Below are 72,089 nucleotides of genomic sequence, written 5' to 3' on the forward strand. Positions count from 1 at the left end.
GGGATGGACATTTAAAGAAAATGGATTTGAGGGCTCGTAAGGATACAGAAAAACATGCTCTCTGATTTACAATGGGTCAACTTAAAATTTTTTGAGTTTGTGATAGGTTTATCTGGTATTGAATGCACTTTCAGTTTACAACATTTTCAACTTCGGATGGGTTTATCAGGAAGTAGCCCTTTCGTAAGTCCAGGCCCATCCGCATTAAGGTAGAAATAACAGTGATGTCTCTTTGTGTCTGAAAAGTCGTTGTTGCTATTTGTATCTGGTTTGCTACATTGCATCAAAAGGAATCACAGTATCTTATTTGTTTAAGAAAAGAAAGGGTTGCAAATTAATGCCTTTGGTTACAAAGTATGAAGCACTGGTATACTATCTTTTGCTGAAGTTTTGAAGCCTTTGAGTAGAATCTTGTTTATTAATTCATTCAGATTATTTTCAGGAAATTTTAAATTTTAAAAAGATTGTAAAAATGGGGTGGGGGATTTTACATATTAAGTTTTTATATTAAGACTAATATGAATGAAGGGAAGAAGGGAGGGAAGGGGAGAGGGAGGCAACTAGATTCGTGGGAAAAAATAACAGACTAGGAGGTCAGCAAAGGCCGCTGTGGCCTAGTGGCTGAATGTGGTGTTCTGAAGGAGGAAGGAGCTCAAGAGCAAGCAAGGCAAACTCCCTCTCCCCCTCCCTCCCTTTCTTCTTCCCTTCCTTTCATAGAAATTAAACTTTTAGTCTATAAGATGGTATATTTGGATTTGGCATATTTGAGTTTACCAAAACAAAAAAAAATTATAAAAAGTGAAAGAGGAGTAGAAGGAGGAGATCAATCCCTGCCTTTGAGGACATTATGTTTAATTAGGAAGACAAGATTAGACAGAAAATATTAAGTTTAGAACATTGAAAGATGAAATTCAGAATAAGTGCAGGTCATTTGTGTTGCTCTTGGAGAGTAATAGCTTTAAGAAGCTGGGTCTCCAGCCAGGTCTTGATGGAATTCAGATAGAGAGAAAAAGGATATTCTAGGAGAAGCAAATTGCTTTAACTGAGGGATGTCATGAATCATTCATTCATGTCATCCAGTATTTACTGAGCACCTACATGTATAATTTTTGGCATAATGCAAAAGATGGGCAAAGAGACTGGGTTTGTGGCAGGGTGAAGAAGGGATAATAATTTCTTTGGAAGGTAGGCCTTGCTTGTCCTGTGGTTTTCTCAAATGTGCCATGTTGTTGTAGCCACAACACATGTGCTGTCTCTGGCTAGAGTGCATTTGCCAATCTCTGCCTCATCCTGTGAGACTCAGCCCAGACCAGATGTCACTGCCCCTACAAAGTCCTCTTTAAGCTGAGGTTGAGCAAGATCACCCTTACAGAAAGCTAACACTGGCAATCTCTCTGCTAACTGCAACGTGAGTAGAACTGAGTTGAGAAGGCAGTGGAATCCTCTCCCCTGTTTCCCTGCATCCTTCCCATTGGGCACACACTGGCAAAAAAAAAAAAAAAAAGAAAAACAAAAAACAAGTGATGTCTGAAGATAGCATTTTAGTAAGGGAGGTACTTGTTAACCAGACAATCATAAAATGTTTATAGTTTGTAAGCAGTGCCCAGCATGAGAAGAAGCAGCTAGATTCGTGAGAAAGAATAACAGACTGGGAGGTCAGCAAAGGCCACTCTGGCATAGTGGTGTGGATGTGGTGTTCTGAAGGAGGAAGAAGCTGAAGAGCAGGCCAGAGCACGGGGTGGAGGCTTGCAAGTCTGGAGTTCAGTGAGCCTGGGGAAAGCTCGTGCAGGATAAGGAGGGAGAGAAATGCAATGCCGGACCTTGGAGAAGGCCACACAGACCGTTTGGAGGAGCTGGGAATTTATTCTGATTACACCAGGAAGCCATTGATGCATTTACAATAAATTAAAAAACAAACAAAAACAATCATTCTGGTTTCCTATGGAGAAAAACTGGAGGGGAGCCATATGGAGATGGTGCCACTCCATGAGACAGAGGACTTCTAACCATCTGGGAGGAGTTGGGAGAGATCATTTGATAGAAGAATGGTCCTCCACCAGAAGTTCTGTTTAGGAAGTGAAGTGAGGTGGGGATAAGGCTACGCAGGATTCTGAAGATACCATTTGTGTTGCTATTTTTGTAATTGAAATAATGTAGGCTGAAAAAAAGTGTTTTTACACTGTGACTATATAAAGATTACAGATGCAATGTAATTAATCTATAAAGGACATTTAAAATCAGTAAGAAAAATGCTAATATTCCAGTGGAAAAAAGAGACAATAATACCTTCAAAAAATTTACATGAGCAACATAAATGGACCAAAAAAATTTTAAATTATAAATCAAAGTAATAAAAATTAAAGCCATGAGTTTATTTTTAACCCACAAAATATCAACAATTAATTAAACAACCATGTTTATTGCTAGCAAGGGTGTGGAGTGATATAAAGCACTCATCTGATGCTGCTGGGGCGTAATTAGCAGAGCCTTTCTGGAGGGCACTTGGTAATCTGTACCAAGAGCTTTAGAAATGCTCATTCATTTTTACCTGTTGATTCTACTTCCAGAAATTGGTATCAGAATCCATGATGTAAACAAAGAGTTATGTACAAGAATAATCGTATCTACTAGCACAAACTTAGAAAAAAACCTTGTATCTATTAACAGAGGATTGCTTAATAAATTATAAGTATATGAATTGTGAACAACATGTTTACAGTGTAATATTAAACAAAAAGGGGGCACACAAGTGAATGTCCTCCCTACCAAAGCAGGCAAAGGCAGAGATGGCATTGGGAAAAGAATTAGAAAGAAATACAGCAATGTATTAACAGGTAGCTGATACTAATTTTAATTTTCTTATATATTTTTAATCATTTTTCACAATGACCATATTTTAAAAATACATTTAAAAACTCAATACATTATTATAAAGAAAAACATTTGTAAGGAATGAATAAAACCAAAAGAAAACTGCTATGGACCAAGTAAACAGAGCACTTTAATAATAGGGAGGAAATTTGCTTCCTGGCTTATTGAACCATGTGAACGAGTTCCTACATTTGCCAGGTGCTTTCTCACTTCTGGTTTCCACCAACTGGAATATGGCCCTCTCCTTGGCCTGGCTCACTCCTGCTGTCCCCATGTCTCAAGTAGCTGTGCTTCCTCCCTCTGCCCTGCCTGTCCCCCTCACTCAGCCTTCATCACATGAACTGAGAGGCTGCCATCTGCCATGTTCATGTCAGTGCCTACTTTCACAGACCTTAGAATTGAGTGGTCAGGCCGGTTTAATTGTCACACTTTGGGTTCCTTGAGGTCCAGGGACTGTCTTTCTTGCTGACATAAAGGGACGATCCCCAGGGACTGACATAAAGTTTGGGACAAAACAGGGCCTCAGTAAAAGTTTGTGAGTGAGTGAAGTGCTTGGGGAGGGGGGTTCAAGAGAGATATGCACAAAGGAAGCCATCAGAACCCTTTGAGAAGGAGTTTTGGAGAGAGTGCGGGAAATGGAACGTATTACCCAGTGCCTGGAGGCTGGTGGTGAGGAAATGGTGTGGTGGGTACAGGCCCACTCATGAACATTGGCCGTGAATGTGGGGAGATGGAGACAAAGATGATGAGCAAAGGTGGAGCAAGTGAGTATTTTTTCCAGGTAGGCAAAAGTAATCAGTCTAGTACTTTCTTCTGCTTAAACTCTCCACTGACCTCTCATCACACTAAGGATAACATGGATAATTTCCTTGACATGTCCTTCAAAGCCCTTTGCGATTGGGCTCCTGCTTCTTTCCAACGTCATTTGGTTCCATTCTTCCCTGGCTGAGTGCATTCCAGCCACATCTGTTTTCTGTGTGTTTCCTGAATGTCTGTCTCATTCCTGCCTCAGGACATTAGTACTTCCTGCTCCTTCTGCTGAAACCCCTCTGCGCTCTCTCCTTGTGTGGTTGATGTCTTACTGTTTATCACTTACATCTGACACTATCTGCTTAGATAGTACTTCCTTGGCCACTCTACCAGTGCCCATTTCCCCCACCCCTAGTCCTTCTCTGTCACATTACCCTGTTTATTTTTTTTTTTAAGTGTCTTAAAAAAGACACTGATCAGTGTCTGGAAAAAACTTGTTTATCTGTTTAATGATTGTTTATTGTCTGTCTCCCTCAATAAGTGTAAGTTACATTATGCTAGTTCTTGTTACCTCTGTATTTCCTATTGCCTTAAACAGCACTGGCATGCAGTAGGCGTTCCACAACTGTTTATTATTGAATATAAAGGCTTATGTGTGTTGGAGGAAGTAAAAAAGAAGCCAGTGGACAGGGAGAAATTAGAAATGTTGTATGCCAGGAAGGCAAATAGGTATCATTTCTAGTGCCAACCTTGAATGCTTGGTAGTGGCTGCCTAGAACCCTGCCTTAGGATTATGCAGTTTCCTTAGGGTTCAGCAGAAAACAATGCTGTAATTGATTAACAATGTCTTATTGCTAATTAGCAAATTCCGTAGGCATAGGAAGGGGCAGTTTAGTGGTTGAATAATAGACTTCTATTTCAGTGTGCATTGCTTCAATTGTTGTCTTGACACGTGGACATTGTGTTCAGGATATGGCTGAGACTAAATCTCAGTTAATGTATAGGTGGTTGGGTTTTTCCTTTACAAACCTGTATGATATGAAGAGCACAGATGCTTTTATATCATATTATTATTATTATTATTATTATTATTGAGATGGAGTCTTGCTCTGTCACCCATTCTGGAGCGCAGTGGCAAGACCTCGGCTCACTGCAACCTCCACCTCCCGAGTTTAAGCGATTCTCCTGGCTCAGCCTCCCAAGTAGCCTGGACTATAAGCATGTGGCACCACATCCGGCTAATTTTTGTATTTTTAGTAGAGACGGAGTTTCACCATGTTGGCCAGACTGGTCTCAAACTCTTGACCTCAAGTGATCCACCTGCCTCGGCCTCCCAAAGTACTGGGATTATAGGCATGAGCTACCACACCCAGCTATAGTATAATTTACTAATTTGTTCTTTAATGTGATAATTGTCCATATGTGTGTATGCCTTCAGTGGTATGGGAAAAGGACAGAAAGTATTTCTTAATCATCTTAGTCTCCTTTCTTTTATACTTTCAGTGCTTGATCTTGTGGGTGATATCAGAATGGTAGCTACTTCTGGGTAAACATTCATTAACAAGCCTCTGGCCAGCAGTAAGAGGTGGCCTCTCTGGGATGACAAGGTAGAAGGGAGCTACAGTTGAGTTGTTTTCCTATTTCAGATACTCCCTATCTCCTTTTAGGTTTGGAATCTGCAAGTCTCTTACCCTCTAGGCTAATTATTTCCTTTGGAGAGCAGTGAGGCCTTTTATCAAGATGGCTACATTCTTGTGTGTCCTGACGCACAAATGATGAGTAATGGGCTGATTAGCCCAGTGACCTTCATGAATGATAAAAAGGGAACATAAAGATGAGAGGTTTTTCCCACTCTGGGAATCAGCTTCTCTCTGGACTTTTTTCAAGACATGCTCCCTTATAACAAATAGCACATTGCGCTTATTTCTTGTCTGATCCATGCATCCTGATATTTTGAAATGAGAATTTTAAAACCAAGGATGGAGTACTTGACCCCCAGGCCCCTGACCAGGATCTGCTCAGCATACACTATTTAATATTGTTCAGATTAACTTCTGGGCACCTGCGAGCCACCACAGTGCTGCTATTTTGATAATCCCATGGTTTAGAGGCCCTGACACCATGGCCACTTCCACCTTTTACTCTGAGTAAGCGCTCATGTTGCTATTCCGCGAACCAGTGCCAGAGAGGAAGGTTGGTTCTCTGTTTGGAAGTGGCCCAAGCTTCTATTATAACCACTTTGGGAAAAAAGGCAAAAGAGCAGCCATCCTACACAGTGTCTTTCTCCTCCTCCTGCTCACCCAGTCTGAGCTCAGACTCACTGTGATTCCCTCATTTGACCTTGAGCATATCACCATCAGGTGTTCACAATTCAGCATCACAGCAGACAGAACAATGGCTTGGCCAAAGATGTCCATGTCCTTATCCTCAGAACATGTGAACAGGTTAGGTTGCATGATGTTTTGACTGCATTGTGTTTTCCCAGAATTCATATGTTGAAGCCTAACCCCCAATGTGTCTGTATTTGGAGATAGGGCCTTTAGGGAAGTAATTAAGGTTAAATGAGGTTGTAAGGATGCTGTTTGTATTAGTCCATTTTCACACAGCTGATAAAGACATACCCAAGACTGGGAAGAAAAGAGGTTTAATGGACTTACAGATGCACATGGCTGGGGAGGCCTCGCAATCATGGAGGAAGGCAAGGAGTAGCAAGTCACATCTTATGTGGATGGCAGCAGGCAGAGAGAGGGAGCTTGTGCAGGGAACTCCTCTTTTTAAAACCATGAGATCTCATGAGGCTTATTCACTGTCACGAAAACAGCATGAGAAAGACTTGCCCCCATGATTCAACTACCTCCCACCTGGTCCCTCTCACAACTCATGAGAATTCAAGATGAGATTTAGGTGGAGACACAGCCAAACCATATCATCCCACTCCTGACCCCTCCCAAATTTCGTGTCCTCACACTTCAAAACAATCATGCCTTCCCAACAGTCCCCCAAAGCCTTAACTCATTTCAGCATTAACTCAAAAGTCAACAGTCCAAAGTCTCATCTGAGACAAGTCAAGTCCCTTCTGCTTATGAGCCTGTAAAATCAACAGCAAGTTAGTTACTTCCTAGATAAAATGGGAGTACAGGCATTGGGTAAATACAGCCATTCCAAATGGGAGAAATTGGCCAAAACAAAGGGGCTACAAGCTCCATGCAAGTTTGAAATCCAGCAGGGCCATCAAATCTTAAAGCTCCAAAATGATCTCCTTTGACTCCATGTCTCACATCCAGGTCACGCTGATGCAATAGGTGGGTTCCCATGGTCTTGGGCAGCTCTGCCTCTGTGGCTTTGCAGGGTACAGCCTCCCTCCTGGCTGCCTTCATCGGCTGGCATTGAGTGTCTGCGGCTTTTTTCAGGTACACAGTGCAAGCGGTCAGTGGATCTACCATTCTGGGGTCTGGAGGACAGTGACCCTCTTCTCACAGCTCCACTAGGTGGTGCCACAGTGGGCACTCTGTGTGGGGGCTCTCCCCCTACATCTCACTTCCACATGCCCTAGCAGAGGTACTCCATGAGGGTCCTGCCCCTGCAGCAAACTTCTGCCTGGACATCCAGGTGTTTCCATACATCTTCTGAAATCTAGACACAGGTTCCCAAACCTCAATTCTTGACTTTTGTGCACTCGCAGGCTGAACACCACATGGAAGCCACAAAGGCTTGAGGCTTGCACCCTCTGAAGCCATAGCCTGAGCTCTACATTGGCCCCTTTCAGCCATGGCTGGAACACCGGGCACCAAATCCCTAGGCTGCACACAGCATGGGGACCCTGGGACCAGCCCACGAAACCACTTTTTCCTCCTAGGCCTCTGGGCCTGTGATGGGAGGGGCTGCTGTGAAGACCTTTGACATGCCCTGGAGACATTTTCCCCATCGTCTTGATGATTAACATATGGCTCCTCGTTGCTTATGCAAATGTCTGCAGCCAGCTTGAATTTCTCTGTAAATGGGATTTTCTTTTCTATCACATTGTCAGGCTGCAAATTTTCCAAACTTTTATGCTCTGCCTCCCTTGTAAAACTGAATACTTTTAATAGCACCCAGGTCACCTCTTGAATGCTTTGCTGCTTAGAAATTTCTTCCACCAGATACCCTAAATCATCTCTCTCAAGTTCAAATTTCCACAAATCTCTAGGGCAGGGGCAAAATGCCACCAGTCTCTTTGCTAAAACATAATAAGCATTACCTTTGCTCCAGTTCCCAACAAGTTCCTCATATCCATCTGAGACCACCTCAGCCTGGACTTTATTGTCCATATTGCTATCAGCATAAAGCCATCCAACAAGTCTCGAGGAAGTTCCAAACTTTCCCACATTTTCCGGTCTTCTTCTGAGCCCTCCAGACTGTTCCAACCTCTGCCTATTACTCAGTTCTGAAGTCGCTTCCAATTTTTGGGCACCTTTTCAGCAGCGCCCCACTCTACCAATACCAATGTACTGTATTAGTCCATTTTCACACTGCTGATAAAGACATACCTGAGACTGGGAAGAAAAGAGGTTTAGTGGATTTGCAGTTCCACATGGCTGGGGAGGCCTCACAATCATGGAGGAAGGCAAGGAGGAGCAAGTCACATCTTACGTGGATGGTGGCAGGCAAAGAGAGCATGTCAGATCTCATTAGACTTATTCACTATCACAAGAATAGCATAAGAAAGACTTGCCCACGTAATTCAGTTACCTCCTACCAGGTCCCTCCCACAACAGGTGGGAGTAAAAAATGAGATTTGGGTGTGGACACAGCTGAACCATCAGTGTCCTAATCCAATAGGACTGGTGTCCTTATAAGAAGAGGAAGAGGCATCAGAGCTCACGTTCTCTCTATGTGTGCACAGAGTAAACACCATGTGAGGACACAGCAAGAATGCAGATATCTACAAACCAAGGAGAGGCCTCATCAGAAATAGATCCTGCCGGCACTTTGATCTTGGACTTCCAGCCTCCGGAATTGTGAGAAAATCAGTGTCTGTTGTTTAAGCCACCAGCCTGTGGTATTTTGTTATGGTAGCCAGAGCACTGAGTACACATAACAGAGAGGAATTAAAGTTGCAGATGGAATTAAGGTTGCTAATCAGCTGACATTGAGATAGGGAGAGGAGCTTGGATTATCCAGGCGGGTCCAATGTAATCCTTAAAAGTGGAAGGAGGCAAAGGTAATGAGGTCCTATTGACACCTTGGTTGTAACCTAGTGAGAACTGTATTGAATCTTTAACCTAAAACACTGTAAGATAATCAATTCATATTATTTTAAACAACTACATTTTTGGTAACTTATTACAATATCAAGAGAAAATCAGTATAAACATGTTAGGGCATATTATCTGTTTAATAACACGTTAATGAATATTTTGGATATACACACATATTTGGGATTCATTTCCTCCAGAAAGAAACATTGATATAGGGAACAATAAAATGACAAATTTTATTCTATCTGTAACCCCTATAAGTTGCCACTATGAGAACACTGAGTAAATGGAATTTAAAAAAGCACAAATTTGCCCTTTCACTTTATTTTTCTTTGCCAAAACCAAAATCCACCAGAAGCAAAAATATTAAAGAACTCTGTATTTAAATTTAATTTGCTATTTAAATAAAGCAAAATTGAGGGTAACATAATACCTGCCTGCAAAGGAACTTTTGAGTAATAGCTAATTCTCACCTTTATAATCACTACTTTTGAGAGAGAAAGAGAAAGAGGTTTTTTTTGTGTGTGTGTGTGCGTGTGTGTGGTGTATTGTATTATATTGTGTGTGTGGCTTGTTCAGAGATTTTGAGAAACCATTTGTGGTTTCAGGACTCACAGCCATTGAAGGCAGCTTTCCATTACCGTATTTTGAAAAAAGACTTCACTGTTCTCTCTGGATTTTCTATTCTCTCTTGTCAATAATCCATTTTTATTAGTTATTAAAGAAACCAAACCTTAATTTCTTTCACAGTAAATATGGTATTACCTGTGCTGATCTCTGAAAAGGCCTTTCTTAATACCAATTAACTTTCGAAGTACTCACAGTTCCTAATATTTTATCGTCTCTGGAAAAATAAAAAGGAAGAGAGCACATAGTCAAATGCACACATTCTCCTTTTCTCAATTGGAAGTAATTTTCTCCCTCCAGCCTCTCTCTGTTCCTTAGCCCTCTGTGCTATTTTCACTTTTTATCAATTACTTACATTTACTCTTTAAACACCTTCCTTAATTTGCTCCAACTACCCTGCAGCTTTCAATAGTAATTCTTTTTAAATTCCCCTTTTCACAGTACACACACTTTGAAGAACTTTAAAAGAAAATACCAGTATTTAAAATTGAGACTTAAGATGATTATGTTCTTGTAGGCAGATGTAAATATTGTAGTTATACTCTCTTGAGTATTTTTTAGTAGTGTTAGAACTTTCAGCAGTGGTTAGAACTGGTTTGTGCTGCAAACGGTTTTAGTGATGGCATCCTGAATGCCTGTACTCTGTACTCATTAGATATAAAAGGTAGCATAACACAGTGATCCAATTCATAATATGCCTTCCCCTAATTTTTACATCACACGTTTCAATTCTGAGACAGAATTTGGCTGAAGTATTTGAGATTCTCTTATGGTTTTGAGTTGTTTAAATGTTGATACATATATTTCCAAATATGACCTCATTGCAGAGTCAGTGTATTTGGCTGACAATTAAATAAAGTTTATAAGCTTACAAAAAGGGATGCATACTACAGCCAAGTTGAAAAAGTAACACTTGGGCACAAAGCTACTTGGCTTACTTTCATTGGTTTGTCTTCTGTGATATTAGGCAAATAATTTCATTTTTTAAAATTTCTGCTGTTGGGCAAATGAGCCTGTTGTTGAGGCTACTCATATGAATGTTTAAATTTTTCTCCTCTGACATCAGTCATTCATCAAAACCACCTGGGTATCCAAAAATCTATATTTATGGCTTCACTCTATTATGATTTTGCATTATTCATCTGCAAAATATCTTTTGAGTACCATTGTTCACCATTGCATCTCAGTGCCTAGAATAGGAAGCAGAGCTAACAAGAATAGTTCCTAATAATTAGGATTACTAATTATGTGCCAGGCACTGCTCTCTATATCCCTCTGACGTAGGTACTATTGTTATCCCCATTTTGCAGATGGGGAAGCTAAACCATAGACAGAGTGTCTTAGCCAGGACTGCTATAACACAATATCATACACTGAGTGGCTTAAACAACAAACATTTATTTCTCACAGGTCTGAAAACAGGGAACTCCAAGATCAAGGTGCTGGCAAATTCGGTTCTGGCGAGGGCCCTCCTCCTGGCTTTCAGACAACTGCCTTCCTGCTGTGTTTTTGCGTGATGGAGATAGAGGGAGTCTGGTCTCTTGCTCTTCTTATAAGGACATGAATCCCATCATTGGGTTCCCACCCTCATGACCTCATCTAAACATAATTACCTCCCAAAAGTCCCACTTCCTAATACCATCACAGTGAGGACAGGGCTTTAACATGAATTTTGGAGGGATACAAACATTCAGTCCATAACACAGAGGAAGTAACTCATCCAAGGCCTCATAGCTAAAAGGTGGTAGAGTTGGAATTGAACCAAGGATTCACACTTGAAAGTCTGTTTTTAACCACAACGAGTGAGTGAGTGAGTGAGTAAGGCACTGATGTTTCCCAAATTTCTTGAAACAGAGTAAAAATTTTGACGAAAAACATATAGCCCATGGGAAACAAATACTACTTGGAAAGGCATAACAGCTTCTCACCTGTTGAGGAGTATTCCATCTTCCTGACCTCCTATTTAAACTAACAAACAAAAAACCATACCCAGCATCACTCTGTTACTCTGTTATACTGATGTTAAAGGACTTTTGCATACACTTCTGGAAATTGGGACAACTGAGCACTACTGACCTGCTACAGGGATGTTGTGAGAGGTATGAATGTTTGTAGAATGTTTAAGACATGAGTGAAAGACTTCGAAGTAATGCAAATTCTTATAAAATACAAAAGTTATTGCTGGCCGGGCATGGTGGCTCACACCTGTAATCCCAGCACTTTGGGAGGCTGAGGCGGGCGGATCATGAGGTCAGGAGTTTGAGACCAGCCTGGCCAACATGGTGAAACCTTGTCTCTACTAAAAATACAAAAATTAGCCAAACATGGTGGCACGTGCTTGTAATCCCAGCTACTCGGGAGGCTGAGGCAGGAGAATCACTTGAACCTGGGAAGTGGAGGTTGCAGTGAACCGAGATTGCACCACTGCACTCCAGCCTGGGGGACAGAGCGAGACTCTGTCTCAAAAAAAAAAAAAAAGTTATTGCTTTTATATTGTTATTTTCCCTGGGAATCTTTGCTATCAATGTACTGTGTACTTCCTGCCTACCTCTGAGTTTGTAAAGTAGGTAAAAGAGCAGATGTGATTGCTAAGAATATAGCATTGACCTCTATGTAAAATTTATAGGTTCTCACACAGAGTGCTGAGGCTTTTGATCAGCATCTTTGAAAGTATTGCTTGCATACACTTCAAGTAAAAGATCATTCTAATTATTTCATAGTCATACTTTGCGTGAAAGATCTTTGTAAATAATTGGAAAATCTTTAACAAGCTTTGATTAATAATGCTGGCTTTAATTTGAACTTCATATTATTGTTTTCCAAATGATTTCCATAATAGAGACCATGGTGGATCTAAGCATGAGATTTTAAGTTCCTGCCTTTCAAAGGTGTGGCTAAAAACAAGGAGGACAGAAAACACTGTGTGCTGTCATGCCAAGCTCTCTGTGTAGGGACTTTATCTTCACCATTGCATTTCATCCTCAAAACAGCCCTGCAAGGTAAGTATCTGTATTTTATAGATGGGAAAAACTAAGATTCAGAAAATTTACATAACGACACATCTGGTAAGAGCTAGAGCCGAGATCCATTTCCTGCTCTGTCTTTTCTCACAGTTGTTGCTACAAGGCCACTGAGCTGACTCACCACCCCGCGAGTCAGTGAAGGCTTCCCCGAGGAAGCAGTGTTTGAGCTGAGCCTTGAAACAGAAGTAAGAAGACTCCAGGTAAATGAGAATAGCAAGTGCATTTCAGGCAAAGGAAAGGAAATGTGAATGAGCAGGTGTGCCCTGTGAACTAAAGATGGCTGTCCAGGGCAAAGAACATGCATTTTAGGAGGCTTGCAGGAGACCCAGTATTACAAGTAGGAGATTCCACAGGACCACCAATACTGGGCACGCAGGTGTCGCCATGCAACTGTAGAAACAGGAATGCCTGATCTCCAAATTCTCATTGATCAGAGAAAATAAGAATGGGGTAATGAAATAATTTTTTCCTGAGGTGTGTTCTTAACTTCCAACTAAATTTTCACTGCTGAATCCTCATAGCCAACACTGCACAAGTGTTATTGACACAGTCCATTGGACCCAGAGAATGGAAAAGATGCTAGGCTTTTTTTTTTTTTAGGCGGAGTCTCACTCTGTCGCCCAGGCTGGAGTGCAGTGGTGCGATCTCGGCTCACTGCAAGCTCCGCCTCCCAGCTTCACGCCATTCTCCTGCCTCAGCCTCCCGAGTAGCTGGGACTACAGGCGCCCGCCACCACTCCCTGCTAATTTTTTGTATTTTTTTAGTAGAGACGAGGTTTCACCGTGTTAGCCAGAATGGTCTCGATCTCCTGACCTTGTGATCCGCCTGCCTTGGCCTCCCAAAGTGCTGGGATTACAGGTGTGAGCCGCCGTACCTGGCCGCTGCTAGGCTTTTTGCCTTCTGGAGGCTGGCATACATTTGGTGTGCATTTAAATCTCCCTTAACAAAGTGTAGAAAAAAAAGTGCTTTAACAAATTTGAATCAATATATCTTTCACCTGTGCAAGATCTATGAGAATAGAGACTGAAAGTTTTTTCATTGTATTAATAAATCGCTAGTGTTTAGCATGTAATAGTTTCTTAATTCTTTTCAACAGATAAACAAATATGTAGATTTTTAAATTCCTATTAAATATCTTGTTTTAAAAATACATCTGAAATAAATCTTTCCCTACACATATTTAAAAACCGTTTTCTTTTCGGGTTTACAAATAGGCTCTCCAAGGAACTGGGGCAAAGAAAATTCCAAGGAAGCTACACATATTAGAAAAATCTTTGTGTTAGTTGAGAATTGTACCATGTAACTTTGTAAGACAATATTTTATTTAATTTTCTTTAACATTATAAAGGGATGTCACTATAGTGATACTGTTTTAGGTGGATATAATACTTACCTTTATCCTCTTTTTTATTGATTTTTAAATATTACACACATTTTAATTAGTGGCAATTTTACAGTAATGTGAGGCTCTTAGAAAAGTGTTCATTTTTGCTCATGAGAAATGGGAAATGTGTTGGAGTTTTGGAGTTGCAGTTCAAATAACTGAAGAAAAAAATATATGTATATATGTATATAGTGGCTTCAACTGCAGACTTTAATCAGCTTAGAAACAGTTATCCCAAATTTCTTTCTTAACACATAGTATTATTCTTTCCAAAGTGACTAAAACTAAGAATTTTTGAATAACGTTAATTTCTGTGATAAAGTAATTATGTACAAGTTAGAAGTTATGCTAGGGGGCCTGGAAACTCTCGGACAGAAATTCTATTTTCTTATAATTTCATGGCTTTTAAATATGTCGCCATTGCACAGAGTTTTCACAGCAGCTGGTAGAGATGTAACATTAATTTTATTTGCCTAGGGAAGGGAAGGAAGTAGCTGGCCATTGTGGATATGTGATGTAGTAGGGAAGACTAGGTTACTCTGAAGTAGTTTCCAGCATTAGTACCCTAGGTATTGCATTGAATTATTTAAGAAGGTGGAGAAAGTTCAGAAGAAAATGATTGGAATGATAGTACCAAAATTTCAGTGAGGTATGGTTAGTGGAATTAGAAATATTTATCCTGGACACCATAGGAGAATATAAAACTAGTTTCAAATATTTGGAGAGCTGACAAGTAGAAGATAAACTAAGGAATTGTTTGTATTGTCCTATGGCCTTGAGAAGAAGCTATATGGAGTCTTTTGCCTCAAAATGAGAAAAGCACAAAGATGTCCAAAGAGGCAAAGAGAGTTCTCATTCAAGATGGCAGACACAGCACATATCTCCTTTCTACTTTAAATCTCATAGAAATGTCAGCAAAGAAGAACTAAGAGTAATAAATTAAAGACTACTCGGTACAGAAGAAAGGGCATCAGGAACTAGGGATATAGACAAGTTTCTTTAAAGTGGAAATACTTGGAATTGTATTAACAGGTTAAATCACATACACAGGAGAAGGCTGCAGTAGAGGCTAGAGCTATTTTTCCTGGCAACAGACCCAGAGAGAAGCTCAACACTTGGAGTATGAAAGGAGAGTTGGAAAGAAATCAACTGTGGAATAACTGCGTGAGTCATAGTCCACGTTCTCCTTCCCTGCATCACATGCTCAGGCTAAAACCAGAGGACTAATATTTAAAATAATTGAATAGTCTTCATGAGAAGGAGCCCTAGTTGGGGTGATGCCCCATCTGAGTAAACTTCTTACCATTTTTGCTGGGAAGTGGGAAAAGTAGGGAGGGGGACCTCCAACCTCCTCTTCTTTCACTACGAGGTCTAAAGCAAAGGCTGCCAGTGACAGCCACTTGTGTAGACAAGAGAGAGCTGGACAAGGCCGAGCTATCTGCATTGAATGAGCTGACCTACCTCAGTTGTAGGTATGAATCTATAGCCAAAGATTATGAAAATCTGAAGAAAAATGAGGACAAAAGAGCAGGTTGAGAGAAAAAATACACTGACTCTGGAGGAAATAGATAATTCAGGACATAGAATATTCTTTAAAGTTATTCTATGTAGTATCCTCACGGAAACAAAAGTCAAGAGAAAGCATTTTTAGTGCAAAATTAGATTGCTAAGAAAGAACAACTAAAACAAAAATAAATCGTTATTAAAATGAAAAAGTAATTGCTAAAGTTAGAAATTCAAGGGAAGACCTGGGAGAAAAAGTTGAAGAAATTGCTCTAAATGTAGTGCAAAAAGATAAAGGATGGAAAATGTGGGAGAAAAGTGAAGAGATTAGAGAAACATCCAAAGGGATGTTTGGAAAGAGACAAAACAAAGAATAAGAGAGAATTTTCCTTAAGTGAGGAAATAGGACTTGAGATTGTAAGAACCCTAGAGAATGCAAAATAGGATGAATGAACAAACTTAGCCCAAGGCACATTCTTGTGACATTTTAGATATTGAGAATAAAGGGAAGAGTCTAAAAGCCAAAAGAATAGATTACTCAATGAGAATCCAATTGGTGTTAGATAGATCATCAGCAACTGTAAATGCTAAGAAAAAACAAGAAGCATGCCTTCAAAATGTGTAAAATAAATGTTTTTTGAACCTAAAATTCTCTACTTAGCCAAACTGTCAATCAAGAGTGAGGCATTTTCAAACATGCAAGAACTCAGACCATTTGCCACCCACAGACTATTTCTGAAAGAATTACTGAAGCAAAACAAAAAAGAATCCAAGTAGGAGGAAGCCATGGCCTCTAAGGAACAGTGGATCTTACCCAAGATTGTAACAAAATATAATTCCAGGATGACAACCTTGAGGCAGGCCTAGAAAGCCATCAGTCTAAATTAGAACCAGAAGTCAGATGCTCTGTGAAGAATCTCTTTCAGGAGGATGTGGATTTCTTCTATAAATTGAATGACTGAGAAGCTGAGTGGTCTTGTGACAAGGCAAAGGCATGGTAGATCATTGTGATAAGGTATCATCCAAACACTCTCCAAACTGTGAAGTAATTTTCTTCTTCTAATAGCAAAAGTTTATTGACAAGAGTTACGTCTCCTCTATAGGCTCAAGGGCACAGCTGTACTTGGTTCTGCAGTGAACAATGATCTCCCTACGAATACTGTGAATGCTACTTTTCAGTTTTCAGTTTAAAAAATCAATTTATAGACAATGCATCAAAAATTAATTGTAGTTATAGGACAAGTGTGAAAACAATAGTACACTGGAGTGGAGGTTAGGAGAGAGGGAAGGAGCAAAGGAAGAAGATGTAATGATGTTGGATTCTTTCCATCAGAAAAAGAATTAAGAGATATTGTGTCTACATTTGAGAAGTCAAAATAGGGTTTCAAGTGTCTTATATAAATTTATTAATTCTAGTGATATCACACTGAGGCAGTATAACATAGTCGTTAAGAGCATGGATCCTGGAGCCAGAACACCTGCGTTTGAATTTTTGCCCCACACTTCAACTTGGGCAAATTGCTTATCTGTGCCTTGGTTTTCTCAGCAAAAAATTAAGATAAGTAGTTAATATTTTACAAAGTTATTTGAAAATAAAAAGAGTTAATATATATAAACTGCTTAGAACAGTCTTTGGCACATAAAAAATTATTCTATATCATCATATGTTACCGATGATGATGATGATGATGATGATGGAAAACATCTAAACATGTAGAGAAAAGGGAACCCTTGTAAACTGCTGGTGGGAAAGTAAATTAGTACATTGATTATGGAAAACAGTCTGGAGGTTCCTCAGAAAATTAAAAATAAATCTACATATTACGCAGAAATCCCACTTATGGGTATATAGGCAAAGAAGATGAGATAAGTATGCCAAACAGACATGTGCACGCCCATGTTCACTGCAGCATTATTTACAGTACCCAAGAAATGAAATCAACATAAGTGTCCATCAGTGGATGAATGGATAAAGAAAATGTGGGGAGGGGGATTAGGGAGATGTTGGTCAAAGGATACAAGGTTTCAGTTAGACAGGAGGAATACATTCAGGAGATCTATTGTACAACATTGTGGCTATAGTTAATAACAATGTTTTGTATTCTTGAAAGTTGCTCTAAGAGAATAGGTTTTAAGTGTTGTCACCATAAAAATGTTAAGTATGAGAGCTAATGCATATGTTAATTCGCTCAATTTAGCTATTTCACAATGTATACATATTTTAAAACAACATATTGACATGATAAATATATACAATTCTTTATCAGGTACAAAATTAAATGAAAATACAACACAAAACATTTAAAAAGTTAAAAAATAAAAATTTAATGGGCAGAGATTGGGAAAGGGAGGTAGTAGCTTGAGAAAATTTATTTTTTCAATTTTTTTTAAATGAGAGATCAACGAATGTTTAAACTTGACAAGTAAGTAAAGACAGGCATAACCATATTCAGAGTTATGGAAGAAATCTTCAGAGAAATTTCTATTTTGTCCTATTTTAAGGGTTTTTAAAAATTCATATGCAAGCACTATTTTTATTTAGTTTTTACCAATTTTACTGAGGTGTAATTGACATACAATAAACTGCACATATTTAAAGTGAACAATTTGATACATTTTGGACTTAGGTACACACCCCTGAAACTATCACAGTAATCGAGATGATGAACACAACCATCAACCATCATGCTCTAAAGTTTCTTCATGCCCCTTGATAATCTCTTCTTCCTACCTCTTCCCACTCCCCCAGTCTCAGGCAACCACCGTTCTGCTTATGTGACAATAAATTGGCTTGCATTTTCTAGAATTTTATATCAATGAAATCATATAGTATGTACCCTTACATCTGGCTTCTTTCATTCAGCATGATTATTTTGAGATTATTCACACTATACTGTGTAACAATACATTCATTCTGTGGATAAACCACAATTAACAAATTTACTTGTTGATGGAAATCTGGTTTTTGTTTTGCTTTTTCCAGTTTTTGGCTATTACAAATAGAACTGCTGTGATCCTTCATGTGTAAAGTAAGTCTTGGTGTGGGCTGGGATTTAACTTCTTTTGGATAAATACTTAGAAGTGGAATGGCTGGATTATATGATAGGCATATGTTTAAATTTTTAAGAAACTGTCAAACTGTTTTCCAAAGTGTTTTCCAGTATATGAGAATTCCAGTTTCTCCACATCCTTATCTTGGCAGTCAACTCTATCAGCCATTCTGACAGCTATGTTGTAGTATCTTATTGCAGTCTTATTTTACATTTCCTTGGTGACAATTTATATTGACTATCTTCTCATGTTTTTGTTTGTCATCTGTATATCTTTATGGAAAAGTATCTGTTCAGATATTTTGGTCATTTAAAAAATTGTTTTTTTTCTTTTTATTGAGATTTCAGTTTTCTTTATGTATTTTGGATACAAAGCTTTCATTAAAGATATGTTTTACAAATATTTTCTTCCAATCTGTAGCTTGAATTTTTATTCTCTTAACAGTGCCTTCTGAAGAATAGAAGTTTTTTATTTTGGTGAGGCTCAATCTTTACCTTTTTTCCTTTTATGGATTGTGCTTGGGTGTTATGTTTACAAAATATTTGCATAACCTATGATCACAAAGTTTTTCTGTTGGGTTTAGTGTTAGGTTTTGTATTGAAGTCTATGATCAGTTTAAAGCTAATCCTTGTGTGTGGTATGAAACAAAATTAAATTTTTTTGCATACATTTATTCGATTGTTTCAACGCCATTTGTTGAGTCTCTCCTTTCTTCACCAAATTGCCTTTGTACTTTTGCCAAACATCAGTTGCTGAAATATGTGTTGGTCTATTTATGGACTCTATTTTGTTCCATTGATATATTTGTTTATCTTGATTCTAATATCAGACTGTATTGATTAGTCTTATAATAAGCCTTGAAAGTACATAGTTAGTTCTCCAACTTTGTTCTTCTTTGTCAAAATTGTTTTGGCTCTTTTTTTTTTTTTTAGTTTTTTAATTGGTATTTTAATTTTTATATTTGCAGGAAAGAACAGAAGTGATTGAATATTGTTAATTATACCACCGTGTGTTTAGAAAAGTAAGAAGCAGTCAATTTTCACATCAAAGACAGCATCTAAGAAGTTTTGTTCTGTCCTGTAATTATTTTAGTAGTGTTTCAGTAATGTTGACTGTATTTTCCAACTTGTTCAAATTATTACCAGTGAATCTTTGTCAGCAGTTCCTTTTAAATGCAAATCAATAAATTCCCAAAAATTTACCGCTTTATGAATTCTTCAATTTAAAAATCCTTAAAATAAGACCTGTCTCTTTAAAAAAATCTATGCATAGTTATCATTTCTCTACAAATTAACCTAGTTTAGTTTTCTGTTGGTTCCATTTTCCTCGTTTGTTAAGTTTTAGTAGCTAGTTTAATTGTAATCTTAATGATTATGTGGTAGAATGGGTTGGTGGAGCTACAAAAATTCCTAGCTACTTCAGAGACATTAAATTTCAGACACGTGGTACACTTTATATTACATTTTACTATGCTAAAATAACACGGCTTTATTTTGGAATTCTGTTCAGTTTTTCAGATTGTAATATCAGCTACATCTCAACAGATTGTTCTCAGATATGTCCTATTACTCTTTTTTTTTTTTTTTTTTTTGAGATGGAGTCTTGCTCTGTTGCCCAGGCTGGAATGCCGTGGCACAATCTCAGCTCACTGCAGCCTCTGCCTCCTGGGTTCCAGCGATTCTCCTGCCTCAGCCTCCCTAGTAGCTGGGATTACAGGCGTGAGCCACCATGCCTGGCTAATTGTGTGTGTGTGTGTGTGTGTGTGTGTCTGTGTGTATTTTTAGTAGAGATGGGGTTTCACCATGTTGGCCAGGCTACTCACGAACTCCTGACCTCAGGTGATCCGCCTGGCACAGCCTCCCAAAGTGCCGGGATTACAGGCGTGAGCCACTGTGCCCAGCCTGTTTTGGCTCTTACAGGTCCTTTGCATTTCCATATGAATTTTAGAATCAGTTTGTTGATTTCTACAAACAAACCTTTTGAGATTTTTATTGGGATTGCATTAGGTCTGTAGATCAATTCAGGAGGAATTGACATCTTAACAATATGAAGTCTTCTCACCCATACCAATGTACACCTCTCCCATTTATTTTGGCCTTTTTAAATTTTTCTCAGCAGCTTTGTAATTTGTAATGAAAAGATCTTGCCTGTATTTGTTAGATTTATTCCTAAATATTTCATATTTTCATCCTATTGTGTTATTTTTTAAATTTCATTTTCCAATTATTTGTTGACAATATAAGAAATAAAATTTATTTTTGCATATTGATAGCATATTCTGTAAAATTGCTAAGCTCACTTATTAGTCCTGCAAGTTTTTTTTTTATAGGTTTCTTCAGTTTTTCTACATAGACAATCATGTTGTTGGCAAAGAAAGACAGTCTTACTTCTTATCCAGTCTGAATGCTCTTTATTTCTTTTTCTTCTATGACTGCACTGGCCACAATCTCCGATACAATGTTGAATAGAAGTTTGAGAGCGAGCATTCTTATCTTGTTCCTGATCTTAGAAGGAAAGCATTCAGTCTTTCGCCATTAGGTATGGTATTAGTTATACTATTTTGTATATGCCCTTTATCAGGTTGAGGAAGTTCCCATTTATTTTAGTTTACTACAAATTTTCATCAGGAATGGGCTGTTGGATTTTGTCATTTTTTGAAATCCACTGATATAATCGTATGGTTTTTCTTCTTTGATATGTTAATATAATAAGTTACATTGATTTTTTATTATACCAATCTTGCATTCTTAGGATGAGCCCCTCTTAGTCATTATGTATCACCCTTTTTCTGTGTTGTTGGATTTGATTCCTTAAAATGTTGTTTTGAATGTTCACATCTATGTTCATGAGACATATTGCTCTGTGGTTTTACTTCTTTTCATGTCTTTGTCTGTTTGGTATTTAGGGTATTTAGCTCACCACATAGAATGAGTGGCGAGTTATTTCCTTGTCTTCAAATTTTTGGAAGAGTTTATACAGAATTGATATTATTTCCTTCTCAAAATGTTTGATATAATTCTCCACTGAAGCTGAGTCTGGAGTTTTCTTTGTAGGAAGGTTTCTATCTACAAATCCAATTTCTTTCACAGATATTGGGTTGTTCACATTATCTTTTTCTTTTTAAACGAGATTTGGTGGCTTGTGTCCTTTGAAAAATTAAAGGTGCTCAACATCATTGATCATCAGAGAAATGCAAATCAAAAGTACAATGAGATATCATCTCACTTCAATTAAATTTGCTTATATCCAAAAGACAGGCAATAACAAATGCTGTTGAAGATGTAGAGAAAAGGGAGCCCTTCTACACTGTTGGTGGGGATGTAAATTAGTACATCTACTATGAAGAACAGTTTAGAGGTTCCCCAAAAAGCTGCAAATAGAGCTACTATATGATCCAGCAATCCCACTGCTGGGTATATATCCCAAAGAAAGGAAATCAGTATATCAAAGAGATATCTACACTCCCATGTGTGTTGCAGCCCTGTTCACAATAGCCAAGATTTTGGAGCAAACTACGTGACCATCACCAGATGAATGGATAAAGAAAATGTGGTACATATCCACAATGGAATACTATTCAGTCATAAAAAAGAAAGAGATACTGTCATTTGCAGCAATGGATGAAACTGGAGATCATTTTGTTAAGTGAAATAAGCCAGGCACAGAAAGATAAACATCACACTTATCTGTGAGATGTAAAAATTAAAACAATTGAACTCAAACATAGAGAGTAGAAGGATGGTTACCAGAGGCTAGGAAGGGTAGTGGGGGGCTGTGGAGGAGGTGGGGGTGGTTAATGGATATAGAAAAATAGAAAGAATGAATAAGACCTACTGTTTGAAAGCAGAATAGTGTGACTGTAGTCAATAACAACTTAATTGTACATTTTAAAATAACTAAAAGAGTATAATTCAATTGGTTGTAACTCAAAGGATAAATGCGTAAAGGGATGGATTCCCCATTCTCCATATATGATTATCACACATTGCATGCCTGTATGACATGTCATATACCCCATAAATATATACACCTACTGTGTACCCCCAAAGTTTTAAAAAATTATTTCATTTCATCAAAGTTGTCAATAATTTTGGCATTTGAACTTCCAATAGTGTGAAAATTAAAAAATAATAATTTTTGCATGAAGTTGTTCACAATGTACTCATTATCCTATTACTATCTATAGCATCTGTAGTGATTTCACCTTTTTTATTCCTGATATTGGTAATTTCTGTTTTCCATTTTTGTCCTTATCAGTCTGACTAGACACCTATTATTTTTATTGACCTTCTCTAATATTCAGCTTTTGGCTTCATTAAGCTTTATTGTTTTTGTGACTTCTATTTTACTGAATTCCACTCTGATCTTTATTATTTCCTTTCTTCTGCTTACTTTGCATTTTATTTTTTCTTCTTTTTCTGGCTTCTTAAGAGGAAGCTGAGATCATGGATTTGAGAAATTTCTTCTCCATTACTGGAGGTATTTAATACTATAAATATAATACTAGTACTATAAATTTTAGTACTGTACATATAATACTAGTACTATAAATTTTAGTACTATAAATTTTCCCCTAAAGTACTTCTTTAGTGGCATCCACAAATTTCAATATGTTCTTTTTTAAATTTTCAATTAGTTCAACATACTTTCTAATATCCCTTTTGATTTCTTCTTTTATCAATGGGGGTGTTTAGAAGTGTATTATTTTGTTGGCAAGTATTTGGAAATTTGCCATAAAACTTTTTGTTATTGATTTCCAATTTAATTCCATTAGAGTTAGAAGAAATATTCAGTTGGGCTTGAATTCATTCATACATATTGAGACATGTTTTATGGTCCACAATATGGACTATCTTTTTAATGTTCCATGTGCATTTGCAAAAAAAATGTGTTTTACAGCTGTTGTTTGGTGAGGTGTTCTATGCCAATTTGTCATGTTGTTGCGGGTAGTTTGGTTCAAGTCTTCTATATCTTTACTGATATTGTTCTATTATTATTGAGGGGTATTGATATCTTTGTCTATAGTTGTAGAGTCATCTATTTCTCTTTGCAGTTAAATGAATTTTTGCTTCCTGTATTTTAAATTGATGTTATTAGGTACATAAGCATTTAGGATTGTTATGTACTCTCAATGAATTCACCCCTTATTCATTATGAAACGACCTTCCTTGTTCCCAGTGATATTAATATTGTTTGCTCTTGCTCTGACATTAACATAGCCACTTCAGCTTCCTTTTGATTAGTCTTAGCATGTTAACATGTCTGTTCCGGCTACCATAACAAAACAGTACAGGCTGGGTAACTTAAACAGAAATTTATCTTTCCACAGTTCTGAAGACTGAAGTCCAAGATCAAGGTGCCAGCAGAATTGGTGTCTGGTGAGGTCTCTCTTCTTGTCTTGTGAGTGGCTACCTTCTTGTAGTGTCCTCACACAGCCTTCTCTTTGTGTGCAAGCAGAGAGCAGGGTGGGGAGAGAGAGAAAGAGAGCAAGTTCTGGTGTCTCCTCCTTTCCAGTTCTTTTGGATTAGAGTCTCACCCTTATATACTCATTCAACTTTAATCACTTCCTTAATGCCCTTGTCTCAAAATACAGTCAAATTGGGGGTTAAGATTTCATCATATGAATTTTGGAGAGACACAATTCAGTCCCTAGCAGCAGGGTATAGCTTTTCCATCCTTTTACATATAACTCATTTTATTTTAGTATGTGAAATGTTTTTCTTATAGTAAGAGTAGAGCTGAATTTTGCATTTTTACTCAATCCTGACAATCTCAGTTGGGGGGTCAAGATAATAACAACATTTAATGTGATTATTGATATGCTAAGGTTTAAATTTATCACCTTGCTATCTGCTTTCTATTTATTCCATGTGTTGTTTGTTCTCCCTTTGTACTTTTTCTGCCTTCTTTTGGATTATTTTTATTAACTCATTTTATCTTCTCTGTTGGTTTATTAACTACAACTTTGATGGATTCACACACACATACACACACACACACACACACACTATTTTGACTCCCCCAGTTGAGATTGTCAGGATTGCATAAAAAAGCAAAATTCAACTCTATTCTTCCTATAAAAGAAAAATACTTCCCATACTAAAAAAAAAAAAAAAAATGTGTTAAATGTAAAAGTCTGGAAAAGGTACACTATGCTGCTATGGACTGAATTGTGTCTCTCCAAAATTCATATGGCAAAACCTTAACCCCCAATTTGACTGTATTTTGAGATAAGGGGATACATTAAAATACATTTAGTCTCAAACATATTTTTTCATTTCTAGAAGTTTGATGTGTATATTTTTAATATCTTTTAGTGTCTCTACTTAAGTTTTTGAACATATATAGCTGTAATAGCTGTTTTAATATCCTTGTTTGTTAATTTTAACATCTGCCTCAGGTTTAGTTTGGTTTCAGTTGATTGTTTTCCCTTCATTATGGTCATGTTTTCCTGCTTCTTTGCCTTCCTGGTCATTTTTTTATTTTATGCCAGACATTGTATATTTTTTTCCTATTGAGTGTTGAATTTTTTCATGTCTATAAATATTCTTGAGCAGTTGAGTTGTTTGGAAGCAGTTTGTTTTTGGGGATCAAACCTTTACGATTTGTTAATCAGGACCAGAGAAGTGTTTAGTTTAGGGCTAATTATGCCCCACTACTGAGGCAAGATCTCTTTGAGTACTCTACCAAGTGATTCATGAATTAGGAGACTTTCTAGTCAGGCTGATGAAAGTAAGCCCTTTTCCAGTCATGTGTAAGAACTTGATACTGTTCCCCTTAACCCTTTGGGATGGTTCTTTTCCTTATCTGCGGTTGTTTCCTCTTATGCATGTGATAATCAGTAGTCTGATGAATACTTGAGAGGATCCCTTTACAGAACTTGCCGTCATATTTCCCGTAGAGAATATCTTGCATTAGCTGATTGAAATATTTATTCTTGGTTGGGACTTGGCAGTCCTGTTTACTACCTGTCCTGTATATGGAACATCACTGCCAACTTTAGCGGCGGGGATGGGACTGGGTGGGCAATTCCTACAAAAACTTCAAATGACTAATTAGAAATGTCAGTGGCATTTTCTCCCTCAGAAACATCGCTGTTTATGATTGTGAATTTTCTTTTACTCATATTTGATTTGATTATCTTTCTTTCAAAGAATTTTTCTAGAATGAATATTTTGCTTGTATATTAGGAATAGTTTTTAAATAATCAGAACACAACTACTCTCCTCAATTATCATAATTCGCATTACTCATTCCATTTCTCTGGCTGGCAGCCTATGGACCATTGGAAAGCCTGGCCAGGGGTGTGGTCATCAGGACTTCCCAAAAGCACATCTCCTTCCTCTGTGGCTTGACTGTGTGCCTCTCCTCTCGAGCTGCAACTGTACCATGGGTCTCCCTTCCAGATCAAAAGGAAGAGCCCGACTGCAGTCCTTTGGAATAAGATTCGCTAGTATTCAATGTTCTTTCTTGTGTCTCAACTCATATCCATATTTTCTTCTCAGAATTCCATAGGTTTAGCCCTTTGGGGGTTTTTACTTTTTTCTTCTTATTTTTTATAGTGCCTCTTCCTACTTTATGCTGTGTTTTACCCATATTTGTGTCATTTTAATCAGTTCCATAAGACTGTGTTTGAACTCCCCGCCTCCACTTGCTTTTGTTTTGGGTGATGACTATGCTGTCCACCTCTGCCACTTGTTTCAGGCCCTACTACTTTTTCCCTCCAATGTTCCTTCTTTTGTGTCTGCCATCTATTATTACTGAATACATTATTGTCGTTTTTGTCTTCTTATTTTGTTTGCTCCTCTTCTTCCTTCAGTGGATGTCTTGAGATGTTCTTGCTTCTTATGTTCCATGCTTGCTGACATAGGGCAAAACTAAGAATCTGCGACAAGACAAGCTGGTCTTTCCTCTATCAAAGCTGCCTTCTTCTGGCAGCTGTCCTTCATTCTCAATTACTTTATCTACTCTTTTTTGCCTTTTTCACATCCAACCTGTAATCTATATTTTCCTTTCTTCAGCTATATCTTAAACTGTTAAAATAGAGCCTGACATGTAGTACACATTCAGTAAATATCTGTTGAATAAAAGAAAACAATAAATGAATGAATGGTTGTTTGGTAATTATCAACTCAGTTGTTGATTCTTTGCTTTTATTTTAGTTCTTGGAAGCTGGTCTGCCTGGGTCAGCATTGCGTATGGTGCATATTTTTATGTAGTTTGCATTACTTCATGCCCCACAAAGACCACACATTTCTTACTATACAGAAAGTGCTGTTGCATCCTGGGCTTCTATATGCATAGTGATTTTCCTTACCATGTGTGCTGATGTGTTTTTAAAGTGGGAAGTGGAGGCTTTTGTGCATAGAAAGGAACCATGTATAGGTATTTGAATATTAAAATAACATTTAATTAAGTTGCAAACGAAACTATAATTTTCTTAGGACTTTAAGTTCACCTTGTGATTTTGATTTTACTTATAAACTAAGTAATTTTTACATAATTTGAATTCATCCTTCCACTTATTTGATTAATTCAATTTTAGCAGATTAAAATCCTCTATAGTCATAGTAATAAGCCATCAATTAAGTTCCCCTAAATTTTTAAAAACACTTCTAATTTATTATATCAAGCAACTGAGTTCCTCACAAGGCCAACTTAAGCCTCAAAAAGCAAAATCAAAGAAATCGTAAATCTAATAATTCACCCTTAAAACCATAATGAGTCAAAATATTCAAATACTGTCTATAAACATTATCAAATTATCAACTCTGTGACTTAAGATAATGAGAATAAAATTGATTAGAAATTTCACATAGAAATTATGAAGATCAATTTGTCAGATTTCCTAATGTTAGGTTTTATTAAACATTACTAATACTTTAAACACAAAAATTATAACTTCTGTTTCTACCTATTAAACAGTATTAATGCTTTGGGTGGGTCCAATTTACTTCATGATCTTTATGTTCAATTTTTAGCACTCCTATAATTGTAAAATCATTTCCTTATGAAGGGGAGCAGTTTTACCATCCCAGCTGGGCTGAAGTTACGCAGTTGAAAGACTTGGGGCTGTGATATAGTTACTTATTTATCAGATGTTTAAGATAAACATGGTTCATAGGCTACAAACTTCTAGAATGATTCTGCCCAAGCTACAGACAGACACACTGAGTCTTTTTCTATATGCTGTGTCCATGAGGGGCCAAGATCCTGTCTTTTTGTTGGGATTGATTTGGCAGACAATGTCTCCTGGCCATTTTAACCCCACATTATACTTTTTCCCAAATCTTTTATAACACCTTAAAACATTAATTATCTTTTCTAGGTAGAGATTTGTGTACCCTATTTAGGTTGCCACAAATTGCCTTTATCACTTGGTTAAATTCTTCATTTCTTTCACACTTTTTTTTTTCAGCTTGACTTTAAATCTTGTGTACAAATCCAAAATTTGAACATTAACTGGGAGTTTTATGACATTAAGGAATTAGTGTTCACCATTCTTTTAGGGGTGATCATGGTATCATGGGTATTTTTAAGAGTCTTTATCTTTTAGAGATATATTCAGAAATATTTACTGATGAAAATACAAATAAAACACAAGTCAATAAATCATATTAGACCCAAAGTATTCCATTCGTGCAAATCCTCAGGATCACAATGGTTTAGAAAAGGTCAAATCCAGAGGCCAGAGCAGGGTCCTTCCCTAATCAGCTTTATCTTTCATGCTTTTCTTAATCAAATGAAAAGAATCCAATTTGAGTTGAAGTAGCAAAATCTCCCCTCTGCCCTCTCCGCTCTCTCATTTCCCCTCTCCCCTCACTTTTGATTCTTTTTGCCTAGGTTTGGACCTAATGTTTAGTCTTGTTCCACATGGTAGCAAGAAGGCTTCAGGTAGCTCCAGGGTCGTATGGTACTGACAGCTAGCAATCTCAAAAGGAGAGACTCAATGGTCAGCATCCATGTCAATTACTCCAGAGAGCACTGATTGGCCATGCTTGGGTCATGTGTATTCCTCTGGACCAATCACTATGACTCAGGAAATGGGGTGTTCTGATTGAACACCCTGAATCACAGGGTAGTGGGAAAAGCAGGGCCCTTTGATCCATAGACTCAAGAGAATCATTTGGAGTTCGGGAGGGGCAGTTTTCTGCAGTAAGGAACACCAGACAAACAAAAAAGTGGCAGATGCCCATTACAGAACAAAATATATTCAGACAATTTTGTGAGATTCATGTATATCAAGTCTTTGGCTGTTCCTGCTGCCAGCTACAATCTTTGTCTGTCCCAAATGGAAAGGCACTTGGCGGCTGATTAACTCAATCCCTTCTTCCTTGGCACAGCACTATTTCATTTTTGTATTGCTCAGTTCCAAATCTGTCTTTTACTTTTCCTGGAACTGCTAATATATTACAGTCTTTATCCAAGTCACACAAGGTCTTCTATATTTGTTTTTAATTTGGAATCATCACCAAGTTTCTCCAGAATTCTATGTTCTTTCCTATAGATATATATTCTCCAGGATAACTCCTGTTTCCCAGCTAAGCCAACTTCCTGGGGATTTGAATTACTGAAAAGATGTCCCTTTAGGCTCATCCCAATTCATGTAATAAATTGAGTCCCAGTGCATAATCTCACAGTCAGCTGCTTTTAAAATGAATTCTAAACTCAATTGAGTTTCCATTCAAGAGGCATTTCTTATTCCTACTTTTATCTTCCCCTGTCAGAAAATGCAGAGCTGCTTCTAGTTTCCTGTCCTCCTGGGATGCTGTTGCTGCTGCTGCTGATGACAATTACAATAAGAAAGTAGTTAATATTTACTAAGTAAATTAGTGCTGGCATTGTGCTAGGTATTTAGTGCAATACCTCTTTTAATCCTGACAATGTGCCTTGAAGCAGATGTCAAACCCCAATTTTACATAGAGGGAAATAGGCTCAAAGTGGGGACTTACTCCAGGTCACACAGCCAGTAGGTGGACTATCTGAGATTTGAAACCAGGTCAATCCAACCCCAAATGCCATGCTCTTTATCCCTGTGGTTAGACACATGAAACTATCACCTTTCTTTCCCTTTTCTTATTCCTCCTTCCCCATCTTATGGTTTGGCTTTCCTTTCCAGCCCGCTCCAATTCTTTTATCTTCTTTCCTTCCTCTCTTACAGAAAGGTTTAATTTGCCTTCCCCATAGTAGGCGCTTAATAGAAAGTTGTTGAAATAGTTGTGTTGCCAGTTTATTGAACAGTCTAAATTTATGCTTCCATATTGATGGTCATTGGATGCCTTCAGCCACCTCTGTGAGGAAAGCTAGGTGTTATTCCTATTTCATGCATCAGAAAATTGAACATAGACAATGAAAGAATAACAGACATGTAGGGTCAACTCGTTTTATTGGAATGAGGGGTTAAAGCCATTGAACAGCTCATGCCCTAATAGACTCTTGAAAACCTGAAAAAGCAAGCGATTGATCTGCCTCATTTAGAATAAATGCCTGAGTTCTTTCCATGGTCTGATCCTCTTCCTTTTTGTCCTTTTTCTATTCTCAGCCTCCAGGCCCCAGGCTGTTTCTCCCATAGGCAAGCTTTTACCTCAGGGTTCTGCTCTACCCCAATTGTCTCCACCTGGAGCTCTCTCCCTCAGGAGTCAACAAGGCACTCTCTCTCTCTCACCTCTTTCAAGTCTTTGCTCAAATGTCTCCTTAGTGAGGCCTTCCTTGGCTACTATATGTAAGGCTTCCATGGCTACCATAACTAGGCTACCCAGTTCCTATAGGATTCCCTTTCCCCTTTCCTGTTTTACTTTTCTCCATAGAACTTTCCACTTGTTAAATTAATATCATTATTTAAAATTTTCTGAATTTAAAGAACGTTTGCTCCATTAGGGCAGGAATTTTGCCTGTTTTCTTTACTAGTATACAGTAGGTACTCAATAAATATTCATGGAATGGATGAATGAATAAATGCAGATTTTCATTCATTCATTTGTTCAAGAGACATTGACCACACAGTAGATGAGCTACCTGTCCTCCTGCCTGCTTTGTTTGAACAACTCAAGGAGGAAGGCTGATAAAAGTCCAATGCCAAATATGAAAATAAATATCGCAGTCAGACGTTGAGTAATAAAAAGTAGTGTAAAATTGCTGTCTTAATTGCTATGCCATTGGAAAAGCCCAGTTTAAGACAAGGAAAGATCTGTATGCCAGGGTCAGCCAGGGAAACATAGGAAAGGAATTCTAGAGACAGAATCCTTCCCCTTCGCTCCAGCCCAAGATGCTGCCTCCTGTTTTCTGAGAAATAAGAAGGCAGGTCTATTCCTGTTATCTTGGGACTCAGCAGGGCAGCCTTGTTCTTTAACAAGACAATCTTTCAATTTACGTGACTTGCATATTTTAGAGTAAATTCTGTTAATATGCAAGCACTAATATTGTAATACAATCATTTCTACTGCCTGCCAGTGTTTTATGTCTAAGGCGGCAGCTCAGTGCAGAAAGAAATTTAGGTAGCCAAGGGAATAACACTGCTTTCCCTTCATGCTCAACAATGTGCCACCTGACATGGGATGCTTTTCAGTTCATTTCTTTGTAATTTAAACCAATTCCTGGCTCAGCATTGGCTCATGCCTGTAATCCCAGCACTTTGGGAGGCCGAGGTGGGAGGATCACTTGAGCCCAGGAGTTCGACACTAGCCTGGACAACATAGGGAGACCTTGTCTCTACAAAAATGAAAATAAAAAAATAAAAAAATAAAATTAGCCAGGTGTGATGGTGCATGCCTGTGATCTCAGCTACTTGGGAGGCTGAGATGGGAGGATCACTCAAGCCCAAGAGACAGAGGCTGCAGTAAGCCGTAATTGTGTCATTGCACTCCAGCCTGGGCAACAGAGAACGACCCTGTCTCAAGAAAGATAACAGTAAAATAAACAAACAAATTTTTGACTGGGAAATGTCTGTTAAAACATCAGGAAGACTCCCAAATAAAGGAAAGGACTATCACCATCAACCTCATATTGGAAATTAAATCATTTTTCAATGTCTTGAAAAATCATACAGAATCTCTACAAGTCTTGGCTTTGCCTTAATAATAGTCGATACACTGCCCAACAATGGCACCAAGATTAAAGGAGGAGGTGAGTCTGGAAACACATGAACTTGACCTTCTACAGTCGAATTCCTGTGAGGGAGACTCTGGACATGGGCAAAGCTTTAAGCCAAAGATCTCTGATGCTCAAGGCTCATCCAGGCATTGGCAGCATATTCAATGTATAAAAAAAATTCTTTTATTTCCAATGACCTGTTTTATGTTAATTTTATTGTGATGTAGAAAAATAACTAGTGTGTCCTTCAACTTACTTGCCAAAACCTACTCTTTTAATTATTTTCTCAGGAGAAAAGCCATTTTAATTTTAACCTAAAAAAAGTACCACAACTTTTCAGGCAAATTGCCAAACAGATGTTTAGGGCTTAGAGTCTCAGGGCAGCCTTTGTGTTGTGGTTGCAAACATACCTATCTTCTAGATCAGAGGTCAGGAAACTACACCTCTGTGTCACAAACATGACTGCCATGTGTTTTTGTAAATAAAGTTTAGGATAACCACAGTCATTCATTGCATATTGTCCGCTGTCTACTGTCTACCTATATTGTGTACTGTCTCTGGGTGCCTTCCCTGCTATGGCAGAGTTGAGTAGTTGAGATAGAGACAGCATAGCCCACAAAGCTTAAGATATTTGCTCTCTAGCCATTGACAAAGAAGTTTGCCAACTCCTAATCTAGTAGAGGCAAATTTCTGTTATAAAGTCTGTACTTATGTTTACTCATGAATGCACCCATTCTTTTAGAATAACATGGATCATAGTGTACATAATAAACTGTTCCAAAATGGCAATATGGTTTGGTGACCATATATTATTGTCACCATTTCCCTCATTATGTTAACTTCTATTAGATGAAAATGCTAGTCTGTAAAATAGAATTATGAAACAGTATACACAGCACAGTGTGAGAGTCAATGGCAAGACATTGCACACAATGAAACCCAGTGAAATGTGAAGAGGCTAACCGGGAAGTCTCCTTAAGTGCATATATTTCACAGCTGTGGTGCTAAGAGACAGATTGCTTGGAATGCCATGGGTAGACAAAGCCAAACAAAAATGAGAGCATGAGGAAATTTTTCTGGTGAAAACTATTTTTCCTTACAAATTTGAAATATTTTCCCTTTTATGTTATATTCTTTTTTTCCCCTTTTGAAGTAACACGGCTTCATCCTCTGCCAAATGTATTCCTTCCCACCCCTACCCCACTTTTGGTTTCTTCAATAAATAAAAATTGATTCCTTCACCTCATTCACTTAGACAGTTTCACAAGCTTATAGTGCATGTTGAAAGAAGTGTTGGATTTATTTTTTTCAGTAGATGAAAATAGTAAAATTGCTAAACTGCATTAAAAAATTTTCCATATAATTGAAGGTGAAGGCATCAATAAGCAAAGCACTTTTAAGGCAATACTAAGGTTGTCAGCCTTTGGACTGTACTGAGTTTCTTCTCCCCATCACGGGGAATGAGATCCATTCTTGGCTGTTTGTTTAGTATTCTGTAATGAAAGGAAAAGTCACTCCCACATTTTTTGGGGTAGAGAAGGGGTTGTTAGTCAGCAGGACTATCAAACAACAGTAGTCATTGCTGTTGCCTGGGCCTTTGAGTGGACCGAAGGAGACCAAACTGAAAGGTTCTGCAAAGTCCGTCTAAGTGAAAGATGTTGCTGTTATCATCTGATTTAGTCATCAAAACCTCCTAAGAACCTCTACAGAGGTTTGAGATGGGGAAGGAAGGAAGTGAAAGTAAAATCAAGCATTTCCGTGACTATTTAAAGCCACCCTAGGAATAAGCCTTGCAGGGTAAAGAGTTGAAATTGAATGAGGCTTTCAGTTTTCTGTGGGTTTCACTGATTCACATTAGCCCGAGGGCTAACTTTTTGTCTCTCCCCATGTAGCGGTAGTTAAACCCCTGGTTGGCATGAGATAAAATCCTGCTGTGCACACAGAAACCAACTTCTTAGGCATTAGTCAGGGTCTCTGAAGTAAAAGTGCCTTAGCCACTTCCGTTTTTTTTATTTTTAATACTCATGATGTGTTAGAAAGTGAAAAAATGCCAAGACAGGCTTACAAACACTGTGGTATACTTTTTAATGTTTATGTTTAAGAAATTAGTAATCTTAACACATGCATTTAAGTAAGTGCAATTGAATTATTTTGCTTTTCAAAAGATTTACAACATAAAGAAGCATTTCTACAGGGTATACTATAGGCAGTGGGACCCAAGTTTAAGGTTGTGTGAGGGACGACTCCCTCCAGTCAGATGAGTGAAAGTAACTGTACATATAATCTCACTTGGGGATGATGTCAAATGTCCATGTCTGCCACCCTGTCTAAACTAGGAGGCTGGGCTAAAAGGCTCCCTTGCCCTCCTTCTCCCAGCTCCCCACCCCCTATTGCCACCACTGAGACCAGATCATAAGTACACAGTTATGCCTGTGTGGGGAAGTGGGGAGGAGAAACACAAGGGATGATGGAGAGGTCCATTATGTACTCCTTACACAAATATTTTTCAAGTGCATACTATGTGCAGAGGTAAGAAGATAGTACCATAGTTAAACTCATATTTAGGGTTTAAATCCTGGCAGTGTTATTCCCTACTTGAGTTATAAAACTTCTATAAGCCTCAATTTTCTCATCAGTTAGCTCATTTGTGAGATGCTTCATTAGTTGTTATGAGGATTAAATGACTTACCCATATAAAGTTATCTGAACAGCACCACCTTGCACTGTGAGCAAGCAGTATAAAATTCTTGACCTCAGGGAGCTTAACTTCCATCTCCCTCACTGCATTTTGCTCTCAGCTCTCCCCTCTGCAAGCTGGTCTACCTGAAACAACTGCCTTGCAATATCAAAAGATATCTGATAAAACGGGTAAGTGTAGCTCCACTGATGAGGACAAAAAAAAAAATCAGCTGTATTAAGGAAATTCTCTTAAAAAGTCATTAATCTGCCATTCAACATGCAACAATGTGTGTTAGACACTGTTCGGGGAATGCTGATACTGTAGTGAACAAACCAGGTGTGGTTCTGCACTCATGGGTGGGAAAGATATTGGATACATACATTGTTCTGCACAATGTAAACATTTTGTTGTAGTATGACGTGCATACAGAAAGTGCGCAGATAAGTGCACAGCTCAACTCATAGTCACGAAACGAATGCACACATATAATTAGTACCCAGTCCAATAATCGGAATCTTACCAGAACCCCAGATGCCTTCTTGTGCCTCCTTCCACTCACAGTCACTTCCAAGGGTAAATATTATACTCATTTCTGTTAGGTTGGTCCTAACAGTTTTCCTGCACACATTACTTTAATGACAAAAACCGCAATGACATTTGCACCAACATAATAAAAGTCAGCATAGTATTCACTGCCAGGATTCAAACTCTAAAGTAATGGCAAAAGCCGCAATTACTTTTGCACCAAAATAATACAACCACAGATTACTTTTGCCTGTTGTAAAACTTTATTAAAAAGGAATCCTGACATACTCTTTTGTAATGGGCTTTTTTTTTTTCACTCAACATTATGTTTGTGAGAGTCATCCTTTTTTTGTATGTAGCTGTAGTTTATTTATTCTCATTCTTGCATATTATTCTCCTACATTGTGTGAATTTACCATGATTTTTGTATCCATTCTATTGGGTTGTGTCTAGTTTGGAAATATTACAAATACTGCTTATGTTAATATTAATGCTGTTAACATTCTTGTTCATGCCATTTGTTAGATACACATATGTATTTCTGTTGGGCATATTTTTAGGAGTGGAATTGCTCAGTATAAGGTATGGGTATGTTCAGTTTTAGGAGATACTGTCAAACAGCTTTCCAAAGTAGTTGTAACAATTTACACTCTGGTCAGCAGAATAAGAGAGTTCTGACTGCTTTATATTGTCTGTCTTTTTCATTTTAGTCATTTTGGAGGGTATGTTGTAGTTTTGCAATATGATTAAAAACATTTTTGTTTTTTTCAGGGACAGGGACTTGCTCTGTTTCCCAGGCTGGAGTGCAGTGGTGTGATCATAGCTCACAGCAGCTTCGAGCTCCTTGGTTCAGGCAATCCTGCCACCTCAGCCTCCTGAGTTACTGGGACTGCAGTCCTCCCAGCTCAACCTCTCCTGAGTCACTGGGATTTTCGCATTTTAATTTTCATCTGTGCTTTCCTATTGATTAATGAAGTTGAGTGCCTTTTCATATGTTTATTTTCTGTTTGAACATCTTCTCTCATAGAGTATCTATTCTGACATTTGCCCATTTTTCTATCGAGTTATTTTCCTGTATCTCATTGATTTGAAGGAGTGCTTTAAATATTCCAGATAATAGTCCTTTGTTAGACATATGTTTGAAAATCTGTCTCTCAGTGTATGGCTTTTTACTCTCTTAATGGTTTTGAAGAACTGAAGCTCTTAATTTTAATGTAGTCCAATTGATCAATATTTTTCCCCTTCACAGTTATTGCTTTTTGTGTTTTAAGAAATCTTTGCCTGAGACAGTTCTTGTGGAAACAGCTAGTGCAACACTGAGAAACTGTTGTACATTATGTTGCCTACAGTACAAACAGCACAGTCAGGATAGCTAAAGGTGACCCCAAGAAACCAAAAGGCAAGATGTCTGCTCATGCTTTCTTTATGAAGACAATCCTGGGAGGAAAATACAAAGAATAATCCAGAGGCCCCTGTAAACTGCAGTTTCCAAGAAGTGGAAATACACTGAGAGGTGGAATACAATGTGTGGTGAAAGAGAAATATAAATTTGATGAAATGGTGTGGTATAGTATGAACAGGAAATAAAGAATTATAGACCAACTAAGGGAGGCAAGAAGAAAGATGATAACACCCCACTCTCATGCCCCACCTTCCTCTTCTACTTAGATCTGTGCCCGATAGTAAATCCACAAATTTAGGCATTTCTACTGGAGATGTGGCCAAAAACCTGGATGACATATTATGTATGTAGAATTCCTAAAATGCCCCCATAAAGATATTTCCCCCTAATCCCCAGAACCTGGGAATATGATGAGACATCACTTACTAGTGTGGTTGTCATATTTCATGTCAGGGTTAGGTAATCTCCTTAAGATAGGAGATTATCTTGCAGGATCTAATTTAATCACATGAGACCTTTTAAGCAGAGAGCTTTCTCCAGCTGGTGGCAGAAGGCGACGTCAGAGAGATTTGAAGAGTAAAGGGGTTACGGCTTGAAGTTGCAGGAGGCCCACCTGAGAAGGAATTCAGGAAAATTTAAAAGAGCTGAGAGAGGCCCTGGCCAACAGACATCAAGGAAAGAGGATCCTCAGTCCTACAACCACAAGGGACTGAATTCTTTCAGCAACCTGTGTGGGCCTGGAGGTGATGTCTACTTAGAGCCTCCAGGTGAGGACCCAGCTTGGCTGATGGCTTGGTTCCCGCCTTGTGATTCTCTGAGAGGAGAACCAGGTGACATCGTGCTGGACTTTGTTAAAAGCTGTTAAGTGTGTGGTAATTTGTTATACAGTGACAGAAAAATAAAACATGCAGGATAAATTTAGTGATGGTGAAAAGCTACCTTATAACAAAGTTGAAGGAGATGTATGGGAAGTAGGTGGCCAACTATAATCTAAAGCAAAGGGATGGTGATAGAGTTTGGCTATTTGTCCTCACCCAAATCTCATGTGGAATTGTAATCCCTAATGCTGGAGGAGAGGCCTGGTGGGAGGTGTTTGGATCATGGGAGCGGATGCCTCATGAATGGCTTGGGCCATCCCCTTGGTGATAAGTGAGCTCTCGCTCTGAGTTCACACAAGATCTGGTTGCTCAAAAGTGTGCGGCAGCTCCCCTGTAACCCATGCTCTCTCTCTTGCTCTCATTCTTGCCATGTGAAGTGTCTGCTTCTCTTTTGCCTTCCGCCATGACTGGAAGCTTCCTGAGGACCCCCCCCCAGAAGCAGATGCCACTATGCTTCCTGTATAGCCTGCAGAACCGTGAGCCAATTAAACCTCTTTTCTTATAAATTACTCAGTCTCAGGTATTTCCTTATAGCAGTGCAAGAACTGCCTGATACAGATGGAATAAAGAGATCATCTAGCACACACCAGAAAAAAGGATGGAAGAGTAAGGTGAGGAGTATGAGAAAGGGAAAAAGAGGATGCGAAAGAGAATAATGAGGAAAACTGGACGTCTGTCTCCATGTGCATGTATACAGGACAACTGCAGTAACTGACCACCTCCTGTTTGAGAGTCTGTTGTTCTCCTGGGTTTCATTCTGCAATTGAAATATAATCACACTGTAGTTTTGAAGCGCTCCAGGAAATGCAAGTGGTTTCCATGTTGTGTTCATGGGTGTCACAAGCACCCAGAAATTCAATCAAAGTTGTCCACATTTCTAAACATTTTTAAAATGAAAAGAAACTCTTTTGTTACCCTCACTCCATGAATTTAGAGATCTGTGAGAGAAGGCAATTAAAAATGTTCCTGGAGTTAAAAAAAAAAAAAACTTATTTGTAAGGTAGTGTTGTTGATTAGAAGTCTTGAGTTATCAACTGTACATCAGCTGTAATTTGTAAAAAGAACAAAACAAACTAGATGACTTTTTATGGTCTGTGCTTGGTGGTGTAATGCTGTAGAAGGTGGCACTTTTTGGAGGGGGCTGTAGCTCACGGATGAGGCTAAACCTCCTTACACTGCTTCAGGCTGCCTTGTTTTTCTATATGGTGACATAACATTCTGCTGACATTCTTAGCTGTGGAAAAGGGGCACTGGCTGGCATGGGAAGTGTTCTGATTATTTTTAATTAAATCTAGTAGTTCGAAAACAAACTGTAGAGGTCTTCATTGTCAGAATACTGCATAGGTACTGCTTCAAGGAAGGTGCATAAGCCTTCTGACCTTAAGCACACACTTTGCAACATTCTGTTATTTTTTTGGTATCATTAGAATGCTAAGACTCCCTTTCCTATTAATGTTTTTATTGAGGCACAGCATAGCACAGAAGAACGCATAGAGGAGGCATAGAGCACTGTGAGTTTCCACAAAATGAACACACCTGGGTGACAACCACCCAGGATGACAAGCCCCCATGCACGCTCCTCGTAGCTCCAGCTGCCCATTCTCCCCAGAGGCAACCTACACCCTACCCTTAATACATAGATTGGAGTTCTCTCAGAATGTTGAAATGCTTTTGAAGCAGAGTATGCTGTTTTTAAAACTGGGAGGAAAAAAAAAAAAAGAAATTTCACTCCAAGATTATGAAGATCTTTTCCTGTTTTCTTTAGGAGTTTTATTGTTTTATCTTTTGCATTTAGGTCATGATCCATCTTGATTTAATTTTCGGCGTGGCAGTGAGGCCAGGTTACTGTCTATCCTTGGCCCAGTGGAGAACCTGGTGTCTTCACTGGGATCCCTTCCTTGGCAGGTCCTGAGTTCCTATTTTCATCTCCTGAGACTGCCAGAAACTCTGATGATTTTCAGAGGCTTTCTACTTCTGTTTTTCAACCTCTACTCTTCATATACCCCCAATTCAGCACATGCTTTGAAGGGAAAGCCAGCTGTGTGTTTGAAACCCTTCAGGTCTCTTTTAGAAGTTCTCTGGCTTCTCTGTCCTCAGATTCTGGGCTCTGCCATCAGCTCACCTCTCTGCTCTCTCAAGTCTTAGCCTCTCCAGTTCTCTCAGCCTCGACAGTCCGCCACTGCCTTCAAACAGGTGTTTTCTGCATTTAATTTGGCCTTTCTTGTTTTGCTGTAGTTCCAGGTGATGTAGAGTAACAGTGCACAGTGACTCCATATCACCTGGAACAATGGAAACATTTTAAATTGCAATTATGTAAAGTAATAAAAGAAAAAAAACCCATAATGCTGTTATAAGAGGGAATATTAGAAGTCTGTGGCTCAAGTTCACTGTGTTCTGTAGAAACACTGTAGTTTATCAATATCATACCTGAGACTTCAGCACATAGACACAGAGTTAGTGAAAGAAGCCAGCAGCTAAACGCCTAATTCCACTTCTCCCATCAGCCCTTCATTTGTAATGAGCAATTTAACCTCTCTAGGCACCAGTTTGTCTGGTTCTGGCATTTATTCTTCATCTTAGTGGCAAGATCCTGTCTTAAGTGCTTTAAACCCTTGGAACAAAAGGCAACCTTTGACTAACTTGGCCCATTTAAAAAGAGGTACCACAGAGGTTCCCTTCACTCATTTAAAGTGTTGCATAGGGGCTGGGGAACGGGTAGAAGTGGGGGGAAAAAAAAAAGAAAAAAAATGGCATGTGTATGCTTGAAAAATCAAGACAATCACTTTTTGTTTGCTTGTTTTGTTTTGTTTTAAAGATGAGGAGGCAGAAGAAATTCCCACAGGGCCACACACTACCAAAAGCTACTGAGACATAATCCCTGAGGAAGGATATCTAGGGCAAATGTCACTTTGCTTTCATGCCATTTCTTCTATGGTTCCTTCCACATCTGCTCCAGCAGCCTGGGGTGAACACAGATTTATAAGAAGTCATTCGTACAAAATAAAATTAAAAGCCACAAGTTAATGCTACCATAAGATTAAGGCTGAGCTTAACTTAATAATATTTAGTGTCCTAGGAAGGCATAGAGTTCAGCTTACTTTTTTTCTCTCATGGTTGAATTTGCAACTGATGATGCCAAGTGATTGAGAAAGGAGTATTTTAAAAGAGAGCCAAGGGACAGGCAGGCGTGGAGGCAGGTTGGACAGTCATCTCTATCCTTAGATAAGGACAGGGATGGGCAGTGCTCCTGCCAGTTGTCTTCAAGCTGATGGAATTCTGTAATAGAGTACGGCAGCAGGGACCTTAGAAAATCTGGGTGATCACCCTTTGGGAGAAAAAAATGCATAAATAATTAATTAAAATTCCCTTTTAAAGTAGGGTCAGAAGAATATGAATGCTGTCTACATGGGAGTCAACATCCAGAGATAACCTCAGTTAATAGAGGATGTGATGGCTCAGAAGATAAACAAAATAGAGTGTAGGAGTATTCTAAGAAAAACAAATGAAGGGAAATAGGGAGGGGATAAAGCAGACGATGAATTGGGAGGAAGCGGCTACTTGGGGACAAGCCAGGGAGAAATGTGGAAAAAAAAAGGAGCTTAGAAAAAACTAAACACATGTAATTGCTGGGGTGGGGGTGGGGCCATGAGCATTCACTAGAAAACCATCTTCTGCAAAGGCTTGGACCTTGACTTCTTCATTTAATATTTGGGATATTTCTCTTGGGATTTTGGCTCCAGGAAAATAGCAGAAACAGCCACGTGCCTAACAGAGAAAGGCCCCAAATAGGAGTAGAAAACCTACCAGAGGCAGTCTCTCAAGAGAGTTCCGTCTTTCTCTCTCTGTCCTTTTGAGTTCTCATCCTCTCTCTCAATTTTTGCCATGCTTTTTCCATTATTTTATGAAGCTTTCCTATCTTGTCCCTTCTGATATTTCTTACTCCCATCCAATTGCCATGAGGAATAGCCATAGGAAGTAGAATAATAGTAATAAAAACAAAGGTGATAACATATATTATTAGATATTACATGTATTATGGTATATGATTTATTGTATAATATATACCATTATTCTATATTCTATATATTAATGCATAGTATATTGCTATTAGTTTAACAGTTGAGAATAAGCATATACCATTCTTGAGAGTCTTCTCTGTTTATTTTATTGTGAGATGTGAATGGTCCCTGAATTTGAGTTTTAACTCAGCACTTGAAGGTTCACAGTGTTTTTAAAGGCATTCTAACTCTTGCTGGATCTCAGAATACCCATTCCCAAAACTGTACAATTTCTGTTATTATTTTGAAATACATATTTTCTATATTATAGCACTATGAAACTGTCAAGCAAGTTGTAATCATAAATATAATGATACTTTGTACTTTTCAAATGCCCCATGCTCTTAGAGCCAGAATTTCTCAAGCATTCTTGCAAGCCAGGCAAGCAATACCCACCAGTGAAAAACTGAAATATAGAAGTTAAGAGCTTGAGCCAGTGCCTTGGAGCAAGTCAGAAATAAAGCTGGAATTTAAGGGAAGTAATTCACCGGACATTGGACTTCTTGTCATGGCAAACATATAAAATGAGAAAAATTATAAATTAGAATTGAGGAAATATTTTAATCAAGCTTATATAGTTACCAATTAAAAGCTAACATATCATAAGTAATGCCATTTAAGAGTAGTACTAATAAAGAATTTTTTTTTTTTTTTTTGATGGAGTCTCACTCTTCTTGCCGAGGCTGGAGTGCAATGGCGTGACCGTGGCTCACTGCAACCTCTGCCTCCTAGGTTCAAGTGATTCTCCTGCCTCAGCCTCCCGAGTAGCTGGGATTACAGGTGCCTGCCACCACGCCCGGCTAATTTTTGTATTTTCAGCAGAGACGGAGTTTCACCACGTTGGCCTGGCTGCTCTCGAACCCCTGACCTCAGGTGATCTGCTTGCCTTGGCTACCCAAAGTGCTGCGATTATAGGCATGAGCCACCGTGCCCAGCCTAAGCTGCTATTAAAGATAAAGCAGTGTGGTTTATATTTTAAAAGACGTTGTGCAACCGTCAAAGAGAAAATTCAGAGTCCTGGATCTTGTAACATAATAGGGCCAATATGAGCTAGAGATTGCTAGGCTGACATTGTACTTGTCCAGTGCAGAAGCTGCTGGAGAACTGAGGTCTGATGCTGTTGCTGGAGGGAGGGTAGTTGGTTAGGTGAGAAGGAATTAGGAATCAGAACCTGGAATTTGGTCTGGTGTTTGCCGTGAAGGTGTGTCACACCCACAGATGTGAAAACAACCCATAAACGCAAACTGTCAATGCCCATCTGTGTACCTTCCGCCTTTCACTAGTGAATTGCTAGACTGCAGACCTCATGTTCTGTGCCTCTTTGTAACCCACAACTCTCAGCACCAGGCTGTGTTGAGCATGTGGAATGAAATTGGATTTGAAGTCAGATGACTTGCATTTAGGTCCCATGCTGGGGAGGGCCTTCAATGAGTCACTTGACCTCTTTGGACCCAACTTCACCTTGTATATAAGAGGGGTGACATGAATATCTCATAAAATTGTTGCTTCAATACGCGAGATACTGGATCTAGCAGAAGAGTTTTGTAAACTATAAAGTGTAATAGAAATATTAGTTACTGTTAAATAAATAGAGGATTATCTGTGTCACTCAATAACCATACACTGATGCCTCCTGGTCCTACCTGTCCTTTGCTTCTAGCACCTACCTCTGGAGAGACCTCTTCAAGAAGCTACAAAATGTATCCTGCCCCCAAGGCCAGCTTCATGGGCATATGACCTGTGCAATCTCATAGGTTCCCATGCTCAGAGGCCCAGTGCTTAGTTTAATGCTCTAGCTGTCCTCTTAATATTCTTAATAATTTTTGAACAAGAGGCTTGTGTTTTCATTTCGGACTGGGCCTTACAGATTAGGGAACCAGTGGTGCCTGACATTTCTTTCTAACTTAGAATAAAATCCCTGATTTTAAATTCCTTGAAATTTGCTTCATTCCTAATCTTTTGCTTTGAGGATCTCCATGGAGCAAATATTTATAAATTAATATTTCTGGTTAAAATACTTTATATATATAAACTATTTTAAAGTATATAATACATAATAGTTTCTAGGTAAAGCAGAATGCAAAATAGTGACTTGGTGATTGGGATTACTACTATTTTCCCTCTAAATGATCTTGATTCTGAATTTCTGAAGGAAATATTTCTTTATATCAGTAACACAAGTGCCAAGCACACTGTGAATAGTCAAGAGAAGACAGTGGAATGTGTGAACTACATCATGTACATGACATCAATCTATTGTGAGAGACATTCTCTTTGGATGATAAAAACAATCTTATAGGGTGATGGTTTTATTTCATGTATTAGTTCCATTTCATTTATTGTGGCTTAAACTAAGGGTATTTGACTTTCAAAACACCAGTTGGTGCAGCTTTCTTCAAATTCTTTTACAGCAACCCATTGAAACCTTAGACTGTCTAGGAAAACAAATATACTTTATGTTTTGTTTCCAATCATAATATAGACAAACTTGATATTCTTGTTAAGGGAAGTTAGGTTGTTTGACTTTGTTGGGTGTATTGTTTGGCAATAAAATGGCACTCAAATACTTTTAAAGTACATATAATTTGTTTTCAATTATAAGTAAAGTTGGCTCACCTTAGATGGGCTTCAGCTATGCCTTTGTAAGTGGTGGACATTTCTGCAGGGGGAGGTAAGTAGTGGCAATTTGGAATAGAAAGTTTGTGTTAGTTATCTATAGCTGCACAAAAACTTGCCAAAAATGTGTCAGTCTGGTATTCGTCTTTCACACTGTTTCTGAGGGTCAGGAATCTGGGAGAAGCTTAACTAACTTGTTCTGGCTCAGGGTCTTCCATGAAGTGGCAGTCAAACTGTTAGATGGTCCACTGGGCTGCCCAACTGTCCATGAGACTGGCCACTGGCTTCCACCAGAGCAAGTGATCCAAGGGAAAGCAAGACAGGGCAAAATGACATCCATAATCTCTCTTCCAGAGTGGTATCTACCACTCCTCCTGCACTCTACTGGTTACACACCAGTCCTGATACAGTGTGGGAGGGGACCATATCAGAGTGTGAGTATTGGAAGCCAGAAATCGCTAGAGACTATTTTAGAGGCTGGCTACCACAGGGTGGGTGGGTACTGGCATATTCCTGAGTTCCACTGAATCCTCTGCAAAAGAGGGGCAATTTCCAAAGTTTGTCTTCTTAGAAGCCCCACACAGCAATTTGAAGGCATGGAAGATCATAGTCTGCTCAATTTCCAAGCCCTGTCAATGTATCTGTAGTAGATACTGAATTGGGGGTGACAAGCTTGAAAGAACAAGCATCTACATAAATGAGACCATGTGAAGTGGCCCTACTTACTACACTCTTATTGCCATGTTAAGTGGCACCAGATTGAGGGTGCAGGTTGTCTTAGAGAAAGATAAGCAGAAAACAGTACGGTATGATGGATCACCAAGCAGTGGTGAGTGCATTCCAGACTCTATACTGTGAATTTAGGGTTTTGTGCCAGTTTGCAAAGCTTCCTGAAGATAGCGGGGAAGGCTTGGTGGAGAACTGAACAAAGAGATGACAGGGAGAGGTGAAAGAGCCTGAGGGGAGGGTGGAAGCCCTGAGCAACGCAGGAAAGGGCAAGAGGCTGGTTCAGCAGCCTCACAGGCTGGGGTGAGGCTGGCTTCTACTTTCAGGGAAAGGCATAAAGGCTCCCATTCACCTTTTACATCAGGAAGACAAGGGAAAAAGAGTTATCAGTAGAGGAGAAGCTAAAGGCGTGGGCATTTATCAGACACCCACGTTATGCAATGCACTTTCCATGGGTTTCGATTAACTCCCCACATGACTGGGAGAGGAGAGTGTGGTATTCTCTTCTTTACAGAAGCAGGTCTTGAACCCAGGATCATTTGCATCCAAATCGCACACTATTTTCACAAAACATCATTGCTGTTGGGTGCCTCAGCTGGAACCTGTGAAAAACAGACGGGACTCCCTGGTGACTCAGAATGAGAGGAGGGAAGGAGGACACTGTGTAGTCAGCATATGGCCATGGGTAAACTTCCTCCTTTCTGTTCATAATCCTAGGAGGCAGACTTTGACCCTCATAAAGGCACAGCTGTCCACAATCTTTGCCTCGCCTCTAGTTCTCCAGACAAACCCGGCATGGACCAGATTCAGGGTGTGCTGTGGAAGCCAGGGAGAGGTGCTCCTGTTTCAAAATGGTAGCATTTGCTCTATGTTACTTTAAGTTTAAAAAGTGATTTCTCTTTTGGAGACGAGAGTGGCAGTTTAAAGAAGAGAGAATAATTATGTAGGCAAGAATGTGAAAGGAAGGACCAAATCACAGTGTGGAAAATAAAACCAGAGTGACATTTGCTGCTTAGAGAGTGTAGTGTAGACAGCATGGATAGATAGGCTCAAATTCAGGCTCCACCTTGAAGTGGATTTGTGACTTAGAACAACAAATCTAAGCTCCAGTCTTACCTGTGAAATGGGGATGATGATGCCCACCTCTCTAGAACACTGTTAAAGGAGGTAACTTTAAATACTGCTATAGGTAGTATGTAGTAGGTGCTATATAAGTTGTAGTTACTTTTTTTTTTTTTTTTTTGGGACGGAGTCTCACTCTTGTTGCCCAGGCTGGAGTGCAATGGCATGATCTCTGCCAACTGCGACCTCCACCTCCTGACCTCCCACGTTCAAGTGATTCTCCTGCCTCAGCCTTCCGAGTAGCTGAGATTACAGGTGCCTGCCACCATGCCCATCTATTTTTTTGTATTTTTAGTAGATACCAGGTTTCAACATGTTGGCCAGGCTGGTCTCAAACTCCTGACCTCAAGTGATCCGCCTGCCTCAGAAGGTTAATTTAAAATATTATCTTCTGCTTAGAGTGATGGCAAGCTGGAGGAATTGGGATAATGATGGTGTGTGGGATGGTGTGGGGGAGTGGATGTGGGACAAAATAAAGCTCGGGCAGAAGATGAGATGTCCTTACGGATCTGAAGATGCTTTGTAAAGAATGTGCCATGTACATTATTAGTGGGACCCACCTCATGCTATCAGTGTGTTTGTGGCAGAAGAAGGGAGGATGGAACACAAGGTTCCTAAAACCCAGCCAAATGCTTGTTCGTGCACCATATCATCTTGGGAACGTGGATGCCACATCTCTCTTTTGACATTTCATGGTTGTTTAAAGTTTAGCTGTAGCACAGCCTGCATATGTCTAATGCCTGGTGGGAGAAAGTGAATTAATTAAAGTCCCCTCATGCTGTTATTAATCAGCTTCTCTACAATTTTTATAGGAAGGCCAAGTCATCAAAGAGAAACCAAGACTTTCCTCTGTGGAGAGCTTGCATGGGGAAAGGAGGGAGACTCAAGTCTCAGGAGAAAGGTTGAGGGGGTAGAGCTTTGGGGGACAGGGCCATCTGAGCCTGAGAGGTGTAAGAAGTTTGCCTCTGGAGAAGGGACCAGGAACATCTTATGGGGTGAGGGAATGCTGGTGGGGAAGGTTCAGTCAACCAAAAGGAATCTTGCCTAGCTAGACTTTCACTATATATGTGGAATGAAAGAGCCTTTAAAAAAAATAGATGATAAATAAATAGAAAAGATGATGAAGAAAACAAAATTGTTGGGGAAGATTGGAAATTAGTCTCAAAACTACTTTGTAGTTATGTCTCTGTATTTTAGAATTTTTGGCTTAAACTAAAAGGTAGCAAAAATATATAGTTTATGCTCTAATGTAGATTTAGTTTTTATCAACAAAAAATTTGTATATGACATTACAGAAGATGGGTGCAGATAAACATTAACCATTTATTTATTAAACTTATCAACTATAATGTAGCAGAATATTTGCGATTACGATTAAAGTAAGGTACCTAAATCAACTGCTTTCAGCTTTGCAATCACCATTCTAGTATCTAATTATGTAGGTCTGGTAAAGATAATTTCCTGCAAAATTCCCCCAGTTTAGAGCTATTCCTTACACTACCCATTGTGCAGACATTTTAAAGGAAAACAGCAAAGAGAAAGCTCAGTGCCAGGAGCAGTGGCTCATGCCTGTAATCCCAGAACTTTGAGAGGCCGAGGCAGGCAGATCACTTGAGATTAGGAGTTCGACACCAGCCTGGCCAACATAGTGAAACCCCATCTCTACTAAAAATGCACACACACACACACACACACACACACACACACACACACACACACACACACACACACACACACACACAAATTAGCCATGCTTGGTGGCACGTGCTTGTAATCCCAGCTACTTGGGAGGCTAAGGCAGGAGAATTGCTTGAACCTGGGAGGCAGAGGTTGCAGTGAGCTGAGATTGCACCACTGCACTCTAGCCTGGACGACAGAGTGAAACTCCATCTCAAAAAAAAAAAAGAAAGCTCAGTGCTAACCTAGTGTAAAAGTGTGCATTTAAGTCCTCTAGTTTATGTCATTTGTGTAGTATTTTCTCTGGGACTATAATCTGTGTTTAAACAAAAACAGCAATGGGGGGACCTCCTCTTTCGGCTTTGGAGCCCCCTGCTCCTTCTGTCTCTGTATGAGGGAGCTTCTTCCTTCTGTCTTCTCCCTTCCTTCTTGCCTATTAAACTCTCCACTCCTTAAAACCACTCCATGTGTGTGCATGTCATTTTTTCTAATTCGACATGAGGACCAAGAACCCTGGTGTTCCTCCACTTATCAGAGCCGTATCATCTTGGTGTGTTGGCCGGGAAAGGAAATTCAATTATCAGACTGGTGTGGAAGCTCAGAATTTATCTTGGGACCTCAAGCGGAGAGGATCACCCAACTCACAGGTATTTGAGGATACAAACCCACGGATGGGCTCAGCTTTAAAGGTCTTATCTGAGATTGCTTGATGGTACAGTTTCATCAAAGCCAATCCAAAAGGCCTATGTGGAAATAACCATTCTTGCTGCACTTCATGCAGATAATCAGGCCAAGTATAAGACTAAAGTTCATTCATAATTAGTTTTTACCAAAAATGAGGCCTGGAGAGAAAAATTTGGCTCCAAAGCTTATCATGCATTTGTCATTAAATCCTAGTCTCATTAATTGTTTTTAAGCTGTTTTGCCTACATTTTAGATTAACCCTGCTTATTCCTGTGAATCAAGTGGTAATCTCCTGCAGCCTGGAAGAAAGAAAAAGGGATGGGTAATGTAAAAATCTGGACCAATATACTAGTTCTGGGCAATTATCCTGCAAATTCTGCTGGGTAATAAAAGTAAGTAGGGTACACATAACCCGGAGGTTTCTTTGTTTGGGAAAATAAAACCAAGACTTCATAAACCACCAACGGGAAATTCTGTATCTGGCAAATAAAATTTTACATGGAAATTATCTACTACACCACTCTTGTGGGAATTGCTATACTCACTCTACTATTTGCAATAGGGTTATACACAGTAGCACCTTCTAACTGAAATATTAGACAAAGTTTCCATTGCTGTTGTATTTTGCTTATTATCTTTATAGCAGGGATAATAGTTATGGACAAAAAGGAAGCATGAAAGTTTTACTATCACCGAGTCTGCTAGGACTTCTTTTTGGGTAGTGATGCACTTTTAAATGAAACATGCTGCTTTTGGATTAACATCTCTAGTATAGTAAAGGAAAATCTAAGCAGACCCTTAGAAACTGGGTCCACCCAACATGGTGATTCCCGCAGCCTTCTTGCCCTTGCCCCATATGTTCCTGGCAACATGACCGCCCCCACATATCCCCACGTGTGTAGAACATCATGGTGCCCTACATTTGCATATTAAAAGGCTAGGGTGGGAGGGCCAGCTCTTTCCAGGGCCATGTGAATGACATGCCTGGTCAAACCAATCCCCTGAGCCCTATGCAAATTAGATACCACCTCCTCCAGCCTCTGCATATTATACCTGGCTGGTGTCCACCGCACTTGCCACCTCCTCTCATGGCTTTGGAGCCCCCCACCCTCTGTCTCTGTACTGGGGAGCTTCTTCCTTCTGTTTTCTCCCTTCCCTCTTGCCTATTAAACTCCTGCTCCTTAAAACCAAAACGAAAACAAAACAAAAACAAACAAAAAACATAGCAATGAAAAACTAGGGAATTAACCTCTTTGTTTACTCGTTGTAAACAAACCATCAGATAATCTAAACCACAAGAAGCTTTGTCTCTCTGGCAGGTTTATCTATCTGAGTACGTGAATCATCCTCTCACCTCTTCACCCTCCCTTGCCAGAGCAATGTGATTTTAATGGTGTCCAGATGTCTTGGAGGTATTTGCTTGTTTCACTGTACCTTACACTCATGTTAAAGAAAAGGCCTGATGGTTCCTTTTTTATTGTTTAAAGCCAAAGCTGATGATTCCATAAGTGAAAAACACTTGCAAAATATATAGTAAGAAAATGAATGGATGTTACATTTAGATCAAACAAGAGATTCCAGAAGAATTTTAGAAACATTTTGGAGGTTGGGAAAGTGGAGAAAAGAATGTGTATTTATTCACAGGACTTATGCGACTTACCTACAAGAAGTTGTAAATATTTCTCTTCAAAACAAGAAGATACACCTACTATATCCCTCTGTGATTTATAAGTGAGAGGTTTGAAGGGGAGAGACTCACATGGCATGGGAGTCTTCCTGGGGATCATGATGGGGAGGGCATCAAACAATCATCAAATCAGATGAAAATTCCTGGAGGCATTGACCTTTAGTGAATTCTAGGTCTGGTATCAATGGCTGCCTCTTCCCTGAGTTGCTGGAGTCCAGTGGCTGCAATCCTGGGATGCACAGTGTTCTCTCTGGTCCCACTGAAGTGCTTCTCTGAAGAAGACAAGTTGAAGTGGTTCCCAAGAATGAACCCTAGCTGATGGGACTCTTGCATTTCAAGCATAGTAGACAGATATAATTTGTCATTCCCTCGAAGACACTCCTTTGTCTGAGAGACTACGTTTTGCCAGCTTCCCTGTGGCTAGGTATGATTTTGATCTTGTGACTACATTCTGGCCAATGAGATGTAAACAGAAATGTTTCGCAGCTTCTCACACCTTTTCTAAGAGAAAACCATGTCCTTTTTCTTTCCCCACCTTGTGGATTGGAGCATGGACCACTCCAGTGATGGCAAAGAGGGAAGAGGGAGGCTGAGTCTAGACCCTTGAGGACTTTTTGAGACTGCCGTAACAGCAGTTGTCGACTTTTTATACCTACTGATTTCATTTAGGTAAGATAGAAATGCATGTCTATCTTGTTTAGGCCACTGTTATTTTGAGTTTTCTGGTCCTTGCAGCTAAACTAGGTAAACAGCAGGATTTCATTTTTGTTTGTTTGTTTTGTTTTGTTCAGGCCAAGATTTTTAATACACCAGTGAAAATACAGAGATACTGACACATGATAGGCAAATGGGAGAGTACGGAGTTGGGTTGTAGCCCTGTTCCTGGGATTCTAAAGCAGTTTCCTGATCCATGTCAGTGGGTCTCCTGGGGTCACGCACAAGTCTCTTTTAGGGCCAGGCTGCTCCTGTTAGCAGTAAAAAAAAAAAAAAAAAAAAAAAAAAAAAAAGGTAATAAAGGGTAACATGTCAGCAATTCCTTAAATATATTTTATTTGAAGCCAGTTAAGAGAGCTGGTAGAATTCATAAGTTCTGCCTTTTAGGATAGTTATTGCTGAGAAGAGAAGAAGAGAGTTGAGAATTAAACAGATATTCCAAGTAGATATCCTTCAAAGAGGTTAGGGAATGCAGGAAAAAAATACAAGACTGTCTCATAAGCAAAGAATTGTTATTCAAAATTTATAAAAAAGGAAGACAGGAAGAGTGTATACCCTACTATTCAGATAAAACAAACTCAACAAACATTGTTGCAAATATGGCAAAACCCCAGCTCACTGCAATTTTTGCTTTTTCTTGTGTCCTGGAACTTCTTTTATGCCAATGATAGTAAGAACGGTTCTGCGTTAGTTCCTTCCCTGAGCTGTTTGCTTGTCATTGGAACTGTCAGCCACAGTTCACATCTCATCCTTAACTGGGACCCTCCTTTTTCCTTTGCTTCATTTAGCACAGGGGGTGGCAAACTATGGCTCATTGGCCCGACCACAGTCTGTGGGATAAGAATGGTATTTATATTTTTAAATGGTTCAAGTAGTTTAAAAAAGAAAAACATTTTGTGACACAAAAATTATATGAAGCTAACATTTCAGAGTCTATAAATAAAGTTTTATTTGAACACAGCCTTGCCTGTTCATTTACGCATTGTCTATGGCTGTCTTCACACTCCAATGGCAAAGTTAAATAGTTGCAACATAACCTGCAAGGCCTGAAAAGCCTCAAATAGTTATTATTGGCGCTCTACAGAGAAAGTTTGCCAACCTCAGATCTAGTATGATGTGACATCTTAGTTTTGGAATTCAGAAGTTGAATTCCGGAATTTGAGAGCTGAAAGACTATTTAGAATGCCTCTTGTCAACATCCCTGACACATACCTGGCCAAAGTCAGCAGTCTTATTTTTTCTACAGCTGTTCTATTCTTAGCAATATTTACTTAAAAGGGAATCCTCTGATGTTCATTTATTTGTCCTAGTTTTACTCTCAGCATGGCCAGGGGTTGGCAAATAAGAGGTGCTTTAAACTATTTAATTATTTGCCGAGCACAGTGGCTCACACCTGTAGTCCCAGCACTTTGAGAGGCCAAGGTGGGAGAATTGCTTAAGGCCAGGAGTTCAAGACTAGCCTGGGCAACACAGGGAGACACCATCTCTACAAGAAAATTAAAAAATTAGTCAGGTGTGGTGGTGCTTGCCTGTAGTCTTAGCTACTTGAGAGGCAAAGGTAGGAGGATCGCTGAAACCCAGGAGGTCAAGGCTGCAGTGAGCTGTGATTGTACTACTGTATTCCAGCCTGGGTGACAGAGCAAGACCCTGTCTCAAAAAACTAAAAGAAGGGCCAGGCACAGTGGCTCACACCTGTAATCCCAGCACTTTGGGAGGCCAAGGCAGGTGGATCATGAGGTCAGGAGATTGAGACCATCCTGGCTAACAAGGTGAAACCCCGTCTCTACTAAAAATACAAAAAAAAAAAAAAAAAAAAAAATTAGCCAGGTGTGGTGGTGGGTGCCTGTAGTCCCAGCTACTCGGGAGGCTGAGGCAGGAGAATGGCGTGAACCCGGGAGGTGGAGCTTGCAGTGAGCCAAGATCGCGCCACTGCACTCCAGCCTGGGTGACAGAGTGAGACTCCATCTCAAAAACAAAAAAAAATTTAATACTAACCTAGCACTTACTATATGATAGAATTACTCTAAGAACTTTCTAAGTAACACACAGAAGACTATGAGGTAGAAGAACATTTTACAGGGAAGGAAGCTGAGTCACAGAGAGGTTAATTACATTTTCCAAGCACACACATCTTGTAAGAGGCAGAGCTGTGAGTAAAACTCAGTCTGGCTCTGGAGTCCAGGTTCTCTGCTGCTGTATTTACCAAAGAGTTAATGAATCTACATTTGATTGTTGCATTGTATGTGTCAGTTTTTCAGATATGTGGAGATGCCTACCAAATTCCTAAAAAAAGGATTTACAGTTCCTCCAAAAGCTCAAGCCATATAATGCTGCAATATGAGAAGCAACGGAGAATAGTCTCGCTACACTTTCTGTTTTCTCTAAATGTTCTCATTTCTAGGTACCCCCAGGATAGTAAGCATTTGAAAACCATTTAGTATAAAGAAAGGTAGAAGAATCTAGGAATATTTAACCTGGAGAAGACAACTCTTGTTAGGAAAATGGCTGGAGCAATTCTAGGCTTTCCATGATATTCATAAAATCCAGAGCAAAAAAGAGCATTTTCCCAGTGCCTACCTCTTAAGAACAAAGAAACTTATTTCCTCAAAACTTCCAGGAAAGTTTTGGTGTTAGGGTCTTTCAAGAAGCGGATGTTAAGATGGACTGATATGTGCTCGGATTTTACTAGGGTAAATGAATGTGTAAATGGAAATAGGCAGGGAGCTGGGAAGGCTGCAAGAGCATCAGGCACTGATGGAAATTTGACTTCAATTAAAGGAAAGGGAGAGAAAGGCCGAATGGAAGTGCCTTATACTGTGCAGTCTAAGCAAATCTTAGGGGAATCCTTCACACCAAATCAGCTGACATAGGAGTTGTGTCTCCCAGAAATTAGTCTGTCTTAGTATTCCTTAGGATTCACAAACTTGGGGACAGATTCCAAAGTGCAGCAGCTGGAGCCCTTGGTCAATTATGCTGCCATAGAAGGAGGTGTTCTGGGTGCATTCTCATGACTGCTAATTCCCTCCTCACATATCATTGGTCCATTATTAAATCAGTCCTTGTCTCAGGGGATTAATGACCTCAATGGCTGAGGCCTGAATTCTTGAGCCAATCACCCTGACAAGGGGGCTGGAATTTCTCATAGGCCCATTAAGTCTACTGTCTGGGCCAGTTCCCCTGAAGCATATGGGTTGTGGGGAGGAGGGACTGATGTCTAAATAAAAAATCCGGATATCTTTAGGAAGGGAAAAGGGAAGTCACATCTATGATACTGAAATTTGAATCCCTATCTATCTGAGGGCAAAGTCTGTGTTTATTTATCTGCAACACAACACCTCTTAAAATCTATGGTGGCTACAGCTTTTAAAAGTTGTGGTTTTGGGAGCAGGAGGATGGGGATCAGATTCTAAGCCACTGAAAATCATCCTGTTATCTATGCCATGTGTGTTGCCAAGCCTGGTTTTAAAGGCTTCATAAATTGTCAATGAGCTGGCATGTTGCAGTAGAAATATAACCATCATAATAGCTAATAATTTTAGAGCAATAATGATGTGTCTGATACTGTATTTCATATCCATTCTCACACTTACTGCCCATGGTACCCATTAGATAAGCATCCTTACTAGTTGCAGATTATCTAGGAGGACACTGAAGTCTTAGGGGGTTAAGGAACTTCCCTGAGAACACAGTTAAGAAGGTAACTGGCTGATTGTCTGATGGCAAAGTTGTAACAGCTCCTGTCCCTCCTCACAATTCTTACTCTGTTGCTTCTCCAGCTTGTTTCAACAATGCTTTTAAACAATAAGTTTGCTTTTCAGGAGCCGTCCTCTTCCAGGTGAGAGTGGGAGAGCTTTATGTTCTCTCAGGCACTGTATTTGTGGCACTCCACCAACATGGGCTTGCGATGGCCATTGAAGGCTCTTGAGACTGGCACAATGCCAACGGGAAGGGCAGGTTGCCCTCAATGTCCAGGAATTGCAGGTAGCCGAATACAGTGCAGCGCTTTGGAATTACAGCACTTGGCTGACCTTGTACAGGGAACTGTTTTCCTTATCCATTTTGGTTGCTTAGCTATGTGTTAGTACACACCAAGATCATGTGGAGCTGGCACTTTAGGAACCGAAAGAAAGACAGACAAGGATCAAAATAACAAGGGCCATGCAGAGAATTCCACTGGTCATCTCAGTGACAACTCATATGATTACAGTAATCTTTACTGCGGGTGTGCCCTGCTTTAGGGAACATATATTAACAACAGATAAATGAAGGAGTGATTATTCACTTTAAAAAGGCATAATGAATTTACAGAAGGATTCACTGTAAGAGTCTTTTAAATATCAATGAAATGCAAGTAAAATGCAATTTATTATACACAATATCATGTAATATGTTTTCAAGAGTACAGTCATTGGGTTAAGGGCTGTTCACATAATTATGTTTCGAAGAAATATAACTCAGATAACTTCCACAAGATCAAATTTCAATATATTTTCATATGTCTATACATCAAGATATATTCATTAGGACCCTACTATGTGCAAGGCACTATAATATATTGACTCAGTAGGTCTAGGGTGGGGCCCAGATTCTGCCTTCCTAACAAGTCCCCAGACCACACTTTGAGTAGCGAGGGCTTCTAGACAATCAGGCCCTCAGCTTCCACGGCTACTCATGGTCACAGGGTTTGTAGTCTGTGCAGCTGGAGTGAATCCCTATTACCATAACTGTTCCAGTCTCTAAGACATGAGTGAGAGCACCTGGTTGACAGCACAGGCAACACACCTGCACTTTATTCCTTGGAGAGTAGAAGCTTGATATCTGCTCTCTTCCACTTCTGTAGTGGAAGGTAGGCCCTGCTTCCCACCATGACTCACCATAGAAAAAAATCCCTAAACCTAGGAAGGAAGTGCAGATGCTGAGCACCTAAAAAGATGATAAATGTCGACTGTATGAACTATGTGAATTTATAAGTAAAAACTCCATTTAGTTATGTAGCTCACCTTTGCATGATCCCTTGTGCAGATATGGAAGTCCCAGGAGCCTGGTCAGCCACATGGTTCTAGCCTTGGACTCTTCCCCCTCCAACCTCAAATGGAAGCAATGGCTCTCCTTTGTCACATGCCCTTTCTTATCTGGCATGCAAAACACTCCACATTCCAATTTTCATTTGCTTTATTTTATTTTCCATTTAACTGCAATTTTTTCTTGTGTCAGGAAGTTTTTTCTCTGGATTTAATTTGTGAAAGATGATGAACACCCCAGGTATTTAGTTAATCCACATGTTAGGATTTACATGGCAAGTTCTCCAATATTAAAAAATAAAGGTAAATCTTATGCTGCAGTTAAGAGAATGAGAAATGTCAAAGTTTACACCTGTTTGTTCCCCTTTTAGGTTCACTATCCCCATGTAAACTGTAAGCTGGCTTTTATTAAAATGTAACATTTACCTTCCCAAAGTGAATTTGTCTTCCTACAATAAGAATAGGAAAATATCACAATTTACTGCAAAAAAAAAAAAAATAGCAAATACAGAAAAAAGCTAAGTAATTTTTAATAAAAACCATAATTTTAAAACAATGCCGTTCTTAAGTATACAATACTCTAATAGAGGCCAAAAAGTTGGCATGGGAATTCAAATAAAATCTAATATCCTATGAGAAGAAGATATTGAACAAAGATGCTTGTCAAAACACTGCAATATAGACTTTGATTTCCACATATGGTTATTCATTACCAGTCACTGAAGGGCAGGAATCATAAACACACATTTCTTGCCTGGGATGTGAAGACAGTAGGTTTAGATTTTGTTAAGTTAGACAGAAAAAAGGGTACTCAGGACAATCAGTCACTTGGTTGAATTTCTCCACTTTTTAATCAGGTGTAGATATAGCCCATCAATAAAAGGGTCCAACTGCTGGAGTGGACATGAATTGTGGGAGGGTGGATACACTGTCCTAGATGAGACATGATGCTACAGGGTAGGCAGAGAAGTCTTTCTGTCTTTGCTTTTCTTCCCTAGACAAACAGGAAATGTTTAGCTCACCTAATTTAAAACTAACTGTGGGTAACTTCAACATTTACCTCATAAATATGGCAAATTTGAAACGCTTTGGACTGGAGGTCCGAGAACCTGATTTTAATTTTGGTGCTGGGCCAGGCATGGTGGCTCACACCTGTAATCCTAGAACTTTGAGAGGCTGAGGCGGGTGGATCGCTTGAGCTCAGGAGTTCAAGACCAGCCTGGGCAACATGGTGAAACCCCATTTCTACAAAAAATACAAAAATTAGCCAGGCATGGTGATGCCCGTAGTCGTAGCTACTTGGGAGGCTGAGGTGGGAGGATGTCTTGAGCCCAGGAGGCAGAGGTTGCAGTGAGCCATGATCGTGCCACTGCACTTACAGCCTGGTCAACAGAGCCAGATCCTATCTCAAAAAATAAAAATGAAACAAAATAAAATAAATTTTGGTTCTGACACCCTTTCTTCATCTGAAAAGGACAGGGTCAGAGTAAATGATTATAATGATTTTTCCTCTAAGATTGTGTGAGTCTAATGACTAAAATGATTTATATCTACAACGTGCTCTCTTAAGAGAGACACAGGATTAGGACAGGACTTGAACTGGAGATGGAAAACTTTAAGATGTCAGAAATACTTGGAGAAACATGGGAAATATGGGAAGGTAGGTAGGTAATGAGAGGAACCTTAGTCAAATATATCCTCTTATTGCTTCTCCCATTCCTTGGGGCAGTGGAATGAGGGACATATTTTGCCACAATCATTAGCTGATTCAATGTTGTTTGTAGCTCTAATATCTGTTTCTTGAGAAGCTTTCTTCTGAATGAGACAGTCACAGCAGCAACTCGCCACAAGGAGAAATGATTTTCTGGTTATCGGTGGAGGTAGCCAGAACACCATCACTCCACGGGCAAGATAAAATCAAGTCTAAGATTGCAGATTCTCCATCCTTGATTTTTAAGATTCTCCTCTTAAAGGACATGTAATCACCATACATGGACCTATGAACTGTGATTCAGAACCAGGGAAGATCTAAGAATCAGGAACTAAACATTAGCCACTGCCATAAAGCATCTAAATGAAGGTGTCTGCTTTCTGGTTGTCTACGTCATATTTTTCAATGTGTTGAAAAAAGAAAAAGGGGAGTCTGGCTTTCAAGAAAATAATTGTCTTAAAATTCTCTGCTAGGTGAGAGTTACATGGATCTGGATGGATTTACCCATTGTTTTTCTTTTGTGGCTTGAACCATCCAGTACAGCAAGCAGAAAGGAATTTTATTATTCTGCTTTGACACTGAAAACAGTAGCTCAGCACAACACTTCCTACAGGCCCTCAGTGTGTCCAAGTCTTTCATATACATTATTTAGCACTCACAAAAGCTCTGTGAGATTGGTGAAATGGCCCCCATTTGGATGTGAATATATTATAGCAACTCTGAGATGTACGTCAAGGTTCCCTAGGGATCCCACTGAGGTCTCCTCACTTCAAGTCAGATATATTTTGAGCCGCTACTCAGCTTCTGGACTCATCTGGAAAGAGGCGTGGCTGTGAAAAAAGAATGGACTTGGCTCACGAGCAAGTCAAGAAACCAACCAGGTAAAAACTAAAAACATTGGGGCTAGCCCAGCCCCAAGGCATCAGTGTATATTGGGACCATTAATTATACAGTGTCTGCTGGGACAATGATGTGCACATCACAGCCTAGTGGGTTGAATAAGTGAGTGAATGATTGCATGTACTTGCCTCTCTCTCTGGAAGGCAGACTAAATATATGGAAGTTTGTCCAAAAGAATGAATATTTCTAAACATAAATTGAAATGTTAATTTTGAATATATCTCTTTGCCTTCCTTTCTGAAAATGAATTTTGATCTAACTAATTAGATTGATCCTATAACTTAGGTAAACTTCTCAACCTTATTTCAAGTGTTAACTTTTGAGGACTGGAATATAATGATGAGTGACCACATGCCCTGATAAATCTTGAGCTTACCAACATAAAAAGGAAACTGCATAAGCTTGTGTAATTTATCAGAATTACCAAAAGAAAGCTGGCATGCAAACCAACAATTTTCCATTAGCTTGAATTGTTTGCTAGATAGGAAAGTCAGTTAAGAACAAATCTTCATATTCTAATAAAGATTTTACTTCACATAGGTAGCTTTACATGTTATCAAGGAATGGCACTCCCTTTCTAATAGATTAAAGGCATCAGACAAAGGGTTTACAATTGAACAGATCCAGCACTATCAGAATTTGCTTTCTCAAGTGTAAAATATTTCAGACCATAGATAAGAGTCAGGGTAAAGATAAAAGTAGTATCTACAAATAGGTTAAAAAATTAAAAACTTGGAGGAAATAAAGACCCAAAAAACTTTTAATTATAAATTATTGAAAACAAACACCAACCATGAAGGAATAAGGTTAAAAAAGTATGGCATATCAGTTCAGTGGATATATGATATTATGAATTATGATGCTGATGTCTCTCCATTTTTATACATGTTTCCATGTCATTCAATTTATGCATCATACTCTTATCTAGAAGAGGAAAAAGGACATAATGAGAATCACAGATGCAGAGCTGCATGTATTTGCATAGAAAAATGTCCAAAAGTATTGTTGACTAGAAAGGCCAAGTTGTAGGACATTATGTCCAATCGCATTTACATGTACATGTTCATAGAAAGAAGTCTCCAAGGCAAAATGTAAATCTTATCTTCAAGACAAGACTTTGAATTCAGCAAAATATAAATAAATGGTGGCTATCTTCAGAGAAGGGGAGTTCAAGTGATTTCTACTGTCTTCTTTGTGCTTTTCTGCACTATTTGAATTTTTATATGAAGCATATATCACATTTTACACTTGGAAGAAAGAAATAAAGCTAGACAGCATTAACAAAAAGCAGAGTAATAATCATTAGCAGTAGCAGCAGCAGTTGGTTTGAAAAAGTAAAAACCTTTCTCAACAGAATATAACAGATTTTTAAAGGCACTTCAATTTGGTGGTCTTGTGTTAAATTATTTTTTCTACCACTTGAATGGTGTGTATAAATATAGGCTCTAAATGGAATTCCACCAAGATATTAAGATAAAAAGCAGAATATAAAGATGAAATTTCAGCTAAACATCTGAAACCTTAGTCTAAATAATACCAAATGTTTATCTGTTTTCTATCATGTACGAAAAGTACATAAATAATGAAGTTTTCATTTGTCATGCAGACATTGTTAGAAATATCGAGCTACAGCCTGGAGGGAAGGGAATGAGGTAAGGGCATTTTATTTTGCTCCTGTTTTTTTGGAGACATTTATAAGCAAAAGAAGTAACAGGGTCAGTAACATCTCAAACACAAAGGAAGTTTAAATGTACAGGACATCATCAGATGTATGTTTCAGACCTAGTGACAAAATTCAAACAGCACTTCATTGTTAGAAGTAGAAGATCATGCAATGCTCAAATCCCAGTTTGATACTCAAGAGATACAAGGATATAGGAAAAAAACCAAACTGTTGCTTCCTGCTCTCTACTCTGTACTCTCGCAGTCATTCAACACTTCTGACACCAGGTGTGTGGGTGTTTTTCTAACATACCAACCAAAACAAGTCTGCAAGGAATTCTCCTGTGGACACCGGCTGGGTATGTTCTAATTCAATCCAATTATGACACTATCTACCTAGAGATAGCATCAGATACCACAGGTTGATGGCTCAGTCCCACAGGATTACCCCCCTCTTCAGATGCCAGTCACGAGCAAGTTGTGACCTGTGCTTCTGACCCATGGCACCTCCTTGGGTTTGATTGATTTGCTAGAGCAGCTCACAGAACTAAGAAAAATGCTTTACTTATGTTTACTGGTTTATTGATATAGAATATAATATAGGACACAGATGAACAGCCAGATGGAAGAGATGCATGGGGTAAGGTTTAGGGGAAGAAGTGGGAGCTTCCATGCCTTCCCCATGCGCACCACCTTTGGGGAACCTCCATGTGTTCAGCTATTTGGAAGCTCTCTGAACCCTGTCCTTTGGGGTTTTTATGGAGACTTTATATGTAGACATGATTGATTACCATCATTGGCCATTGCAGATCCACTCAACCTTCAGTACCTTTCTCCTCCCCAAAGGTTGGGGAGTGGGCTGAAAGTCCTAACCCTCTCATTGTGTTTTGGTCTTTTCAGTGAGCAGGCCCATCCTGAAGCTACCCAGGGGCTGGCAGCTACTGGTCATCTCATTAGCATACAGGGACACTATTGTCACTCTGGAGACCCCAGAGGTTCTAGGAGCTGTGTGTCAGGAAGCCGGGAGGAAGACCAAAGATACATATCTTATTAGAAACCACAATATCTCAAGAGGTTTAAGATTTAAGTGGTTATCTTTCACTATATCTATTCAGAAATTTGGTCTGCAAGAGTTTAATGTTATAAAGATTAGCAGAAAACTAGAGAGAACTAGATTTTGGATTAAGCAGGAACAACTCTCCTCCCTGACGATTTATTATTCTCTGCCATGAATAAGCACTGGCATTAGAAAGCTAAACCACAGAACACATACAGAATATTAGTATTCAGTAAATAATCATGATTGCAGTCACCAAGTGCAGACAGTCTGCAGTGGGAGTGTTCCCGGTCTCCCTTAAAATACTGCAGCTGTTACATTAATGGGTGAGGATCCAGGGTAATATCAAGGAACAAAGATTGTTGAGTTTGATTAGTTCTAGTGGATGTCATCTTCAAAATGCGACTAATTTGATAATACCAGAGCATTTTTGAGGGAAGAAGGAAAACAAGGATAATGTTATGTAAATAGACATTATTATTTTCATCTCTTTGGATGAAACCATTGACATAAACCATTCTAGAAGCAAAATGAAGCAAGGAAGTGAGAAATGAGTGAAGCAGCCCTTTTTGTCTGTAAATAATTGTATGGTGGGCTGACAGCTCTGGGCCAGAGGCTGTAGAGTGGGCCCAAAGCAGGCTGGCTTCCCCCTGGTAATTGTCATAGTAGCTAGCATTTATGGCATGTTTAATATATTCCAGGCCCTTTCCTAGCTGTTTCACATGGATTATATAATTTAATCTTCACTGCCATCCTGCAGAGTAAGTACTATTATCACTGTCATTTTACAGATATGAAAATTGAAGCTTGGGAAAGTTAGGCAACCTCTCAAGGTCACACAGCAAGGAGTGGAGCTGGCATTTGGACTCAGGCCTACGGCCTCCTCAACCACCACATTCTATTGTTTCTAAAAGCTTGCTAGGTAAGAAGGGCCTTACTATTTATAATCCACCAGGGGCCTCATCCTCTAGTTTCAAATCGAGCCTCTTTTTTTCTAATTTGACACCTTAGAAATAGTCACTATCAAGCCAAGACCATTTTTATGCTGTTGTGTTTGAAATACCCTCCTTCCACCTGTCTCTTTTCCCACCTCTCCTAGTTCTTAAAGCTGGTCTACAGAAGAATTAAATATCTACCTAATTTGAAAACAAGAGGGAAGGATGGGCCTGGAAATGCTTAGAACTAAAATTTGGGTTTTGAACCTACTGGCAGTATTCTTGCCTTACTCAGTCTAGTGACTTGAAGATGGCCAGTGGACATTAAATGTTCCTGGAGACTTGAATCACTATTAAAGCCCAACTGATCCTTGGTTCAAATGCTTTTATAAAATAAGAACAAAGTTTACTCAGGTAGTAAATAAGTGGTAATGCATTTTCAGCACTTAGGTCAGGCTTGATTATCTCCATTAACCTAGAGAAAGGTTAATAGGAGAGTGTGCATCCAATTTTCCTGCTCCCATTGAGGGAAATAAGGTGGTTTAATCTAGACATTTGATCCTCAACTCTTTCTACTTTTTAGTAAAGAATGTATTTGTTCTCATTCTTTGGAAGATGAATTCTTTTTGAAAACATTGACCTCTTTTATCGCTTTTGGTTGTCTATTGTCTTTGTCCATTGTCTGTTGCTATAACAGAATACATGAGACTAGGTAATTGTTTTAAAAAATAAATTTATGTCTTACAGTTCTGGATGCTGGGAAGTCCAAGGTCGAGGGTCTGCCTCTGGTTGCTTCTGGTGAGGGCATTGTGTTGTGTCATAACCGGCAGAAAGCATCACAGAGAGCCAAACTGGCTTTTATAACAGATCCACCCTCTGATAACTAACCCAAGCCTATGATAACCCATTAATCCATTAACCCATTAATCCAGTAATCCACGAATGGATTAGTCCGTTCATGAGAGCAGAACCCTCATGACCCAATCACTTCTTAAAGGCCCCATTTATTAATACGGTTACACTGGGGATTGTGTTTCAGATTGAATTTTGGAGGGGAAAAACATTCAAAACATAGTAAATGTCTAAATCAGGACATTACATTTTTCATTAATGGTAACGATTACCATCAGAATTACTGAAATTTATTTGTAGAGAAAATTTCAGATGTCCTCAAGATGTCCTCAAGGTGGTCACAATTCTGTTAATAAATTATTAATCAAAGTGCTAGATCACTGAGATTTTAGTTAAGAAATCATTCTAAAAGTTCTGCTACTAAATCTGATATAATCATTTTTCAGAGAGAATACAAATTTAAAAGTATAGTGCTGAGCAATGGAACTCATAACATTCATGTCTGAGTGCTAGGTTAGACCTAGAAGATGCTGAAAAATCTATACTTTGAGTGGATAGGCACAATGGTGCTTCTTATTATTAAAATAGAAAAAGTGACTAAAACATCTTTTTGCAATTGGAGAGGTCTTGTTTCCTTTACCATATTCAGCTTCCATAATGAAATTTGTATTCCTGCTTTAGTTTTTGTATCTTGTCCAGATTTTTACTCAAAATATTAGCCAAGTCATGTATTTTCACTGTTTCTCACTATTTAATTAGGTCCAAAATCTAACTATTTTATTAAGCACAGATGAACTACAAATATGTCTTCATGAACGACTCCCGGGAGATAATGAGCAAGGGGAGATTTCTATTAGGAAGAAGAAAGAATTGAACTAGTGAGCTGTATCTATATGTCTCCTGCTAAGTTTAAAGGCTGCCTGGTTCTTTTTGCTTGTTAAAAGTCAATTAAGCAACAGGTTTTTATTGAGCATAAAGTATTCTGGGCAAGGTAATGTACTAGATATATTGCAACATAGTGGGAAGGGTAACACCCTAATTTTAAGAATTTAAGTCAGGAGATGAGAAATATGTACATAAAAGTATTATTAAGAATATAAGGTAATTCAAAGCAGATGGAGAATAAGAAGAAAAGAATATAAGGTAAATGTGAAATATTGGTATGAGCAGTAAGGGCTGAAAGAATTCAGAGACTAAGAGTTTGCTTCTGGGTAATCTGGAGAGACTTCATGGAGGAGGCAGGATCCAATATGTACTGGGAAGGATAATGTGGTGGCTGAATTAGTTGCCCAACCAGCATCTATTCACTCTTCTTTTCATATTTTAGAAACCGTCCCACATACAGCACACTTGTTTCAGGGAAAGCAAACTCCCTCTTAAGCTCCAAGGGAGAATCCTAATTAGTCTAATGCCAAGCCAGTGACAGTAACATCTCTTCCCTCCCCTCCCTCATGATTCATTCAGGGAACTAGGCTTATGCCAATCAGTAAATGGTAGTTCCTTAGCAATTGGCATTAATCTAGGAATGGGCACAGGAGTGCAGCACACTTGTCTCAGGAAAAGCAAACTCCATACAAGTTTGGGTCCAAGCAGTCTAAGAGGAAAGACGTTTATTTCATAATTGGGCATCAGATTGTTACTCTCTCCCACTGGACACGAAAAAGACATCATCAGTTGCCCCAGTTGCTTCTGGTGACCATGTTAAGAGATGGCACGAAGACAAAGCTGATACCTGCAGGAAAGCTGAGGCTGGAGAACAGGGGAGATGCAGATCTGGAGCCCATTCCTGTGGTGCCTGGAGTTTGATTTGCCTCCGGATCGCCTATTGTGTGAAACAATACATTCTCTCAATGCTCTAGCCAGTGAGAGAAAGGCTTTCTGTAAATTTCAGCCAAAATCATCCTGTCTTCAATAGTAGAGTGGACATAAGCCGGTTACCCTCTTGGCATTTCTTTCTCTTTTTTCTTGGCAACAGAACCCTGGTTTTATTTTGGAGATCCCTCCTCCACCATTTTGCCATGTGGTTTGAACAGGAGAGATGTTCTTTCAGCTCCAGGTGGCAGTTCTCTGGATGCAGTGATTGATTCAGACATGGGCACAGGAGAAATAAGGAAAATTTGCTGAGGCTTCTGAAAAGAAGTTTTTGCTCTTTTGCATGGGAGCTGCCAGATACATGGTTCTCTATTCTCCTGGATGGCCCATGAGCAAAGGGGGCCTGTGTTAGTTTCCTAACACTTCTGTAAGAAATCACCACAAACTGGCTGTCTGCAAACAACAGACATTTATTCTCTCATAGTTCTCGGGGCTGGAAGTCGAAAATCAAGGAGCTGACAGGTGATGTGCCTTCTGAGGTGCCTCTGAGGCTTTAGGGAAGAACTCTTCCTTCCATCTTCCTAGCTTCTGGTGGTTGATGGCAATCCTTGGTGTTCCCTGGCTTGTGGCTGCCTCAGTCAAATATCCGCCACTGTCCTCACCTGGCCTTCTCCCTCTGTGTCTCTAAATCCATATTCCTTTCTTCCTGTAAGAACACCAGTCACTGGACTAGGACCCATCCTAATTCAATATGACCTCATCTTAATGCAATTACACTGCCAAGACCCTGTTTCCAAATAAGGTCACATACTCAGGTCCCAGATGGACAGGAATCTGGGGGGAACACGATTCAATTGAGCACAGGGTCTAGAACTCTTGCAGCCACTTCTGCTATTCTGAAGGAAACCAGCCTGAGAATGAAATCAACACACAGAGCCAAGATCATCTCAAAGTAAACAACATCATGAACTTCTGAATCAAACTGTGCCTGAGTGTGTTTTACTTTGGACTTTTAGTTTACTTGAGCCAAGAAATTTCTTTTTGTTTAATCCATTTTGTGTTGGGTTTTCTTTTGCTAGTTACAAAAATCTTTTAATGAATAAAAGTGGATATAAATTTGGTGAGAGGAGGAAAAGCTCTTGCTGAACAATAGAAAATGGCATGAGAAAAAATCAAGAGGATAAAATAAAAGGAGTGTTGGAGAAAAGGTTTGGCTAGAGGAGAGTATTCATTAGTGGAGCAGGAGACATAAAGGTGGATAGTTTAGCTAGTGTAAGTTTTTGGAGGTCTGTAAATGTCAAGTTAAATAATTTGAACTTTTTCTATAGAGCAGATGGTGTCTATAAGGCAATTTTTGAACAAGGAAGTTGAATCAATTAATGTGCCACTGAAGTGCAGGCTATTTTGGAACTGGACAGATTAGGAGAAGAAGTATTAATTGCAAGGGGCTAGAATCAGATTAAAATGTGTTGCTCTGATGTTTCCCAATTCAATCAAGCGTCCAGCCGTAGATCGTAATTTCTGAACTGGGATTTAGTCCATGCCTATTCCTCTGAACTCATTCCATCCCACTCTCCCACCCTGGTCTTCTTCCTGTCCCCAGAAGAGACCACAGTGATTCTGCATTTGGGCCTTTGCATTGGCTGTTCCCCCAGCCTGAAATGCTTTTTCTTCTTGATCTTTGTATGTCTGGCTCCTTCTTGTCATTCAATTCTCAGGTCAGCTGTTAACCTCATCAGAGAGGACTTTCCTGACCGGTCAGTCTAGGGTAGCCACCTGTCCCTCTCTATCATACTGCCCTACTTTGATTCTTTGCAGCACTAGCACCACCTGCTATTTTATTATTTATTTATTTATTAATTTTTTAGTTCTTCCTCTCCCCTAACTACAAAGTAACCTTCAGAAGAATAAGGAACTTGGCAGTCTTTTCATTGCTGTATCCTTAGAACGTAGTAGGAGCTCAGTAATTACATCTTGTATAAATGATTAAGAAATACATTTAGCTATGAAGTTTTAAAATTGCTGAAATATTGAATAAATACATAAATTTTAGAAGAGTGGCAAAATTAAATGATTTTGCCAACTGAGAGATAAATAAAATATTTTAAAGATAAATTTTAGTCAAAAAGCAGGCAGGCGTGGAAGAACTGAAGTACGTAAGTATTTTTCTCAATGTTCCAAAGAAACGAGGATAATTTTTAAAACATCACTCTTGTCTCTTAAGGCTGTTTCCACGAGAAATGCCTTGGGCATAAAGAAAAGCCCTGGGGAGCTTTAAGGGAATGTATTTAAGCCTTTCTGTTTCCATTTTTCCCCAGTGGCAGTTTCATTTCAAGGCCAGTGTTCTGTAACTAGCTCTAGGTTTCTAGAGCAATCTACGTCTCTGAAGTGATTTGGAGTAAGACACATTCTCTGTTTTATTGTATCTACGATGGAACTCCTCCTCCCTCCCATTTCTTCTCTAGTAAGTAGAAACTTGTGTGTTATTTGCCTCCACAAAAGAGGTTTTGACCTTAGCATGAAGCTATCCTACCATTAATCATTATCTTCTTTTCCTTGAAATACGCCATGGGGCATTTACCAGCCCATTATGAAAAATTTTTGTCACATAGAATGAAGCCCAAACAAGCCTTTAGCAAAGTAATAAAGGGGAGCATTCTATGATGCAGAGAACTTTCTAAGGCTACCTTTCTTTATTAGTCTCCCAGGCTGCAATTACTTATAATATACCACCGTGACTTTTTCTGAGATTATAATGAATGAGCTTGTGTATATTACTGATTTGCCTCTTTGGGCTGAATTGGATGGTAAATTATTTGAAGTTGCTTATCCAGGCCATGCGAAAAAATACCGGAGTGTTGACTTGAAGGAATGGGCCAGCCTGGGTGAACTGGCTACTAAATTCAAATGATAAATATAATAATAGCTCAAAAGAGATACACATGATACACATCTGAATTCACTGCCAATCAAGTTTGGGAATGAAATTCTAAAGGCTTCATGATTTTGGTTTGCTAAAACGTTTGTAGTGAATACTATTTGAAATTACTGGTATGTTGGCTGGGATTTAGAAATCTTTAAGTCACGCAGAAGTTTTTGTTTTTCTCCCTCCCTCGCTCCCTCCCTCCTTCCCTCCCTCCCTTCCTCCTTCCTCTTAATAGTTTCATTACTTATAAAGGCATTTAATCAGGGATGTCTTTTGAATAAATACCCTTAAGGAAGGCCTCTTTAAAAGTAAGAACTTCAAGGGAATTAATGGAGTTATATAATAATGAAATACATTTTATAACTATTTGCATAGTTTAAAATGCTTGACCAGTACCATGCATTTTCAAATTAAATAATCTTTTCTTTTTCTTTTTCCTGGAGAATATGTAGTTCTGTCATAACTACTGTAGTTTGTAAAAGTTGTAATGAACCATTTTAAATAGGCTAAGATGTATACTGGAAAAGTTAATGTACCATAAACTAAATATGTGTAAGTTTATCATGAGATGTGTTGTATTTTAGAAATCTCAGCAAAATTTTTGCATTTAATTGAGCAGTCACATTGGAAAGCTATTAATTTATTTCAGCAATGTTACCTTTTCCAAAATATTTTTGGGCTGTGTCTTTGTAATTAATTTAAGAACTTATTAATTCTTTTCTTTTGAATATTGTTAATGGCAGATTTTCTTCCATCAAAGACTGATTTGAATGTTAGAAATAGTCAAAATTTATTTGTTCTTAAATCAGTTTTATAAAATAAATGATCAACTTGTGTTATAATCTTTGGAACTATAGACAAAGCAATATAAGAACATGGGATTTTAAAAGTATTTCATTAATTTTCTTGAGTGGTTCAGAGTGCATCTGAAGTCACTTTTCGAATTGCGATAAATATTTCTGTTTCCTATTTGATTGCTGTTTAATTTACTTCTATGCTATAGAGGAAAATGTTTTAGATTCCCAGTAATCATCTGACTTAATTACTCTTTTGGAGCTCAGGAATCTCTTTACCACTGCAGTACAGAAAAGAGCATCTGTAGGTATTCAGATGTATTTTAAAGGCATCTCATCCGCCATCCCTGCATAACTCAGATTTATGCAACAGCTAGATGAAAACTACAAAATAAAATAGAAACATACTGTTGAACTCCATGTTCCTGAGATAAAAATCTGTCTTTTAAATATGCATCTCTGAGGGCTCTACAATGAATAAAGACAAATGTATAGGGGACCAAGACTCATCATTGGTGAAACAAAAATATAGTGGGAAATTGATGGGTTGCAGGCACAGACACAGGGAAGACTGCACTTGAATGGGAATAGGTTCACCAACCACCTCATTACTTCTGATTGTATCAGCACCCTTGATTCATTCATTCAACAAACATATATTGAGCATCTCCTAGGTGCCAGGCGCTGTTCTTAAGGGCTGAGGTTCTGTCGTCGAACATACCTTTCCCTGTCCTCATGGAGCTGACATTATGGTGGCAAGGACAGACACAATTAATTAACTATAGTGTAGTTGTGTGTGTGTGTGTGTGTGTGTGTGTGTGTGGAGAGAGAGAAAGAGAGAGAATAATTTTAAGTAGTTGTAAAAGGTATGAGGAAAAGTTCAGTAGAGAAGGAGATAGAAAGTGCTGTGGGCATTATTTTAAAGAGGGCTCTTGGAGACAGCCTTTCTGGGCAAGGTTGGGAGGTATTTGAGGTGAAGCCTGGATGACATTACAGAGCCAGCCTTGCCAATATTGGGAGATAAGCATTCCAGGCAGAAGCAACAAACAGGAAGAGGCTCTGAAGTGGGAGGGGCAGCTTGGGGTGATTGAGGACAAGCAAGGAGACCAGGGTGAATGGAGTGGATGGAGCAGGTGGGGGCTGGTGGGACACAAGGTCTGAGATCACCAAGGGCTCAGACCCTAGGGGGTTTGAAGGCCCTGTGAGGACTTGGAATTTTTTTGGAGTACAAAAGGGGGCCATTGGAGAGATTTTAGCCAGAGCAGTGACATAATCCAATTTCATGTTTTTAAAGACTCTCCTGTTAAATTTTGTATTTTTAAATAAGTTCTCTGCATAATAATGATACTAAAATTTATTGTTTTCCATGTGCCAGGCACTATGCCAGGCATTTCACATGGGTGCTTAGAATAAAATCCAACTCCTTTCCATATCTTACTGTTATGAGTTGAATTGGGTCTCTCCAAAAAGATCTGTTGAAGTCCCAATCTTCTCTACCTCTGAATGTTGATCTTATTTGGAGATCAGATAATTGGAAATAAAGAGATAATTAATTCAAACGAGGTTAAAATTAGGGTAGACCCATCCCATATGACTGGTGTCCTTATAACAAGGGGAAATGTGAACATTGACAGACACGTGCAGAGGGAAGCCTATGTGATAAGCCACAGGGAGAAGGCTGCTTGAGGTAGAGGATTGGCATGATCAATCTACAATCCAAGGAACACCAAAGATGACAGGCAAGCCACCAGAATCTAGGGGAGAGGCTGGGAACACATTCTCCCTCACCGCCCTCAGAAGGAACCACCTTGGTTCTGACACCTTGGTTTCAAACTTCTAGCCTCTGGCACTGTGAGAATAAATATTTTAAGCCACCCAGTTTGTGGTATTTTCTTATGGCAAAACCCTAGGGCACTACTACAGTCTCTTTCTCCCTAGCCCGTTAGGGTCAGTCGCACTGCTCTCTTCTATACATGTCTTCAAGCCGTCTGCTTGGAGCAAAAGCCCCAGGGTTCACCCATGGCCAGCTCCTTCCTATCCTTCAGGTCCCAGGTCAACAGCACCTGGTCTGATCTAAATAAGCACCCCACTCCTACTCCTGGGCACCCTACCCCTCTACTGAAGGACTCCCAACACAGTCCCTATTTTAGTTATTTTTTTCATAATATGCCCACTACCTGAAACAATCCTGTTAGTTTTTTTATTTGTTTACTGTCTGTCCCTCATCTGCTCCTGTTCTCTTCCCCACCTAGAAAGTCAGGTAAAAGAGCAGGAAGTTTGCCTTCTTCAACACAGAAATCCCAGAGCCTGTAAAATATCCTGGTACACAGTAGGCACTTAATAAATGTTGATTGAATGAATGTGTAATCCAGATTCTAGTTACTCTGAGGTTTAACAGAAATTGGTGGAAGCCCCTTTCCCACATCTTGAGGAAATGCTCAGGGTCCTCCTTAGATTTCTATGATTTTCTAGGGATTCACATTCCATGGGACCCTTCGGCCTGAATCTCTGTCTCACCCACACCTTGTCTCCGTGGCTGGTGCCTTCTGTGTACTCTGCACCCGCCCAGATGGGGGCACGTGGCTCCTTTCCTTGACTTCCCTCTCAAGCCACTCTGCATGAATATGTGTGTGTGTGTGTGTGTGTGTGTGTGTGCACCAGACTTTTCTGAAGCTTTGGAGTAACAGAGGGAGTTTACATCACAGAAAAACAGAAAACCTAACATCAGACAGTAGACATTGATATTCTTTGTAAAATTATTTGGCCTCCTCACCCTTGAGAAAGTCTTCTCTGGGTGCCTTTCTCCTAAGACTCCCAAGCTGCGCAGCTTTCTTCCCTACTCCTTTTACCCTCTTTCCTTTCCTCCCTTCACTCTTTCCCTCCAAGTCCTGCTTATGCATGGTGCAGAGAATTTGATCATTTTCATTATTTTTCTTGCATTATTCCAGCCCTTGGCCCCAGCCCCATCCCAAGCCCCTTGATATATATTATTTTCCTACACCAGATAGTTCTGTCTGGTAGTATGACTCTGGTGCCAGCTGGTAAAATTATTATTATTATTATTATTTTGAGACAGAGTCTCGCTCTGTCGCCCAGGCTGGAGTGCAGTGGCACAATCTCGGCTCACTGCAAGCTTCCACCTCCCGGGTTCACGCCATTCTCCTGCCTCAGCCTCCCGAGTAGCTGGGACTACAGATGTCTGCCACCACGCCCGGCTAATTTTTGTATTTTTAGTAGAGACGGGGTTTCACTGTGTGGGGGTTTCACTGTGTTGGGGTTTCACCGTGTTAGCCAGGATGGTCTCTATCTCCTGACCTCGTGATCCGCCCGCCTCGGCCTCCCAAAGTGCTGAGATTACAGGCGTGAGGCAGGTAAAATTATTTTTAATTTTACTACATTTCAAACAATTATCTCATTTTATTGCCACAATAACAACCCAATGGAATATATCCTACTAATATCTCCATTACTTATGAAGAGAATAAGAATGGTTAGAAATTTTAAGTAATTTGATAAACATCAAATGACACTGTTAAGACTTGAACCAAAATCCTGGGCTTGTAACATGAATAATGAATATTATATATGTATATAAAAATACAAACTTTATGCAATTATAATTACATATATTATGTATATACACATGTACATATGAATACATATATTTTAATAAACTGTCAAAATATGTATACAATTCATCCAAAATATAATTCAGTTTACCTCAATTGTTACTTTTGTCCTTATAGAGTCTTATGTTAAAATAAACACTTCAGGTTTGTTTGTTTGTTTGTTTTTGAGATGGAGTCTCGCTCTGTTGCCCAGGCTGGAGTGCAGTGGTGTGATCTTGGCTCACTGCAACCTCTGCCTCCCGGTTCAAGTGACTCTCCTGTTTCAGCCTCTGAGTAGCTAGAATCACAGGCATGTACCAATATGCCTGGCTAATTTTTGTATTTTTAGTAGAGATGAGATTTCGCCATGTTGTCCAGTCTGGTCTTGAACTGCTGATGTCAAGTGATCTGCCCACCTCGGCCTCCCGATGTGCTGGGATTACAGGCATGAACCACTGCACCTGGCCATCTTCAGGTATTTTTAAGGGACCTGGGAGAGTCTAATTA

At 39.2% G+C, this 72,089-nt stretch overlaps 1 long non-coding RNA gene across 2 annotated transcripts; it reads left to right on the plus strand.

The window, feature by feature from the left end:
• The first annotated feature begins 12,606 nt into the window (after nt 1–12,606).
• Nucleotides 12,607–19,645, plus strand: LOC134737594 (uncharacterized). 2 transcript variants are annotated; one of them, XR_010122623.1, is made up of 3 exons: nt 12,607–12,708; nt 14,943–18,424; nt 19,414–19,645. It is a non-coding gene; the product is annotated as an uncharacterized LOC134737594 (long non-coding RNA). The 2 variants fall into 2 exon arrangements; XR_010122624.1 differs by having other exon boundaries at nt 18,379–18,424.
• Nucleotides 19,646–72,089: the final 52,444 nt, after the last annotated feature.

Source organism: Pongo pygmaeus, chromosome 10 (assembly GCF_028885625.2).
Source record: "Pongo pygmaeus isolate AG05252 chromosome 10, NHGRI_mPonPyg2-v2.0_pri, whole genome shotgun sequence".
Lineage (NCBI taxonomy): Eukaryota > Metazoa > Chordata > Mammalia > Primates > Hominidae > Pongo > Pongo pygmaeus.